The sequence below is a fragment of the Diospyros lotus genome, chromosome 15 (genome assembly GCF_014633365.1).
Source record: "Diospyros lotus cultivar Yz01 chromosome 15, ASM1463336v1, whole genome shotgun sequence".
NCBI lineage: Eukaryota > Viridiplantae > Streptophyta > Magnoliopsida > Ericales > Ebenaceae > Diospyros > Diospyros lotus.
Window position 1 is genome coordinate 3,560,918 of NC_068352.1, and position 72,089 is coordinate 3,633,006.

The 72,089-nt window shown below is 37.5% G+C and overlaps 4 protein-coding genes across 6 annotated transcripts; 3 read left to right on the forward strand and 1 right to left on the reverse strand.

Annotated features, from left to right (window-relative positions):
- Positions 1 to 384: 384 nt before the first annotated feature.
- Positions 385 to 1,673, reverse strand: LOC127792296 (uncharacterized). The gene is made up of 2 exons (XM_052322748.1): positions 1,414 to 1,673; positions 385 to 979 (listed from the first exon to the last, which is right to left on the reverse strand). The coding sequence occupies exons 1-2, from the start codon at positions 1,671 to 1,673 to the stop codon at positions 385 to 387; spliced, it is 855 nt and encodes a 284-aa protein (XP_052178708.1).
- A 5,717-nt stretch (positions 1,674 to 7,390) lies between these two features.
- LOC127792381 (glycerophosphodiester phosphodiesterase GDPDL3-like) lies at positions 7,391 to 54,495 on the forward strand. Of its 3 annotated transcripts, XR_008021119.1 has the most exons (11): positions 7,391 to 7,648; positions 26,587 to 26,622; positions 29,237 to 29,530; positions 31,458 to 31,567; positions 31,675 to 32,176; positions 35,834 to 35,872; positions 36,028 to 36,312; positions 37,739 to 37,884; positions 38,904 to 39,387; positions 41,504 to 41,980; positions 54,390 to 54,495. XR_008021119.1 is itself a non-coding variant. In XM_052322854.1 (10 exons), the coding sequence occupies exons 1-10, from the start codon at positions 7,543 to 7,545 to the stop codon at positions 41,803 to 41,805; spliced, it is 2,304 nt and encodes a 767-aa protein (XP_052178814.1). In that variant the 5' UTR covers positions 7,391 to 7,542; the 3' UTR covers positions 41,806 to 42,086. The 3 variants fall into 3 exon arrangements, 2 of the variants coding, with proteins under 2 accessions (XP_052178814.1, XP_052178815.1); XM_052322854.1 differs by lacking the exon at positions 54,390 to 54,495 and having other exon boundaries at positions 41,504 to 42,086; XM_052322855.1 differs by lacking the exons at positions 26,587 to 26,622; positions 54,390 to 54,495 and having other exon boundaries at positions 7,392 to 7,648; positions 41,504 to 42,086.
- LOC127792298 (glycerophosphodiester phosphodiesterase GDPDL4-like) lies at positions 47,169 to 47,893 on the forward strand. Its single transcript, XM_052322750.1, has 3 exons — positions 47,169 to 47,209; positions 47,333 to 47,371; positions 47,529 to 47,893. Exons 1-3 carry the CDS (start codon positions 47,206 to 47,208, stop codon positions 47,891 to 47,893), a joined length of 408 nt encoding a protein of 135 aa, XP_052178710.1. The 5' UTR covers positions 47,169 to 47,205.
- LOC127792299 (glycerophosphodiester phosphodiesterase GDPDL3-like) lies at positions 49,218 to 54,261 on the forward strand. The gene is made up of 3 exons (XM_052322752.1): positions 49,218 to 49,391; positions 50,356 to 50,839; positions 53,909 to 54,261. Exons 1-3 carry the CDS (start codon positions 49,218 to 49,220, stop codon positions 54,220 to 54,222), a joined length of 972 nt encoding a protein of 323 aa, XP_052178712.1. The 3' UTR covers positions 54,223 to 54,261.
- Positions 54,496 to 72,089: the final 17,594 nt, after the last annotated feature.

Consider the following 72,089-nt stretch of genomic DNA (forward strand, 5'->3'; position numbering starts at 1 on the left):
CTTCCTGTTCTCCAGCTTCGTTTTTAGGGCGTGTTTGATGATCTTGTTAACTGCCTCGACCTGCCCGTTCGCTTGGGGGTGATCTACGGCTATGAAGCTCTTTTGAATGCCTAGTGACTCACAAAATCGAATGAACTGCTCGCTGGTGAATTGAGTCCCGTTGTCCGTAATTATCTGCTGTGGGACCCCAAACCTGCAAATGATATTATCCCAGACGAATTTTTGTACCTTGGAGGTGGATATTTCAGCGAGTTCTTTCGCTTCGGCCCACTTGGTGAAGTAATCTACCGCCACGATAGCGTGCTTGCAGTTGGCTCGAGCCGTTGGGAGCGGCCCGATCAGGTCCATGCCCCAGAAAGCAAATGGCCACGGGCTGCTCATCTGTTAGAGATAGGCCGGAGGAGCTCGCGGGACTTTAGCAAACTGTTGGCACTTTTCACATCTCTTTACCAGCTCTATCGCATCATGTTTCATCGTGGGCCAATAGAATCCCTGCCGAAGTGCTTTCTGGGCTAGTGACAGAGCCCCAGCGTGGTTACCGCAATGTCCAGCATGTATTTCCTCCAACACGATCCGACAATCGGGGCCCTCGATACACCTTAACAGTGGAGCTGTGAATCCTCGCTTATACAACACCTCATCGTGGATACAGTAGCGGATAGCTCGAGCTCGCAGTCTGCGCGCTTCGAGTTTGTCTATTGGCAGCTTTTTGCCCCGTAGATCTTCCAGAATAGGACTCATCCATGAACCCTGGGGCGCGCCAATCTCCATCGTCTCAGCCGATTGTTCCGTGCTAGGGGCAGCTAGAAATTCCACCAGTATAGCCCCCAGGAACTTTGTATCTCGCGCAGTTGCTAGTCGAGCTAGTGCGTCCGCATGAGAATTTTGAGAACGGGGAATCTGCGTACCTCGAATCTTGGGAGAAGGGCCAGAAGTTCGCGCGCTTTGAGCAGGTATGCCACCATCTTTGCACCTTTTGCTTGATATTCCCCTCGTATTTGATTAACGACCAGTTAGGAGTCGCTGAGGATTACAACTGCTTCAGCTCGTACTTCTTTTGGCAGGTGTAGCCCTGCGAGCAATGCCTCGTACTCTGCCTCATTGTTGGTAGCTCAGAAATCGAATCGTAGGGCACAGAGGATCTTGTGGCCCTTCGGGCTGATTAACATAACTCCATCCCCAGCTCCTTGATCGTTTGACGATCCGTCAACATATAGTTCCCAGGATGGTCCTTCCGAGGCTTTTTCTCCCACTTGGGCTGGTCCAGTGAATTCAGCAATGAAATCCGTGAGTGTTTGTCCTTTGATAGCCGTCCTTGGTCTATATTCCAAGTCGAACTGAGCGAGCTCGATTGCCCATTTCAGCAGGCGACCTGAGGTGTCGGGTTTCTACAAAATCTGCTTCAGGGGGTACTTGGTCAGAACGTCGATCTGATGGGCTTGGAAATAGGGACGCAACTTCCTCGATGTTGTGACTAGGCAGTATGCGAGCTTCTCCATCAGTATGTACCTTGTTTTCACATCCACCAACCTCTTGCTGACGTAGTAGACGGGGTATTGCATCCATTCTTCCTCCCGAACTAATGCTGCGCTAAGAGCGTGCTCTGACACTCCCAGATAGACGACCAATTTTTCCCCATCCTTAGGTTTTGAAAGTAGCGACGCTTGCCCCATATACGCCTTCAACTACTGGAAGGCGAGCTCGCATTCTTCACTCCAATCGAAGCCTTGGGCCTTCCTTAACGTATTGAAGAAAGGAATACACTTGTCAGTCGCTTTGGAGATAAACCGGCTCAGGGCAGCGACCTGACCGGTAAGGCTCTATACATCATTCTTCTTTGTGGGAGATCTCATATCCAGCAAGGCCTTTATTTTCTCCGGGTTGGCCTCAATGCCTCTGTTGTTGACCATGAATCCCAAGAATTTCCCGAAAGCCACTCCAAAAGCGCACTTCAGTGGATTTAGTTTCATGCGATAGCTTCTAAGGACCTCGAACATTTCTCCTAAATCGCGAACATGATCTGCGACCTGCTCAGATTTAACCATCATATCATCGACATATACCTCCATTGTTCTCCCAATCTGCACTTCGAACATTGTATTCACGAGCCTCTGGTAGATGGCCCCAGCATTCTTCAGTCCGAACGGCATAACTTTGTAGCAGTACAGCCCACGATCGGTGATAAACGACGTGTGCTCCTCCTCGCTAGAATTCATGGGGATCTGGTTGTATCCCGAGTAGGCGTCCCTGAAACTGAGGAGCTGGTGGCCCGCTGTTGCATCCACGAGCTGGTCAATCCTGGGATGGGGAAAGCTGTCTTTCGGGCAGGCCTTGTTCAGGTCGGTGAAGTCAATGCAGGTCCTCCATTTTTCGTTCTTTTTCTTCACCAGGACTGGATTGGTTACCCAGACTGGGTATTGGGCTTCTCTGATGAATCCATTGTCCAAGAGCTTATCCACCTCCTCTTTAAGGGTGGCGTAACGCTCTGGAGTCATTGGCCTCCTCTTCTGCCGCACTGGTCTGTAGCTGGGGTCCACGTTGAGCCTGTGCGACATGACCTCCGGGGCTATGCCTACCATATCTTTATGGTTCCAAGCAAACACGTCCAAGTTAGCCTTAAGGAATTCAACCAATTGATACTTTACCTCAGGGGCCAGATTCTTTCCGAGCTTCAGACACCTTTCAGCATCCACTTCGCTGGCCGGGACTTCTTCAAGTTCTTCCACCGGGCTGGAGGCTTTGTCACAATCCACTTCTCGAGGATCCAGGTCATAGTTTACCCCGCTCTGACTTGAAGGTCGCTGAGCTCCTTCTGCGACCACGTTCACTCTCTTTCCTTTAGCCCCCATCTTGACCGCGTCCTCATAGCAGCGTCTTACGAGGTGCTGTTCTCCCCGCACGCATCCTGTTCCATTGTCGGTCGGGAACTTGACGGTCAGAGCCCTAATTGAGGAGACCATGTCCACCTCGTTCATCCTCGTTCATCACCGGCCGCCCGAGCACGACGTTGTACGCTGAGGGACAATCAATAATGAGGAATTCTGTCATCGCCGTTGCTTCGCGACCTGGGCTCCCAACAGTGAATGGGAGTTTAACCCGCCCTATGGGAACAACTGCGTCTCTCGTGAATCCGTAGAGCGGCTCTGGGGACGAGCTCAATTGCTCGGGCCCTAGTCCCATTTGGTCGAAACATGCCCTATACATCACGTTCACCGAGCTGCCAGTGTCTACCATTATTCTTCGTACCTCCATGTTGCCGATGCAAGCACGAATGACAAGGGCCTCATTGTGCGGCTAGTGTATGTCCCTGGCATCATCTTCGGAGAAGGTGATTTCTTTCATTGCCACCCTAGTTCGCTTAGATGGTCTCGTCTGCTCAACAGATCCTGCTATCAAGACATGATTAGCTTCGCGTACACACCTTTCATGCGACCTGTTCGATGTGCCTGCGAGGTGAGGTCCACCGTGGATTGTGCAGATCGTTCGAACCGCAGGCGCATGCTCATCCTCGGGGGGAGGTCATTGATTCGTCTGCTGGGGTGGCTGGTTTGTAGGTCGCACCATGTAATCTCGCAGCCGGCCCCTTCGAATCAGTTCTTCAATTGCATCTTTTAGGGCGTAGCATTTGGAGGTGTCGTGCCTTACCTCGTTGTGGTACGCATAAAACTTCTCCCGGTTTCTGAACTTATTGGGAGTTTTAATCGAGTTTGGCCTCCCGAAATCTTCTCTCCTCTTTTCCATAGTGAAAATCCTCTCTTGAGAATCCGATAGGGTCGCATAGTTGTTGAAACGGCCCTGCCTTGGAGGTCGCTCCTCCCGCTCTTCCCGTTGAGCTCGCTTGGCTACCTCATTACTAGACCGCTCATCACGGTTATCCCTTCCATTTCCCCCTTCGTTTCTTTTCCTATCTCGGCTAGAACTCTCGGCTTCCTCCTTATGTCCAGCGGGCTTCTTCAAACTGAATGCCTCTTCCCACTGGATCTTCTTTGCAGCTCACTCATAGAACTCCCCCATATCTGTAACGTGGGATTTGTAAATGCTCTCATAGAGCTTCCTGTCTTTCCGGAGGCCTGCCGAGATGGCCGTCAAGATACTTTCATCAGAGGGACTTTCGACGTTACTCACCTCGCGCCGGAACCTGGCGATGTAGTCCTTGAGGGACTCGCTCGACCTTTGGAAGACCGTGGCGAGGTGGCACGGAAGAGCGAGCTGCCGCCTCAGTGCCCTGTACTGACCGAGGAACCTCCGCTGGCATTCTTCCCAACTGCCAATGCTGGGAGATGGAAGGCTTCTGAGCCAAGAACGCGGAATGTCTCCCAAGGTCGCGGGGAACATTCGGCACTTTACCAGCGAGCTAGTGGTTTGCAGGTCCATCTGGACATTGAATGCGTCCAGATGGTCATAGGGGTCGCTGTCCCCATTGTACTGAGGTATGCTTGGAACCTTGAATCTCCTGGGGAGAGCTTCGAGCTCGACTTCTCTCGTGAACGACGTCCTCTCTCCGTAGCCACTATTTTGTCCACGAGTTCCTTGCCGTGCCTCCAACTCTTGCACCCTTTAGAGCAACTCCTCTACAGCTGTGTCCTGGTCCGCAGATCGCTGGGGCTGCGGTTGCCTGCTTCCTCTCCCTGGGGAGCGATATAACGGGGAGTTTGTACTTTTGGACTTTGAGTTGGAGGAATTTACTGACCCTTCTGGCGAGGGAACTTTGTCAGCTTCTCTTTCATTTGGCAGGGGCCTTTCCTCTCGTGGGTGGCGAGCTCTCCGGGGTGATGGTGGTTCTGGCTGTCTCGGGGCCATTTGCGGCTGAGGCCGGGCAAGGGCCCTGAACGCCTCAGCGAGCTGCCTTACGGTGTTTTCCAGTGCTTCCTAACGTTGCTGCTAGGCTTGAATCACCCTGCTCTGTCAGTTGGGGCGGCAGGTTGAGCCGGAGCCCGCGGGGGCATTCCAGCAGTGACTCCGGTAATTAGTGGAATCGAAGTTTCCGTTGCTGGGGCAACGGACCCTCCGACAGACGGATCATCGTGAGGTCGGTTGTCACGATTTTTCGGCAAATCGATGATTGCATCAGAGCTTCGCGCATTCCTTCCTCTCGCCATTGCTATCGATCAGTGCGGGGCCCTCCTTCTAGCGCCAAGATGTTGACGTACGAGAACCGTCAACCGAAGTTCGAGAGCCCGCAATGCAATAACAGGTGCCGAAGAGTAAGGAACAGAAGAAAATGAACCAACAATAAGCACACAAGATTTTTACGTGGTTCGGGTCGAATGATGCCTAGTCCACGGCTGTTCTCTGGTTATTCTGGCAGAGTCACAGTATGTAATTTTGTGATCGATCCCTTTACAGTGGCGTCTTCTTCTCTATAAATAGAGTCGTGTTGTTTACAATTCGAATCAGTTCTAAATATCGAAGGAGTTTATTCCGTTGATGGCGCTTTCCTTATCGGCTCCGGAATATCAGGGATAGGTTCCTTGTCTTCAGGGATTTGAATTATTTCTGATAGGCAGGTGTATATCGCTTCTGATAATTTCGCGGTCTCCTAGCTGTTCTAATCTTTGGCGCATCCTTCGGCGAAGCGGAAGTTGTGATGTTGTGATGCTGGGATGTTGTTTTGAGGGAGCTCGCTGTCTTCAAGTGACCTGACTTTTTACCGTGAGGTTTCATTGGTGGTTCTCGATCTCTGGGCCTGGCGAGCCTCTAAGGAACTTCGGCTGGCCTATTGTGCCTTGGGCATTTTGGGTTCGCCCTGCACAACCGAGTCCAGCCCGTCAGTTGAATTCCGGAGATCGCCCATAACATAAAGTAAATGCGTTTTTAGTATTTTAAAAAACTCAAAATTCAAAATAGATTGAAAACAATAGAAAGAATACGACCTAAACTTTTTATGGATGCCAAGAATATTGAAATGAAGTAATATTTGTGATAAAGAGTATAAACGTTAAAAAGATATTCGATATGTAACTTTCTATCTCATTGCCTTTCTATATCCATGTATACAAAGAGATAATTGAGTGAATAATGAGATAGATAACAAGATATTTGGAGAGATTAAAACCAACTAAATAGCTAATAAGAGATAAGGTTTTAAGTTGATGAGAATTAATGAGTGGGATAAGATCACAATCTTAAAATTAATTATAATTTTTTGAAAAATTAGCCTAATTAATCTCACAGTATTACTTAATAAATTTGATGTGTTATAGTCAAAAGTTCGTTAAAGATAGAAAAAAACTTAAAAGTTTAAAATAAATTTTTATATTAAAAAGGTGTAATTTTTCCCTAATCATGCAAAATGTAAATAGAATTACTCCAATATTACGAATAAGATAAAATTAATATTTTAAAATTAATATTAAATTAATGAAGAGACTTTACAATGAGTTTTTCATTATAAATAAATTTATTATTATATTTAAATAACAACAAAATTAATATTACAAAACTTAGTCAATTCCTATGATTATCCCTAAAAATTAATGGCTAGTTGGTACGCTAAGTGGCAGCCGATGCTTCATTATTGTGTCCTATTTTTCTAAGTGGGTCGGACCCAACATGTGGAGGCGGGGCCCCTGATAACTGACCTCTTCGAACCTTTATGGGAGACTAGGGTTGACCCGTGACAAACCCGTCATAAAATACGGGAATCCGAATTGTTTAATATCGGGAGTTATATACAACAACAAAATTACATATGTGGGTTGGACCGAATTCGTGAGTGGAGCCCCTGACAACTGACCCGTTTCGCGCCTTTTGAGGTAGACCAACATTGGCCATCCAATATGTTGAATTTTTTTTATCACTTATATTTAAATTAAATATTAAATAAATAAAAAGTCACGTAATTTTTTTATAAAAATTATTAAATAAATTTAATAAATATAATAAAAAATATTTTTGGGTAAAATACTTCTCATATCTTATTTTCTTTTATCTATATTTTAATTAATAAATATCACTTTAGATAATATTTATTAATCAAGATATGTGTCAAAATAAGTAAAATTTAAAAAATATTTTAAAAAATAATAATTTTTATTAAATTTATCTAGCAACTTATTAAAAAAAATTATGTAACTTTTTATTTAAAAATTTTACAGATAAATTTATCTAAAGGATGAAGAGATAAATTTCTTTAAAATTTAACATATAAGAAAAAATATTTCCTATTTCATAAAAGTGTAATTCCTAATAAATTTTAAAAAAATTAATAAAATTTTTAAAATATTTTTTAATCTTATAATGAGCATTACAAACCAATATTTGGATCGATTGGACTGACGGGTCTGACTTGATTTTAAAAACATTAGTTTAACCGGAATTAATTAAAAAATATTTTTTTATAAAATTAGTATTACTTTTTAAAGAGAGATAAACGTCGCCACTCTCTCTCGCTCTCTCGTGGCCAGACAGCCGGAGGAAGTGCTCTCTCTCTCTCTCTCTCTCTCTCTCTCTCTGTGTTGCGTGCGCCGGGGAAAAGTTGGCTGCCTGAATATTCCGCCGGAAACCGCCTCAAGATTCGGAGCGGCAGAATTTTACGGCGAAATGTGGAAGTTATGGTCATTGTTGCATCTTTTGCACCTTTCCTCGGCGATGTTGGCTTCTGCGAAGACACGTAGCAATGGAACCACTTTGTGGAAGACATTGAGCGGTAAATTCCTTCTCTCTTCGTTGTCTCTTCGTTTCAAAATTTTTGTCGATCGCGTTTCCCGACCTCTGTTCGGTTTCCGAGAAACAGGGAGGGATGAATGTTTGATACCAAGTCTTCTCATGTTATTCATTTCAAGAAGCGCTCCGCTGCAGTGAACTCGTGAGTCGTGATAATGATAGATTCTTTTGTGTTTGGAAGAGTGGGAAGTAATTAAAGGTGAAAAATGGAGGTAGATTATCTTTGTTCAGGAGGATTTTTATTGGCTTTTGTTGAGAAAATATTTGTTTTTCAGAACATGTGCTTCAGTTTGTGTCCATTATTAGTTCCTTAACACTGTGCGTTAACTTTACTTTTTAATTTTTAATTTTAAGTTTTAAATTTATTTTTAATTTTTTATTTTAGTAGTCTATTTTTAAAAAATTAAAAATACGTTTTCTAATAATTTTGAAAATTATTTTTTAAAATAAAAAATTAAAAAACGCTTTTTCTTTAAAATTTAAAAAATAATTTTTTAATAATATTTTATTCAATAAATTTGATTATTTAGTAAATTAGAAATATTAATGTTAATATATTATTAAAAAAATATACATTTTAAAATTAATGAATTTTATAATATTTTTTATTATAATAATAAAATATAAATAAATAAATGTGTTTTGAGTTTATAGTTTGTTTTGAATGAAAACACTCAAAATAATTTTTTATTGTTTCGAAGTTTTTTTTATAATTTTTTTTATTTTTAAAAATATATTTTTAAAAATAATAAAAATAACGTATTTTTATTATTTTAAAAAATTAAAAATTAAAAATAACTCAAAAACAACAGAGATGCAACCTTAGATTTTAAAGTTTACTGGATTTTGAAATTGTTGTGCTTCAAAGGTAGAAAGGAAAATACTGAGTTTATTTGTGCTGTTTGGAATACAATCTAAGGTGAAATGTTGAGGGCCATATACTGACAAATTAGGGCTAAAAAGAACTCTTGAAGTTGACATTATATGACAGTTCTTCAAACAGATTCCGCCTACCCAGTACGTTTTTAGGTTTGAAATATTGAAGCATTTCATTTTGCTTCTGTTGATGAATATTTGCCATTGTATGTGTAGCATAACAGAGACTCAGATGGCTACTGTAATAATCATGATTTAGAATTTAAATTTGACTGTAATTTACATTTCAAAATTAATTGTGATTAGAATATATTTATAATTAAAATTTTATCTTCATGGCTCATCTTGTGATCAGACTATAGACTTGTATAATTTTTTTTATATATATTTATAAATAAGTAGTAGATTTTTAAATATGCATTAGATATTTTAGAATTATTGTAACAATATTATCATAGTGATATTTTATTCTTTTTATTCATAATTTTTCTCAATTTAAAATTTTTACTTAAAAGTTTTGTATTCATTTGTATATTTAATGATTTCATCAATATAGTGACAAAAAAAAAATCATGACAATAGAATTTGTAGAGAGGGAAAGTTGGAGTCGAGGCAAAGAGAGATTGACAGCTGATAGAGAGTCTACCGGTGGAGATAAGCATCGGGTGGCTTGATCCTCATGAATGTGTTGACCGGGCTCGCATAGGGACTTCTGAGGGTATCTTTGGAAACTCTTAGAATTGGTCTTCTGTATGCTAGGCACATAACTGTGCTCACAGACACAAGTTAAAAAATACGCGGGGATTCTTCGTCTATGTATGTCTTCCTATGCTTAAGTCAGTACCAATATGAGAGAGCGATAGACAAGTAAAACATGTTATTATTAAATAGGGAACATTTATACCTTTTGGGAGTTGATCATGATACTGTTATGGAGCATCAGGGATGAACTTACACATTAGTGATAACTGGATGGCTTTAAGAGAAATCCCTTCTAGAAAGTCAGACAAATTAAGGGACTCCCTGAGAGAAGGTGAGACTCAGAGTGAGCTGCTGAAGCAAGGTCTCGGCCCTAAAGGTTCTGCCCGGGCAAAGCACCGAGCTTGGCAAAAGGTGCCTTTTGGATCTGCTTAGCTCTGTACATGGGGTATACGCAGGCTAGGTAAGGTGTTCTCTATAAGGAATTGTAATGGGAAGCTAGGGGAAGCAAAACAATACACGGGGTGGGGGGGGCACCGGGCACTAGGAGACTATAAGGGCCTTGGACCATTCTAATAACAAACCCCACCCTTAAGCCATCCCTCTGGTCCTCCCATTGGCCCGCACACATTCATATACATATATATACCTTGGACACAGAAAGTCCATGAGAGCATACATGCCATACATATATAAATATTTGACATAAGGGTTGGGTCCACAATACACTTGGGAGACATACTTTGCTATATATAAGGTTTAGAATATTATAGACTATAGGCTGCTCATAACTCTCTGGCTGCCACACCTACAGAGATTCTCTCTCTCTCTCTCTCTCTCTCTCTCTCTATATATATATATATATGCTAGTTACAGGTTGCTGGAAGAAGAACCAGCTCGTTGGAAGGGCCGAATCGGAGCTCGCGGGGAGGAACCTCTCGGGGACGAGCTTCTCTCCGAGAGGCCTTCCCGAGAGAAAGCTCTCGGGAAGAGGTCACTCGGGGAGACCTCGTCGAGAGCAGAAGCAGAGAGCTCTCGGCGAGATGTCTCTCCGAGGGACCTCGCCGAGATCAGCTTATCGAGGGGGCCGCGATCCCTTGCGGAGGCGACTTCATGGAGACCCGAACCTTTCCGAGAGGACACTTCCGAATGAGGGAGTTGCAGCGGCGAGTTGCTGCGTTGCTAACAGGATGCAGCTCTCTCGGAGAGAGCTGCCATGGCCACCGAAGGATGGCCCTGCTTTGCCGAGAGAAAGCCGCAACTTCGGAAGGCTTCCCGCTAGGGGACACCGAGAGAGAGAGTCATCTCCGAGAGGGAGAAAATCCTCTCGGAGAGGTGCTGCCGAGAGGGAGAAAATCCTCTCCGAGAGAGAAAAATCTCTCTCGGAGAGAGTTCGACAGAGAGCGCGAGAGAGAAAAACGCGGGAGAGAGAGAAGCCCATGAACAGTGAGCCTTCTCCCTTTATATAGGCCCTCCCAACTTTGCTTAATTACACTTTTCCCCCTTTAACTTCTATATTACTCATTTGTTCTTCTATTCAAATAATTTCTTCGCCGTTCGATCACAATTCTTCTAGGGATTGAAAACCCGATCTTGGTACCACTTTTGGGATTCATTCACCTAGGCCAAATGACCAAAATACCCCTAGATAACTAATAATCGAAATACTCTTGGGGTCAAAATAACCGAAACATCCTTAGGTAAACGCTCGGAAATTCTATGGCACAACACATCATGATTTATTTTTAATCTTAAATTTATACAAATTAGCAACAAAGCGATTGGATTAAAGCATCAGCATCTTTTAATCTCAGTTGTCAAATATGCAAACTTTCATCTTCTGTAATACCCAGTATTACATGGTATTGAAAAATAAATAAATTTTAATTATTTTGACAAGACCTCAAGTGGTCCGTGAAGTCCGAAAGTCGATTTCAAGAAATTAATTAATAAAAATTATTGAATTTGCGGCAGGAAGTACCCCGGGACTTGAATGTCCAGGAAAAAGGACAAGAGATTAGTGAGGGTCTCGAGATGAGGATAATGATGCTGGAAGTAGTCCGATCGGGAATAATTTTTGGAATAAATTATGTATAAGCTTGAATGGGAGTCAGTATCAAATGGTTGCAGGGGACCCTAGGGGTGGTCCGATTTTGCGAGTGAGGCAACCCTGAAGTGTTTTTGGGTGGAATAGAGTTCTCGCGTAGGCGCAAGGACAAAATCGGTCTTTATCGAGTAAATGCTGGTAATTAATTTTGAGAAAATCAAGAATCTAAGTGGCTTGAGGGTAATTAATTTAGGTCTTGGTGGGCCCAAATGATATTATTAAAATTTCTAAGTGGAATTAAGAGTTCTCAAGTGAAATTAATGTGATTAATTGGGGAATTAATGTAATTAGTGTATTATATATATATATGTATATATGGCTGTGTGCGTGAGGAAGCTTCAAGCTTTCTAAGTGTTTCTCTAATTCTTGAACTGAGAGAGAGAGCCGAAGGTAGAGAGGGGGAAGAAGATCGCGAGAGCTAGAGAGCATAGCCAAGAGAGCTCGCGCGAGAGAAAGAATGTGAGAGAGAGGGAAAATCGGCCATGGCAGTAGCTGCCATGGCCAACGATTGAAGCAACGGCAGTGGCCGAGGCAGAGGCAGCCATGGCGTGCTTTGCGACAGGTGGTGCTGCGAGCAGGAAGTTAGTGGCCGGTGATGGAGACAACAGCAGCACGAGGGCAGCCAATGGCGGTTGTCGCGGCTACCAGGCGTCGACGTTGGTGGTTGGAAGCAGCCGAGCAGCAGGACTTGCTGTGCGCGACGATGCTGTTGTTCAGGATGGAGGCGCGCGCGAGGAGCTGTGGCTGCTCACGGCGGAGGCGGCGTTGGCCAACAACGGTAGAGGCTAAGAGTGGTCGGCGCTAGTGCGCACAGGGGGCGCGCGAGGAAGACGATGAACAGGAGCCGCGCGCGGGAGAAGAATGAAAGGAAAAGAAAGAAAATAAAAGAAAAAAATAGAAAAAGAAAATATGAAAAATCTGAAAAAATAGGAAAAATTCTGAAAATTTTTAGAAAAATTGGGAAAAGGTCTAGAAATTAATTTGGGGCTTGAGGTTTATGCCGGAGGCTCAAATGGGAATTTGATCGCATTATGGCAGTTTGATGGGCAATGCCAGTTTGAGCGATTAATCGATTTTCTCTTCCAGATTGTTTGAGGTAAGTAAACTAATTTCTTTTCAAGTTAAATGTTTTATGTGAGATGTTGTGAAATAATGAAATGTGAAGAGTTGTTTGGATTATTCCCTCGGTTATGGTTGATTGGAAATTGTTGATGGATGGTTCTGATGGTGTGTGGCGAAGTTGAGGGCATTGGTTTAATGCCGAATGTTAATGGAATTGGGTTTGTGTGTGTTTGCATCTAGGTTCGATCGGGGAGGCGGTGATCCTAGAAGAGCTCAGAGTTCGGGTTGACGTTCTCACCCGTGGCAGATGAGCCTTCAAGCCAGGTAAGGGATGCCCCAAGTGGTGGGGTTTTGCTTGCATTTATAAGTGTTTATTTATGAATTGCATGTAGTGGTCACAGTTGCATGATGTGTGTTATAGTGTACCTATGGCCATATGGATGACTAATGTTGTAGGAATGGTTGGTCTGTGCCTTAACCTAAGGAGGTTATGAGGGCATTGAAGACTACCCATTTGCATTGCATTATGCATTATATGTTCTCTCATGCTTTATTTACTTATGCATTGCACCCTTATTGAGTCTTTATAACTCATGAGGTTTTACCTCATGTTGTAGATGATACAAGTCTAGATGCAAGCAGGGGTGGTGTCGGGAGGCTGTTATGGCAACTAGAGGTGTTGCCTGAGTTGTGTATTTTATTATCTCTTGTATGTATCCATGTGGTGGTATGTATATGTAACAGCCCACTTCTTCAAGGCGTGTTATGCCTTAGGAAATTTGGTCATTTTTTTTTCTTTTCTTCTTTTTATCTTTACATTATCCCGAAATTCCCTAAGACCTTATCTAGTATGAGATATCTACACTAGAAAATAAATACAAAGCGGAAGCTGAATCGAACTTGCTCATATAGTAATAACTAGACATGACATTCATTACAAAGTTAATTCATAAGCGTCTGACAATAAATACAATGTACATAATTCTTAAACTACTTATATTACAACATAACATGGTACATTTACTCGCTTCTTGACGTCTCGTGTCACTATATATCACAAATCTCGGAATCATCTCTACAAGTCCCGACTGGAACGTTGAATGTTCTAGGGGCGAACCCAAGTTAGATGATGAACCATCTAAATAAGGGTACATAATGCTATGTTATGAGTGTATGCAATGTCTTTCATCGTAGGTGTCAACTGCACCCCTCATGCTACCTACCATTTTAGCGGCCACCTCTTTCGAAATCGGGGTGTATGGGTGCACCCTTGGTAAGGCAATAGTGCCAGTTCGTACTCCCTACAGCCTCATATGCGTGTGATCGATGATATCAACGTGTATTTATGCATTTCATAGTCATGTATGCAGTCTACGTGATGGATACATATCAGGGCATGTCAATATGATGAAAATATTTTCGAGGAAGTTCCACTTACCTTCTAGAGCTTAACGGGCTATCTCGATATCCGTGTCTTGTCTTAATTTGCGTGCCAACCTCAAAATTTGTGCGAGTCTCTTCAAATTCAGCCTCAAAGTACCCTAATCACCATAATTATTTACATAAACATTAAAACCTATTTTTTCATAATTTTTGGCATTTTCTATAATTTTCTCTCTATTTCTTTCTATTTTTTTCCTCAATAAATCCAAATTAAATATTTCTAAAATATTTTCTCAAATATTTCACTACGAAAATTCATAAAATAATATTCTTGAATTTCTGAAATTTTCTAGAAGATTTTACTTAACTTAATTCAGCATCTCCGATTTCCTCGATATGCATGCCCTATCCTTGAAACGCGTGCCCGGGCTATTTTTCTCGCCAAAATCTCCGAGATATTACTGAAATATCATTTCCTATTTTTTGAAATTTTTTCGGGATTTTTCTTCCTTTTTCTTCCATTTTTTTCCTTTTCTTTTTTTTCTTTTCTTTTCTTCTTTTTCTTTTTCTCCTCCTTCTTCTTCCTTCTTCCTCTTCCCGCGCAACCTGCAACTTCTTCTTCTCTTTTCCTTCTTCCTTCTCTTTTCTTCTTCTTCTTCTGCCGGCCCTGTCGCCGCCTCCTTCGGCCGTGGCCGCCCACGCCGGCCTCCCTCAGCCTATCCAGAGGCCGCCATACAGCCCCGTCGACGTCGGCTGCGTTGCGGCCCAGCTGCTGCAACGCAGCTTCGCGGCTGCCATGGCTGAAACCAGCCATCCCAGCTGCCTCCGACTGTTTTCGCTGTAGCCTCCGGTGCCTCCGACCGCCTCCGCGTTGCTGCTCCGCTCGCACAGCCTCCGCACTGCAGCCAGCCTCCCTGCGTCGCGACAGCCATGGATGAAGCTCGCGGCCATGGCTGCCCAGCTCTCTCTCTCTCTCTCTCTCTCTCCCCCTTGCTTTGATGCTCTCGGCCGCCCTTAGGCTCTCTGCCCCTGCTCTTCCTCTTGGCCGAACGTCTCTGCCTATTTATAACCAAGGAAACTTGGCCACCACTCCAGCCAACTTTGGCGTATGAAACACTTAAATTCCCTTTTGCAACTTGGCCGCCAAGCATATCAGAAAATCTCCACAATTTTTACTGCCATTCCCTTAAATCTTGCTGACATTCTCTCCCAATTGCAGCAAACTTTCGACCAAGAAAATGGCCTCACACGCACACGCGCGCAACCATTTATATCTATATATACTATATATATATTATATATTACATTTAATATATATAAAAATTATGCATTAACCTCAAATTTTATCTTAAATTCATTAGAATAATTATCTAATTACAATAACATCCTCAAACATTGAATTAATTGACATTACGATACTGAAAACACGAAATTAATAACTTGAAACTTAGTTAAAAAGACGATTTTTCCCCAGTGTTCTTATCGGGCTATCGTTTCATTCTGAAACCACTGAAGGGTTGCTCGTTACGCAAAATCGGAGCCCCCCTAGGGTTCCGTTGATTTTTTGGGAGCCTCCTATGACGATTCGGTTTTACAGCCTAATTAGCAGTTGTATTTTAGCTATACCGAAAACTGTTCCCGATCCGATTTCTTTTGATACCATAATTCCTAACTTGGAACGCATATCGAGACCATATCATTTTCCTTAGAAAATTTCACTCCGAGGCCTTCCCTGCGGTTGATCCGGTACCTGAAATTACTATAAAATCAATTTTTCGGTATCCTAAACTCATCGAAATTACGTGGCAACTCATACGAACATGGGGTATTACATTCTCCCCTCCTTACAAAAATTTCGTCCTCGAAATTTGCCACATGTCCTAAATCTCAAAATTCATCATTGAAATTAACACCTGACTGATCAAATAACTAAAGAAGATCGAAACTTGTGAATACCAATGCGTATATCAAAATCCGAACCCTTGAATTGACCATGCTCATCAACCATAGACAAGTTCACTTGTTAACCATGCATACCTTTCAAATTATAATTGCATAACTCGGTCCTTGGGCCACGAGTTTCCACTCGAGTTCCTATCTAAGTCGGTACTTACATCATTATAATGAGCCCACGACTCTCATATCCACATTCTCAATTTTTCAATTTTCTTAAGTCATCCTGACATTTCTTTAATTCTGACGTCATTTATTTTGAATCAATCAATCATGCTTTGACAATTTTCCAACCTTACACAAAGTCTCTGATCTCAATACATCTTTAATCAAATCGATCCTTAAAGAAATACTTTTATGTCGACAAACTATTTCACGTACCATCGAATTCAAAATATCACAAATATACGTCATCACATATCCTTGAAACTAGCTATGCCTTACCTTAGGTCATATCAAACCTAATCATTGCTTGATCTTTACTCGAGCCAACCTATTCGAGGTTTCTTATAACTGTTGTTTCCTCATTCTCGTAGGTATTTATCACCTGATATAACCTCAAGTTCCCTTCTATTGCCCATAATCATCTTCTAATCATGTCATGTAACTATTTCCTCAAGAAATTTCTAATAGATTCTATCTGTCTCCAAACTTAATCTTTAATATCGATCAAAATCTAACGTTGTCTTCCAAGTCGAGCAATACTAATTTCTTTGCATCGCTTGTTCCTTTGTTACTTGATCGCCAAACTAATAACTCCTCGAACTTTTCGAAGTGATCCTCAAATAACATTCTATATTATCAAATTAATCATTTAATCCTCAAATTACTCTTCTAGTAATAACGTTTTATGTCAACTAACTTTAATCATGCTCGATCCTTTTTTTGGAGCTACTTACTCAAGTTACTGACTTTTGCTTGAACCAACCTCTACTCAAAACATTTGGTTCGTCTCTCGAAACCTACTGGGATATTTGACCTTTCGGAACTTTCAATCCTTGACCTTATCTTCACGTTCCCGACACAGAGCCTCATGCTCTCATCATTTCTTTCTCGATTGGCTCACGACTTAGCAAGCCAGTCTCAGTCCCAACATCTATCGCGACGTTCCCTAACATTATCCTCAATGTTTCTCATGTGTCTCCCTATCTGAGGAGTACACTAATATATCCTCGATTACCATGTGACTTCAATGCAAATGGTACTTTGATCAAATCATCAAATCATAATTCCATTTCCGATTTTCGGAATGTCTCATCCCTCGGTCGCACATCACTCGCAATTACCCCAGCCTCTTGCAACTGTTTATAATTTATCAAATTTGAGGTAAAGATATCGACTCTTAATTATCACCTCTTTCAAAGCTTAATAATTTTACGTCTTCGTTCAAGCTACTTATAACTAAGCATCTAATAATCTCAAGTTATTTATTGGCAATTAAGAAATAATCCTATTAAATCTTCCGAGAATACCTCATGGTTTTTTTTTTTTTTTTAATCACTGACATCATTTTAATCATCGCCTAGCTACACATCCTCGATTTGCCCACCAGGAATATCTTAGACTAATCGTCTAGCCTAACAAGACCTTTATTCTTCAAAATCAAAAATTCTAGATCTCCAATAAATTTTGATCTATTAAGAACGCGGTATTTCCTACTATAATCTGACATCCTGGCACATTTGCCATTACTTGTCTCTCTCAAGCATGCCAAAGACTTTCAAAGACATCTATTCGTAACCATACCACTAACTAGAGTGGGTAAGTACCCATGTCTCCCATGGTACTCCAATTCTTAGGAAATTCCTCGAAAATCTGAAATCGATTCATCTTTGAAGATCTCTATTCAAATCACGTCACCTGGTTCCAAAAACTCGCAAGAACTCTTTATCGAATGATACTTTAAACCTCAAATAACAATTTAGGTCCACATACCGATGCACAAGGCATAACTTATTCGCGAGTCTTCTCTTACAGACTTTCGAATCCTCAAGCCCACTTGACACATCGAACCGTAGTCACAACCTCTATTGGCTAGGTCTTCTTATCATTAGGGTCGATACGACCTATTAAGCAACTCTTTCATTTTTCGATACCCGAACTCTATTCAAACCGATGTTGCTAAGGCCTTGAACTTGTCATAGTCTCGTTTACCGAGAATTCACTGACTCTCGCATTTTGATCTTTAGATCCAGCTGACTACAGACACACGACCATCCATGACCCTATTGTCATACTAGATACCGAGGTATTCTATTCCTCGAGCCTTGCACTGTTCGTTATGTCACCCATTCCCAAGATGACTGCGAACCCTGATATAATTCTTTAAATACGACACTCGATTCATATGCAATCCATTTCATTTTGGGTTGATTCTATGGCCTCAATCAATCACAGCTAGTGGTACACTTCGCTCTTAGACCATTGAGACTTAGACCCATCCAAGGTACAGACCCTACTGGGCTGTCATAGATCTTCATCATCTGGTCATCTCCCAGGCAGTCTGCTATGATGTTCTGATCGACGAGCTTCCCGTGCAAGCCATCTATCAACTATTTACACGTGGGTCCCTAAATCCAGATCTGTCACTGTGAACACAAAACCAGTAGTGCCGTCACGCTGCTAGGGTTCCCTATCCCGTTTCTACAACAGTTGTACCACCGCCAGCTTATCAATCGATGTAACTCATATGCCATCACTTGGCCATTTTCGGCCTCTTGTTTGACCCAATTCGTTGGATCCCTGATCTTTGCATCTCATTACCGAGACACTAAATGATCCTCGAAAATACTTATCATTTGATCGTAACTCTTTAACTAGGCCATGTCACATCAAATTAATCATCCATGATTCAATCATCCTTGATAACCATAGTTATCTTATCATATCTTTTATTATAATGGCCTCTAATTGACAGTCTCTCTCGAATCCATAATCACGATTTACCAAGTCAACCTTACACCCGAATCATATCATCAGATCCTAACTTCAATAGCTAAATCATTGTATTAGCTTCCATCAGGCTTTTACTATTCACCGAGAATAGTAATCGTATACCGGAATAGTGTTTGTATGTGAATAGTACACCAGGTAAGTTCCCAGGAAAGAGAGGTGGGTCACAAATGGACACACTTAAATACCAAGTCTTTCCTTAGTCAGAACTTACCTAGACATGCACTTCCACTACTCAACACTGAAATCCAGTAACCTCTAAGCCTTCAACCGACAATCCTTGAATCTCCAATTAAACCGACAATCCTTGAATCTCCAATTAAACCGACAATCCTTGAATCTCCAATTAAAAATTTCGTCTTACAAACCATAAATCTCTTTCCCTTAAGCCTCCCCTTGGGGTTCCTACTAACTGATTCTATCAATATCGGATCCTCTTAAGTCTCCAAATTGTTTTTCCCTAATTTCCAAATAGGGTTTAACTCAGGTATCAACTACATCCGAGTCACTTAGGGCTTCCAATAATCTTAAGCTCTGATACCAACTGTAACAGCCCACTTCTTCAGGGCGTGTTATGCCTTAGGAATTTGGTCTTTTTTTTTTTTTTTTTTATCTTTACATTATCCCGAAATTCCCTAAGACCTTATCTAGTGCGAGATATCTACACTAGAAAATAAATACAAAGCGGAAGCTGAATCGAACCTGCTCATATAGTAATAACTAGACATGACATTCATTACAAAGTTAATTCATAAGCGTCTGACAATAAATACAATGTACATAATTCTTAAACTACTCATATTACAACATAACATGGTACATTTACTCGCTTCTTGACGTCTCGCGTCACTATATATCACCAATCTCGGAATCATCTCTGCAAGTCCCGACTGGAACATTGAATGTTCCAGGGGCGAACCCAAGTTAGATGATGAACCATCTAAGTAAGGGTACATAATGCTATGTTATGAGTGTATGCAATGTCTTTCATCGTAGGTGTCAACTGCACCCCTCATGCTACCTACCATTTTAGCGGCCACCTCTTTCGAAATCGGGGTGTATGGGTGCACCCTTGGTAAGGCAGCGGTGCTAGTTCGTACTCCCTACGGCCTCATATGCGTGTGATCGATGATATCAACGTGTATTATGCATTTCATAGTCATGTATGCAGTCTACGTGATGGATACATATCAGGGCATGTCAATATGATGAAAATGTTTTCGAGAAAGTTCCACTTACCTTCTAGAGCTTATCGGGCTACCTCGATATCCGTGTCTTGTCTCGATTTGCGTGCCAACCTTAAAATTTGTGCGAGTCTCTTCAAATTCAGCCTCAAAGTACCCTAATCACCATAATTATTTAAATAAACATTAAAACCTATTTTTTCATAATTTCTGGCATTTTCTATAATTTTCTCTCTATTTCTTTCTATTTTTTTCCTCAATAAATCCAAATTAAATATTTCTAAAATATTTTCTCAAATATTTCACTACGAAAATTCATAAAATAATATTCTTGAATTTCTGAAATTTTCTAGAAGATTTTACTTACCTTAATTCAGCATCTCCGATTTCCTCGATATGCGTGCCCTATCCTTGAAATGCGTGCCCGGGCCATTTTTCTCGCCAAAATCTCCGAGATATTACCGAAATATCATTTCCTATTTTTTGAAATTTTTTCGGAATTTTTCTTCCTTTTTCTTCCATTTTTTTCCTTTTCTTTTTCCTTTCTTTTTTTTTTTTTCTTTTCTTCTTTTTCTCCTTCTTCTTCTTCCTTCTTCCTCTTCCCGCGCAACCTGCAACTTCTTCTTCTCTTTTCCTTCTTCCTTCTCTTTTCTTCTTCTTCTTTCTCCCTCTTCTGCTTCTTCTCCTTCCGCCATCGGCGCATGACCAGCTTCGCCCAGCCGCCGAACTGCCTTGCTGCCGGCCCTGCCGCAGCCTCCTTCAGCCGTGGCCGCCAACGCCGGCCTCCCTCGGCCCATCCAGAGGCCGCCATACAGCCCCGTCGACACCGGCTGCGTTGTGACCCAGCTGCTGCAACGCAGCTTCGCGGCTGCCATGGCTGAAACCAGCCATCCCGGCCGCCTCCGACTGTCTTCGATGTAGCCTCCAGTGCCTCCGACCGCCTTCGCGTTGTTGCTCCGCTCGCACAGCGTCCATGCGTCGCGACAGCCATGGCTGAAGCTCGCGGCCATGGCTGCCCAGCTCTCTCTCTCTCTCTTTCTCTTGCTTTGATGCTCTCGGCCGCCCTTAGGCTCTCTGCCCCTGCTCTTCCTCTTGGCCGAATGTCTCTGCCTATTTATAACCAAGGAAACTTAGCCACCACTCCAGCCAACTTTGGCATATGAAACACTTAAATTCCCTTCTGCAACTTGGCCGCCAAGCATATCAGAAAATCTCCACAATTTTTACTGTCATTCCCTTAAATCTTGCTGACATTCTCTCCCAATTGCAGCAAACTTTCGGCCAAGAAAATGGCCTCACACGCACACGCGCACAACCATTTATATCTATATATATTATATATTACATTTAATATATATAAAAATTATGCATTAACCTCAAATTTTATCTTAAATTCATTAGAATAATTATCTAATTACAATAACATCCTCAAACATTGAATTAATTGACATTACGATACTGAAAACACGAAATTAATAACTTGAAACTTAGTTAAAAAGACGATTTTTCCCCAGTGTTCTTATCGGGCTATCATTTCATTCTGAAACCACTGAAGGGTTGCTCGTTACGCAAAATCGGAGCTCTCCCTAGGGTTCCGTTGATTTTTTGGGAGCCTCCTATGACGATTCGGTTTTACAGCCTAATTAGCAGTTGTATTTTAGCTATACCGAAAACTGTTCCCGATCCGATTTCTTTTGATACCATAATTCCTAACTTGGAACGCATATCGAGACCATATCATTTTCCTTAGACAATTTCACTTCGAGGCATTCCCTACGGTTGATCCGGTACCTGAAATTGCTATAAAATCAATTTTTCGATATCCTAAACTCATCAAAATTATGTGGCAACTCATACGAACATGGGGTATTATAGTATATATACCCTTGTGAGTGAATGTATGTGTTGTTGAGCGTTAGGCGTATCTAATTGTTGTAATCATCATAGTGTGATAGATGATTGTAAGATTGCTTGTTGTATGTGGCATAGTTGGTCAAGCTAAGTTTATGATATGTTTAAATGTAAAATTTTTAATTTATTTATTTTTATTTTTTAGCAACGGGGTTAACTCCGTCGCTAAATTTTAATTTTTTATTTGATTTTATTTATTATTTTTTATTTTTTAGTGATGGGGTGGCCCGTCACTAAATTTTAATTTTTTTTATTTTTATTTTTTAGCTACGGGGTTGACCCCTTTGCTAAATTTTAATTTTTTATTTATTTTTATTTTTTAGCGACTGGGTTGACCTGTTGCAAAATTTTAATTTTTTATTTAATTTTTTTATTTTTTAGCTATGAGGGTGGCCTCGTCGCTAAATTTTAATTTTTATTTAATTTTTTTAATTTTTTATTTAATTTTTTAGCGATAGGGTTGTCCTTGTCACTAAATTTAACTTTTTATTTAATTTTTTTTATTATTTAGTGAGGGGGTTAACTTCGTCGCTAAATTTTAATTTTTTTATTTAATTTTTTTCAGTGACAAGATTTCCGTCGCAGACTTTAGTGATGGGTTTTTCGTCGCTAAATAAATTTTTTTTTAAATATTAATGACGAAATAATTTCGTTACTAAATTCCGTCGCTAAAAACTATTTTTCTTGCAGTGAGTTTTCTTGTTGCCACTAGTTCTCCTATCATCGTCGACCGCCATCAATTTCCTCTCAATTGTCATCGACAGCATAAACAACCTTTAGATTGTAGTTTCTGATCGTCACGATCGACTGTTCGTTGTCTCCGGTTGATGTAATAGTCTTTTCGTCTTTTCTGGTCGTTTATTTGTCTTCTTTGGCTGTGGTCCATCAACTGACCGTCTCATTTTTTCGATTGACGCGATCGATTGTCGATTTTCCTTTGACTTCTCTAGCCACCTATTCGGCTTCAGCGGCCATCGCTATCGACCATTGGCCTTTTCCTAAGCCTTTTACCATTGTTGCCGATGACTCCGCCATAACCATCAACTTCCCCTTTCAACTTCCGCCATTGCCGTCAACTGCTCTCCACCATAGTGACAGTCTTCTGCCATTGCCATTGACGGTACTGCCCAAATTTGTCCGGATCTGACAGATTCAAATTAGATCTGCTAAGATCCATTTGACTCGTTTAGATCTGTCTAGCCTAAATTTGACATATTTAGATTAGATCCACCCAGATTTGATTCATTTGGACAATATTTGATTTGCCAAATCTGTTTAGCCCAGATCTGATAGATCCAGATATGTCTTGCTCAGATTTGTTGCCCATATCTGCTATCCTGGTTTGTTTTTAGTTGGGTCTTTCTTTATTGATCTTTTGACACTATTTGAGGTTATTTGATCTTGGCCATAGCAACCTTAAAATATGATATTCCATTGTTGGATTAGAATATTAGATTTTCATTCTTAAGATTGATGAAACTGCCTCTAAATCTATTTTTGTTAAGCTAACTGTGGTGGGGTCATTGATGGAGAATAGATTTTGCTCTCTTATGGAGAAGGATATGGACAACCCTTCTCTTGGGGATTTGAATCTTTCTTTGAAAGGAAGATGTGTTGATGAGTCAGATATGGATATTGAGAATAAATGTAAACGAGGTTGTGTGGAGAAGGAGGATTATGCATCTGACATGACAGATAACTCGGGGTATATTCCTATTAAATCCAAGTCTCTCTTAAAGAAAGAGAGGAAAAAGAGGAATGTGATAGAGAAAGCTCAAAAGAGTTTCAAAGATTTAGGATCGATGATTATTGACGTAGCTTGATGGTGCTAGCCTTTTGCATATTTTAATGTGAATATGATGCTTGCTAGCTTTGTTTTAGAGTCGTTCTTTTGTGGCTTTTCTCCTAGTTTGTTTAGTTTTTTGTGGTTGTCAGGGTATACCCTAGCGTTAGCTGTAGACGCTTTGCGATTTTTTTTGGTCAATATACTCTTACTTATAGAAAAAAATATATTAGATTTTCATTAAGGTAGAAAAATTGTATTTGAGTAAAAAATGATACATTGAGAAAGTTCTGATTAAATTCAACATGAAGAAGGCTAGAACTGTAAGTACTCTATTGGCTAGACATTTTAAACTTTCATCCAGCTTGTTTTCACAATCAGATGTTGAAATTGACAAAATGTCACGGATTTCATACTCTATTGTAGTGGGGTGTCTCATGTATGCTATGGTCTGTATACTCCCAGATTTGGCTCATGCAATGAGTGTGGTTAGTAAATATATAACTAACCATAGTAAAGAACATTGGAAGCAAGTTCAATGGATTTTGCGATATTTACGTGGTATTGCGGATGCCTATTTATAGTTTGGAAAGACTAGAGATGGAGTCATAGATTTTGTTAATTCTAATTTTGTAGGAGATATTGACAAAAGAAGATCGTTTACTAGGTATGTTTTCACATTTAGTGGTTATGCAATCAGTTGAAAAGCTACCTTATAGTCCATTGTTGCATTGTCTATTACTGAAGTTGAATATATGACAATTGCTAAGGCTATTAAAGAAGTTATTTGGTTGAAAGGGTTGATTGCATAGATGTTAAAGGCGCATCTAGGCGCAAGGCGCCAGTTCGGCAGTCGAGGTGATGCGTTTTCTAGGAGGTGCGCCTTTAACATCTACTACATAGATGTTAATTTTTTTCCTTTAAAAAGCCACCAACTCTCTCTTTTTAATCCTCTCTCTTCTATCTCTGCAAACCAATTACTGTCCATTGCCCGCACCCCATTGTCCATCACCATCTTGTCTGATTTCTTCTTATTATTCTTATTCTAGTATCTGATTTCTTCCCTTTTCTTTTCTCTATTCCAATGCTACATACGACATCTACTGTCACTTCTGTCATTCACCTTCATTGTGACTTGCTGCCACCACCACCACCACTTCTTTTTCTGATTTGAACCCATAAGATCTAGCTTTTGGCGATGAAATTAGATTTGGATTTTATCTTCTACTTCTAATTTTTCTAGTGGCAATGTGTAACACCCGGTGTTACAGGTGTTAAAAGAATGAGAAAGAAAGTGAGAAAATTCCAAAAATGCCCTTGAGAAGGTGTTGGATCCTTGAGATTGAGGGTGCCCTATAAGAGGGGTATTTTGGTAATTTGGATAGTGAAGTCCAATAAAGGGTAATTTGGTAAATTGGAAATAATTCCTAGGTGGAATTAAGTATGGAAGTGAATTAGTTTCCATTTTGGATTATGTGGAGATAAATGGGATTGAAAATTTACAAAGGGTATTTTGGTAATTTTGGAGTAATTCTATAATGGAATTAAATTATGGAAATAGGGAAAAATACTCATAAATTATTTATGTGAGTAAAACAATGGATTTTCCCTAAAATAGTGGGTTAATGTGGAAATGCCACATGGATGGTTTAGATTAAGTCTTGAAAGCCAAGGTTGTGGCATGGAGTGACACTTGGCATTTTCTTGTCCAAGTAAAATGGAAGAGATAAGAGTGATTATTTTAAATTAAAAAGAAAAGGTTAATAGTCACTCAAGCCATTAATGATGGTGATGATGATGTTGGGAAAAGAAATTCAAATTTGAATTTTGAAAATTTTCATGGTTGATGGGTGAAAATTATCTCATTTAAAATAAATGGCAATTAATTGGAAAGTTGCCTTACAATTGATATATATTATTGATGGGTGAAATTGTTCCAATTATGTAAATAGAAATTTAAATTAATTTCAAAAGAAATTGAAATATGGTCATTCTTGCAATTAATGGGAGGCATAATTAAGTTACATTTAAAGAAAATGCAAAAGAAATTGTAAATAGTCAAGCATTGATTATGGAAAATACTCACATTAAATTAAATGGGAAAGAAAATATATATGTCTCTCAAGTGATCACTCATGTGATGGGGTGAAATTAGTCAAATTAAATAAATGAGGAAAATGACTAATTTTGGAATGGAAGACCAAGATGATCCAAGGGTGGAGACTTGGCCTTGGATTGGGAAATTGATCCAAGGGTCATAAATTAGTCTTGAAAGTTGGCATGGATTGCCAACATAAATGGAAGTAAATTTTAAATGATTAGAATGGATGGGTGAGATTAAAAATCTCCAAAGCACATGGATTGTGCTTGTAATGGAAGGCTAGGATTATTTCTCTTAAACCCACAAAGATCCAAAGGTTAGGATCCATTCTTGAAAGAGGGAGAAAATCTATATATTGGCAAGGTAGGAAGACAAGTCTTCCCTTTGGTCATTTGAAGAAGAAGAAGGAGAAGAAGAAGAAGAAAGAGCCTAGAGGTAAACTCTTTGGTTTTTGTAAAGAAATCTAAGTCTTCTTACTTCTTGGTCTTCTTATCTTCAAGGATTAGATTTTTTAAAGATCAAGGTTATTTCTTTTACTTCTTTAGGGGATGGAAGCAAGTGAAGTCTTGCCAAGTCAAGTTGTTGAAGCTCTCTTGAAGTTAAAGATTGTAGAAAATCTAAAAGAATAGAGGTAAGGGATAGCCCCATGGGATGGTGGCTTGCAAGTTGTAAGTATGATGCATGAATCCTATGTGTGCATTGGCATGTTGTGTGTTCTAGGACCTATGGCCATGAGGTTGAGTGGGGTAGGGTAGATTAAAGCCTCAAACCAAGGTGGTTGTGAGGATGTGGAAGCCCTAACCATGTTGCATACATGCATTGGCATCACATTTATTTTCATGTTCATACTATTGTCATTGCACCCTTATTGAGCTTAATAGCTCATGAGGTTTTTATCCTCACCATGTAGGTATCTCATGTGCAAGAAGGAAGGGAGATTTGCAAGGTTAAGTGTTGAAAGCAAGGAAGAAAGCAAGAGTAGTAGTGTTTATGTATTTTATGCTTAAGTGTTGTATTTATTTTGTTAATGTGTAATGAAGGCTAAATGTGGGTGAAAGGGGGCAAACTTGAATGTTTTGGAAGCCCCTTGGAATGAGAAAGTATTCTGGAAATGTGGGGTTTCAATTCAAAAAAAAAAAAGAAAAAAAAATAGGAGGGGTTGTGGCAGTGTGCTGGCCAGGGGCGCAGCTGGGCGCGCCTGGGCGCGGCCGCGCGCAGCTGGTGCGCGCATGGCCGCGCGGCCAGCGCCCGCGGCCGGTGCGCGCGGCCTGCGCGCATGGCCGCGCGGCCAGCGCCCGCGGCAGGCGCGCGCGGCCCATGCGCGCGCGCGGCCCCGCGCTGGGGGGGGGGCGCGGCCAACTGCCGCACACCCGCCCTACTGCTGTTGGTTATTTTGTTTTCCCTTTTTTTTTTTTTAATTTAATTTCTGTTTGTTTAAATATATGATATTATTTTGGAAATTCTGAAATAATTTATATTTAAATAAATAAATAAATAAATGAGTATTTTAGCCTCTAAATTAATTATTAAATTAATATAAATTTGAGGCAATTGAGGGAAAATTTTCTATATTTTGGAAAATTAAATAATGGAGTATTCTCCTTAAATTTTGGAAATTGGATGAGGATACCTTGAGGTTTGTATTTCAAAAATTAATTTCCTAATGGTTGGAAAATTATGGAATTTTTGAAATAATTAAAGGGGAAATTCGATGGAGATTTATGAGGAAAATTTATTTAAATTTTTCCAAAGAAATATTAATCCAAATATTTTCCAAAGAAATTGAATGTGAGATAAATGGGTTAATGGTTGGGGCAAAGAAAGGAAAAATTATTTTCTTATAATTAAGGCGTTATGCCATGATTTATGTGAAGCTAGAGAGTTATAGCTTATTTTCTTTCGATCTTGGGAGGTCACCCTAAGCTCTTCATTAGAGAGCTTGAGAAGGGATGACGATTACGAGGTTTCGGGTTTTAATAGGTCGTTTTGATAATTCCCGGACCCTCGAACGGAACGAAGAGAGGGCAAAGCCTAGTTCCCACATAGGTCGTTTCCCGTTGAAACGTAACCGTCTCTTCATCTTTGCCCTAGCATGTGAATAGTAAGTTGGCTATTCGTGAGTAATACCCGTAGGTGGGAACGGGGCGTTACACAATGAAATTAGATGGACCTAGTAGATCACTGGGATGAGATGAACCTAGTGATCTGCTTGGTTCATCACGTAGGTGATTCAACACCCACACAAATCGGTGGAGTGTTGAATCATCCCTAACACACTTGGTCTTCGAAACCATCACTGAAGCTTTATTTTAAAAAAAAAATTATAGACATAATATATTTATGTTTGTATATTATATATATATATATATATATAATATTTTTACAATGTTTGAGACTTTGAGTTTGAACTTTGATAATGTTTCTAATTTAGAATTTGCATGATGAATGAATCAACTTTGATGTTGTTAGTTTAGAATTTGAAGATTTTGAGTTTTTTTTTTTTTTTTTTTTCTAAAAGGCTCACCTCGCCTCAGGCTCCATGACGTTTTGCTCCTCGATGTGCCTCTCGCCTCTTAGAACTATAGTTGATTGGTGAAATCAATGAGAATTTTCAAGATAGTTCAATTTATTGTGATAGTCAAAGTGTCATTTTTCTTATTAAAGATAAAATGTTTCACGAGAGAACAAAGCATATATATTGATGTGAGATATCATTTTATTCGAGATATTATTGCTTGTGGTGATGTTACTGTAAAAAAAAATCAGAACACATGATAATCCTATAGATATGTTAACCAAGTCACTACTTATTGCTAAATTTGATCGTTGGGTGGATTTGATTAGTATTCATCAAGGAGATTAGTTTTTCGTGATTTTGTTGGAAGAGAGAATAATTATGAATAATTATATATTTGAATTTCGTGTTAAGGTGGAACTTGTAATAATTGTGATCCGAAATTCAAATTTGACTGTAATTAAAATTTCAAATTTGACTGTGATTAGATCACATCTACAATTGAAGATTTATCTTCGTAATTCATCTTTTGATCAGACTATAGATTTATGTAAATCATTTCTTGTATAAGTTTATAGATGAGTGGTAGATTTATAAATAGGTATTGGATACTTAAAAATTATTGTAGCAATATCATCATAGTGATATTTTGTTCTTTTTGCCTACGATTTTTCTCAATTTAGGTTTTTTACGTAAAATTTTTGTATTCGTTTGTGTGTTTGATAATTTAATCGTAGTTTATTTTTTATCCCAAATTCGTACAACTACCTGTTGATCAAAACATATGAAAGTAAAGATGACTTTGAAGGCATGATATGACTATCCTATTGTGGCACTAGTGCCTAGAATATTTTTAATTCCCATTGTAGTTCTAAAAAAAAGGGAAGATCCATAAATATTAATCAACTAATTTTGAACTTTTCTTCTGTATATAAGTAATGTTCTATGATTTTTTCAGTTTTATATTCAAAATTTGTGTTACTTTTACCTCCTTACTTTAGGCTAAAAGGCCCACAAACTTAATGAGTTGGTTCTCTTTTATCAGGAAATGCACCTCTAGTCATAGCGCGTGGTGGCTTCTCAGGGATATTTCCTGATTCCAGTGGAGGCGCTTACGAGTTTGCTGGACAGACCAGCTTACCCGATGTTATCAACTGGTGTGATGTACAGCTGACAAAAGATGGAGCTGGCATTTGCTTTCCCGATCTCACTCTTGACAATGCTTCTGACATAAAACAGATATATAAGAACAAGGGTAATACCTATTATGTTAATGGGGTAAAGACGTCAGGATGGTTCTCTGTGGATTTCACCATCAATGACCTGGCAAATGTAACTTGTAAGTTCTGGTGTTTGATAGCCTTATGTTGTAGTGACTTATTTTTAGTGTGCTTAACACTTGACATTCTTATATACTGCATGGCTGTATTGGTTTATGTAGATGCTATCTGTAAGTTATTTGCAACGCATTGACAGATAGAACCTTGTGTGTTGAATCACTAACCCTCCAAATTGGTGTTGTATCTGTATCCAACAAGTTCATGTTGGGGATGACTTGTGGGACACAATAAAATACATATTAGACCCAAAAAGTGGTGTCCCCAATGTGGACTAGTTTGATGAAGTTAGAGTCTATAAATTGGGAATAATTATTCTATTCTTTTGTCTTTTTAATGAATATTCGCTGTTAATTTCTAAATTTTGACAATGTATATATCGTGACTTTTTTTGACTCTTGAATTATTTATTTTGGTGTTAGAACTTATTCTTTTACTGTTTTCAGGTCATTTTCAGTTTTTAATTTTTTAAAATAGTGAAAACGCATTTATTTTGCTGTTTTCAAAATACATTTTTGAAAACAAAATTTTTTTTTATAAAGAAAACTGAAAACTATAAAAAATTGTTTTCGTTATTTTTAGCTAAATCAACCAAAACACGAAAAAGAGAAGATAATTTATTTATTTATTTATTCGTATTTTATTTTTGTAACGAAAAAAATATTGTAAGATTCACTAGCTGTAAAATGTATATATTTCTTAATAATATATTAGCATTAAATAGTTCTAATTAAGCGAATAATTAAATTTATTGAATAAAATGTCATTAAAAAGTTCTAATTAATTTTCTGTTTTGAGAAATAATTTTTTAGAATAACAAATAGAATGAGTTTTTTGTTTTCTGAAAATAAATTATCAAAACAAAAAATTGAAAATAAATTTAAAATTCAAAATTAAAAATTAAAACTCAAAGAGAACATAACCTTATTATTTTTGGATATAAGTAGTAAAAATGCATAAAGTTACATCTTTGGTCAATATTGCCATTATCCATATTCTGAATTTTTTGTGGTTTGAATTACTATATCCTGTGTCATTATCTCAGTCCTTTATGTTTGTATCCCTACTTCTTTGATGTCATGCAAGCTACACAACAAATATAAACCTATTCTGACATATTTTGGTTAATATTTGAGATCCTTTAAATGTATGTCTTATATCAAGTAGTTGAGACTAGTTCTCATTAGTTGTATCAGCTTGGATACTATTGAGCCAACATCAAATTTTATATCTATTCTAGTGCCATTCATTGCATTAATTTGCCCCAAAAGCACATTTGGTTAGTTTTTTGATTAAACTACAGTAACTAATTAATTGTTGTTGTAGCTGACTTCACTCGGTGGGCTTAACTTAAGGCTTGTAATTGTTGTTGTTAGATTAACTAATTGGTTGTTTTACCCAAAAATTTCCATTTTCCTTTAAATTTTATTGATTTGTGAAATTGTTGTGCTACAATGTCTACAATCAAACTGTATTACATTGTAAAATTGTCATCTTTCTTTAATTATGGATCTTCAAGGTTTTCCCCTTATTTCCTCATCAGGTTGACAAGCAGAGTCAAAAACTTATTAGCTGGCTAAATCCTATCTTTCAGGTTTGGTCAAGGGGCGTACTCAATAGCTTTAACATGACCTCTATTTTCAATTTTGATGTCTTCTGGATGACCGAAAATGACTTTTTTGTTCATTCTGATTGATGACCAAACACATGGGTTATTTCTCGTTAAGGGCTTAGATTTGTCTTTGATTGTACCTTGCTTGGTTGGTTTTGGCATTAACCATGCCTTGTTTGATTTGACATCTTAGCCATTTGCCCTGTTAAAAAGTTCAGAGTCCTACTTCATAAAACCGGTTTAGTTTGTTCATTGCTTTTAAATGTGACATCTTTTCTTGGAAATCTCGGCACTCATTTTTTTCTCTCACTCTATAGTAATTCAGGGAATTCCTGCTCGTGTCCCTTACTATAATGGCATATACAAAATTCTTACCGTTCAAGTTGTGGCTAAGTTGTATCCACCAGAATTATGGTTGAATGTCCAGGTAATTGCTTTGCTCTATTGAATTAATACTTTCATTCAGTGTATTGCAAGACATGGGATCAATGCTAACTCTTGAATCAACCTTATTTCTGTTGTAATACGAAGCAGCATGACGCATTCTTCAGCCAACAGAACCTGAGTATGAGAAGCTATATACTTTCTGTGTTTAGGAGTACTAAAGTTGATTATATCTCTTCACCAGAGGTGAGCTTCTTGAAGAGCATACTGGCTCGTAAACCAAACAAAACAAAGTTGATCTTCCGGTTTCCGGGACAAGCTGAATTAGTTGAGCCTTCAACCAACCAAACTTATAGTTCTCTGCTAAGGAATCTTACGTTTATCAAGACATTTGCATCCGGAATTCTGGTTCCTAAGACTTACATATGGCCTGTTGATAGAGATCTATATCTAGAGCCTCATACTTCAATTGTCTTCGATGCTCATAGAGAAGGTCTAGAAATTTTTGCATCAGATTTTGCAAATGACAACGATTTTGCTTATGATTTCGCCTATGATCCTATAGCTGAGTATCTGCATTTTATCGACAATGGGAACTTCTCTGTTGACGGTGTGCTTTCTGACTTTCCAATAACTCCATCGGAGGCCATAGGTAAGTTATTAGTTATAGCACTTTATTTTTTGTTATTAGTTATAGAAAGATTGACGGAGGGTATGGAGATAGATATTTTGAGAGATCTTATTCTAGGCACTAATATTATTCTGGGTTCGCCTTTAACTGAGAATTTCCTGTTCTGAAAAAAGAGTGTATCATGTCTGGGAATGAGCATATCAATTTGTTATCATTAGGCATTACTGTTGGAACATAGAACAGTGATTCGCAATTTAAAATTGGGTGTAACTCTAATAATATTAACCATCTTAAAATTGAGCTTATCATTGTGCTCAAAAGCTTTTGAGCATTACTGCTGAATGCATGTCTAATTTTGTTCTCTTGATAAATTAAGACTATGATAGCACAAAGCATGGATCCATGCTAGGATGTTATCACAAGTAAAGGTTAGAAATAAATCTATATGCCAATGCGTGTCAGGAAAATTCTCACCCTGCACGCTAGAGTTAGGAATGGCAATTGGGTGGGTTGGTGGCAGGAAGTGCCATCCTTGGCCTTGGCCTTGAATCCGAACCCAAACCCAATTGGGTAGGGAAAATCAACCCAACGTGTTCCCCCAATCACCTACAAAAACAACAATGAATTGGCCTCAAACCATACCCAAATTATAATATCCTGAAAATTCTTGAGGTTATAAATGATATTTTATGAAGGGTAAAAATGAAATTTTCAAAAAAATGAAGTTACAGGGTACACTAACACAGTTTTTAAGTGACTGAATCGTTCGAAGAGAGTATCCCAGACCCTAGATAATCAAGGAAAATAGAATAGTATTGACAAGTGATTCGAGGCGTGATTTTAGGTATCAAAAGAAATTGGATTGAAAATAGTTTTCGGTACAGCTGCGAAATAGACTAAGAAAATCGAATCGACGTAGGAAGCTTCCGAAGAGGCAACGGAATGTGCCGAGGACCAATATTTTATATAGAACAACCCTTGAGCGATTTTGGATTGAAACGAAAGGACTTAGGGTCAAAACTATCAATCGGGCCTAAGTATAATTTTCTAAATTTGCCTGGGTCAAAAGGATAGTTTTTTGGAAATTTTGAGGGTGAAATGAGGAGTACAAAACTTGTGGGCCTTAGTGGTATTGTTAGAAAGATTAGGGGCCTCAAGGTAAGAGGCAAATCGAGATTGGAAGAAACAAGGGGGGCAAAGTGTATTAAAGCAAACTTGGCAGTATGAATGTAGCAAGAAGACGACCGCTGCACTGCCACAGCACGTGGCTGTCGTTTCCGGAGATGGGACGGTTGAGAGAGGCTTGGGGGAGGTGGTATCTGGTGCTAGGAGGCTTGGGGGCCAAGCCTTGGCCTTTGATTGGTTGTAAAATGATCGATTTTCGCTTATAAATAGTTAGGCTTTCAGTCAAGAATCGGCACTCAAATTACTCACATTTGGGAGTGAATCGAAGGAAAGGGGTAGAAGGCATTTGTTCTCGAGGGATCAAGGACAATTTATGGAGAATTTGGATCATTTTGGAGCACGTTTGAAGTTGTTTTGAAGCTCGTCAGAAAGCATAAGGCAGACTGCCAAGGCTGACCTACAACTACCCGTTAAAGAGCTTTTCCAGTGGTCTTTCGGTCGGCAAGTGGTGCCAACGTGATCGACTGAGTGAGGGCATGAAGAGGGTGGGATCAGATCGGCCATTGGAGGAGTCGCCGACAGCCGGAATCGAGGAAAAAAGTGGCACGTGAGTTGCACGCGCCACACTTCATGCGCAGGGCGCGTGGGATAGAGGCAATTCTGGTATTTCACTTTAGTATTTTTCTTAAATTATTTTTGGAATTATCATGTTGAAAAATTTGGAAAAATGTTTAAGGAGATAATTATTTTGGAATTATCGAGATTAAAATTAGGAGAAAAATAGAGGAAATTAAGAAAAATGGATTTTTGATGCTCATTTAATTAAATATGGTGTTTAGAGAGTGTCGTGACTCGAGGTTGAGTATAAGTATGGGTGTTTGTGATTTGGCATGCAAATTGAGATCGTGTACGTGGATCGAGGCATTCCGAATAGGTTCGAGGTGAGTGGTTATCTCCCAAAACTTGATTTATTGTGGGTGTTTCTACCCTAAAACTTGGTATTTGTGTTACTTAAATGTGTTGTGATTTCATGCAAAATGATTTTGTTGCATGCGAATGGTAACCAGTGATGGTTGATTTCATGAGGGAGGTTCGTCCCTAAACGTTTTGTACATTTGCATTGCATTTTATAAAATGTTATTTATATGACGCATTGAATTGTGAAATGTGACATAGTCATGCGTTTTCGTTGTTCATATGGAATGCCAGCTTAAAATGTTGTCCAGATAGTGTAGCAGTAATTCCCTAAGAGTATTGTTGGAATGATATGGGTATTTTGTGCTGGTATGCATGTCGGGATAGCCGCCTTGATTTTTGTGTGGGGCCGTTTGGTCAGGAAAGTTGTACTAGGATGACTGGGTGGTCCATATGAGATTTGAGTTGGGACTGGATAGTTGTTCTTGGATGCTTTTGAGTGGGAACGTAATTCTTGATGTAATTGTGGCAAGCAGGGTTCTTGTGTTAATGTGACCCTTTTGGGTTGAGAGAGGTAACGATTGTTCTCGAGATGTTGGGGAGATGCGTTGACCTTACCTCTCTTAAGCTAGAATCGCGTCTTGTTGGTGTGGTGGCGTGGCCTTTAGAGAGATTGCTCTTTGCCCGTGGTAAGGTTAAGCGGTATGTGAGATTCTCTTGGGGTAGGGCTTGCCGAGTTGTGTTGGATTATTTCATCTCTTGCATTCATTCATAAAAACGTATTTTTGAACTTTCACTTAGATGATTCATCATCTAATATGGACTTTGTTCTTGAAATATTCAAACGTTTCAAGTGAAGGCAACGGTGTGAAGGGAAAATGGATTGCTGAGAAGTGACGGCGATTAGTGAATAGTTTATAGTATGTCATTTCAATTATATTGTTTATTTTGATCACGTCATGTAAACGTTGGTTCGACATTATGTTATGAATAAAGTGGTTTCGGTTATATTCTATTGAGATTCGATCTAACTTCCGCATTTGAAGTGATTTATTTGTCTTAGTTTATTAATGATTTTAAATTGATATATTGAGAAGGTGTAAATGGATATTCGGAAAATGATTTTTGTGTTGAGTTTCTGTTGAAAAAAAAATACATACACAGAATCTTACGTTACCTAACGCCCCTGGAAAGACAGGCTGTTACACAAACCCATAATCAAAATCAAAATAATATTAAATAAGAAGAAATTGCAACATCGAAATTAATCTGTCTATAATTAAGATTAAAACATTCACCACAAATTAAGATTGCAAAAATTAAAATAATATTTTTAATGTATTTTTATCCTTTACAGACTTAATAACTTATTTATGTGTTGAAATATAAATAATAATATGAAACGTAAATATATAAGTAATGTACATAATATATATAAGGATTCTGGTTCGGGCTGGGCAGTACTATCCCCACCCGTGCCCACTTTGATCCCGAATTGCCACTTTGACCGGATGGGTACAAATTGCCATCCCTAGCTAGAGTTGATTTGCTGAAGTTGCTGCTTGAAATTGTTTCTAATCGTTCCTATACATCTGCTCATGCTAAAACATATATATATTTTTTTTGCTGAAAATGCAGGCTGCTTCTCCCACATAGGTAAACGCATGAAAGCACAAGGTACACCACTACTGTAGTGCCTCATTCTTATGAATGGATTGCTCTTCATGTTTTCCTGTGTCAGTGTTATAAGTCTGTATTGATTTTTTCTTATATTTTGATGCATCATTTGTGAATAGTTATTAAATATTTGTTTTGGCCTGTTCTTGGTTCAGCAAACCCTTTGGTTATCTCATCAGAAGGATCAAGTGGTTACTACCCTGGTTGTACTGATTTGGCTTATCAGAGGGCCATTTCAGGTGGTGTAGATGTTCTTGACTGTCCTGTTCAAATGTCAAAGGATGGGATACCAGTTTGCTTGGGCTCTATTAACCTCTTAGATAAGACAAATGTTGCTGAGTCAAATTTCAAAAACCTTATATTACAAATTCCAGAACTTGAGGGAGTCACGGGAATATTTACTTTCAGTCTAACATGGAGTGAGATTCAGAGTTTGAAACGTAAGTTGAACCACTGGTTTCTTTTCTTCTTGTTGTGTGTGGAGATTCTTCAGCCTATTAATTTATTTGCCTTTCAGTAGTCGGTCCTGGGTTTTCTAATTCGCAGGACAAATTTTCTCATGCGCCCCTTTATACAAATTAAAAAAAAATAAAAATATATCAATTAATAAATTTTATTAAAATTATAAGAATTTATAAAAAATAAGGACGAATAGTTTGGGGCCTCATGAAAATCTTTTCTTTCTCATTACGTTTTTTCTTGAGATCGATAATTGATTGTTTGACTTCCCTTTTCATTGACAGGTGCGAGCGGCAATTTTTTTTGTTAATTTTTTTTAATTTTTTATACACATATATACATAAGCTTAAAAAAAAATTTGGGCCCCGAGCTATAGCCCTGGTAGCCCTGGCCCAACGCTTGCTCTGCCTTTCAGATAAGGAAACATGCAATGTTTTCTGTGTGCTTCATCATGGTGAGGACTGAGGAACCTTCATGAGGAGCATTACTTTAGGGAACAATGTTTATATTTCCATTATTTAACTCGTTGTTATACTCTTGACTGGCTAATTACCAGTTTATTTGACAGAACCATGTCATGCGATGCATGCTAGAACACTAAAATGCAGGCAAGTTCTTGTGTTGTAACTCACACCCTATCAGGACATGTTTCAGATCCAGGTCGTGATAGGTAGTGTAGAACAATAAGCGCATTTTCAAACCTGATATCGATTCAAGACCAATTCAAATTGTAACTCACACCCTATTACGTTTTGTGATATTTTATATGGCTATACAAGCTTGCTCAAGTTGATCAGTCATACTGTTCTCATGATCTTTTATGTGACCACACTAGCCTGCTCAAGTCAATCACTCATTCCATCCCCTAAGCAACTTACATTAACTGGTTCAGTTATAGCCATAACCGGGTGGAGGTTGGACAATATAGTTGGTTATTGCAAACTTTTCATTAATGCAACTTTTGGTGTCATCATCTTTGCTGTTTTGAAACTTTAAGACACCCTACAAAGATCCAAGATAACTACCAAGAAGTGTGAAATGGAAATGATTTTGGGCTTGATAGAAAATAGTTGTATAGTTGAAAACTTGGATTTTATAGAATCGAGTTCATCGCTTAGGAAAGTTGTCATCTTTCCTCCACATTTTTAATTTATCACTTTTCTGTGGATTAAATTTTCCTTCTGATGCTTGTCATAGATGTTTCAGGTGGCAATAGCAGTACAGTTGCTAAATTGACCATTTGCCATGTTTTTCCCATTTCTTAGAATTTGTATGCACTTGATTTACTGATTTTCATCCTTCATTCTTACTTATGAAGAAGAAATTGCCAACAGTGCTTTTTGTTTTTTTATTGTGATTAATGGTTGTAGCACCTTAACAAGATTCTCTCTCTTGTTTTTTCTGCAGCTAAAATGTCAAATCCATATGGAGAAGATTACAAGTTGTATCGTAATCCAAAATTCAGTGAGGATGTTAAGTTCATGACATTGTCTGAATTTCTGGTCCTCGCAAATAATGCTAATTCTGTTTCTGGTGTATTGATCAGCATAGAAGTAAGTTTGCCATAATTGTCTTTCTCAGTTTTTTTCTAAACAATTTCTAAGGAATTCTCACATTAGTGAGTCTATATTTGTCACTTGTGGAATACAGATGAGCTTCCTGCATTTGTTTGCATGCCTGATGATGTAGTCAGATTGTCCACTTAATAAAAAGAAGGAAATGATTAAACCTAATAAGCTGTAGGCAAGGTGGCAATATAGAAATTGAGATGAAAATGTTGAATATATGCTTGGGTTTTCAACCTAAAAAAATATTTTTATAATGACTTTGTAGTGCCAAAAGAACACTGCAAAGTGATTAAGAAATGAAAACAATTGGAAAGAACTCGGACAACATTGCCAAGTCATCTTTTTTATTCATTTGGCGTCTTTGAGGTGTCTTTAAAATTTGATTAATACTTCACATTTGAGTGAGGGGTAGAACAGCTAGTGGGATTAAGGTTTGTAATTGTTGTTGTCATTGCTTCACATTTAGGGGAGCAAGAATCATATAATGGTTACTTCCACACTGTTTTGTGCATGATTCTGAAAATTTTCTCACTTTCTAAAGAGTCACCTCTAAAATTAGTGAGTAGATTTTTTTTTCATGTTCAGTCACCATATACATAATTTCCTATATAACTTTATGGTTGCAATACATTGGGCATAAAAAATTAGTTTTGTGCATGATTCTGAAAATTCTACCTGCACGGAACACTCTAAAACTAAAAAATTAGTTTTGTGAGTTGCCTTCTATCTCTTCAAAAGGTGATAATAACTCATAACTTACGGCAAAACTTAGTTCACGACTGGACCAAAACGACGACATATCTTAATTACACTGAGTAGGGTCCACTATATGAATTCTAGATCCCCAGTCGGACCACACATTCTGTAATTAATATAGTTTCTTGTTGCATGCATTTACAATTAACAACAATAAAGAAAAGAGGAAAATAAATGTTTTATTTCCTCTGCATGACTCTAGGCTGACCGAAATCCTTCTCATGTATGCTTTTTTCTCCCCCTTGCAGGATGCAGCCTACTTAGCGGAAAAGCAGGGACTAAGTGTAATTGATGCTGTTCTTGATGCCCTAAAAAATGCAAGCCACAACAATGACACGGTCAAGAAGGTTATGATTCAGTCCACTGACAGTGCAGTTCTGATCAAGTTAAGGGAGAAAAGCAATTATGAGCTTGTTTACAAGGTTCAAGAAGCAATCCGTGATGCTGATAACTTGGCCATAACAGAAATCAAGAAGTTTGCCAATTCTGTGGTAGTCAGAAAGGGGTCTGTCTTTTCTTTCCGCGGGGACTACATAACTAGTATTAAAGATGTTGTATCAAAGCTACAGGCATTCAACCTTTCAGTATATGTAGGACTCTTCAGAAATGAGTTTGTCTCTCTAGCCCAGGATTTCCTTGGAGACGCAAATGTAGAGATCAACACATTTGTGAAGCTTGTTCAAATTGATGGCATTATCACAGAATTCCCAGGGACAGCTTCTAGACACAAGAGTAAGTGCACATATTCTTTCTGATAAGCATATAGCGGGAGTCTATCTGATGCTTGGACATCATGTGTAGGATCCATGGTGTCGATCACAAGTTTGATCCTTGATTTCTGCAGTAACAACTTGAAAAGAAAAACATTTAAAGAAAAATTAGATAAAGCAAGTAGGCCCAAATCCTCATTTGGATGTCATGACCTTCAAATCATTATGATATCTTAGCCCAATGTGGCCCCAAGATGACCAACTACTACAACTTGTCTGATTCTTTTTTTAACTATTTCCTTTGTCTTAATTCTCTTTCACATGCTTTGACCTAAATATCTGCTAATGTAAGGATTGGAGCCTTTTTGAGGAAGGCCTTAGGTAGGGGAAACCCTCCTTGCAAGTTTGGTAGAGTATTGCCCTTGATCATCTCTTGTGGTGTGTTGTTCCTGCTACCGTCAATCCGACCTAATGTCTTGATGGCAACTAGACATAAATTGTAAGCAAAGAAGGGAATAGAAATAGAGGTTTCGGTTGATTGTCTAAACCAAGAAGATGGTTTAGGATTAGGAATAAGAATGAGATTAGGGTATGGCATTGTAGTTGAAGCAGTAAGTTTGATTGCGATTAAGAATAGATCGAGAGTTATTTTTATACCAATTGATGTAGAACTATAAAGCACAGACACTTTCTAAGGATTGTGTATCAGTCTCATCAATGTATCAGATACTGACACTTTCTTAAAACTTGTTAAACTACGGGAGGGGACACAAGTAGGACATGCTTCTCCCCTATGTGGACACTTGTATTAAAGTTTAGTTTTCATATCCTTCACACTTCTATTCTCTAGCATTTCAAACATCAGTTGGCTTGTGAAGGACCAAGATCATTGGACTTTGAATTAATTGCTACTTAGATTAGAGTTCTTCATTTGGAAATTTGGCTTAATTTTAAATGCATATTTGTGAGTTTGGAATACAATTTTGATACTTTATTATGATTTAAGAAGTGTAAAAAATATTTTTTTAACTAATGTATCTCAATTGTTTCCTGTCCTACTTTTTTGAAAAATGTCGTGTCTCCATATCTAGTCTCTCATATCCTAGTGTTTGTGCTTCACATATGTGGAACAATATTGAGATCAAGTCTTAAAATCCTATAAAACACTATTGAGAACGAATCTAAGAACTTAAAACTCATATCAAAACTCTCTCTCTCTCTCTCTCTCTCTCTTTTTTTTATAAGAACAAATCTCTATTTGAGAAATATATTTTTGTATGAACTCGTATTCAATCTAGAGCTATTTTAGAATACAATAAACATTCTTTATGTAGGGTACTAACAAACCCTATTTAGCAGAGAGGAAACTATTAAAACTCTCAATTTATAAAAAAGAAACTATTTAAACTACAAAATTGAAAGAATAAGAAAATCAATTATGGAATAACAAACAGTGTTTGATATGTTATGAATGCAATTTTCTAGTATTAATTGTAATGTAAAAGATGAAGAACATGAATTTATTATTCTCACATGTATAAATATATACTTTACTCTTCCTTGTGTGTCTCAACTTTTTAACCTTTTAACATGATATAGGATATGATGGACTTATATAGGATATGGCCATGAGTAGAAATGAATAGAGATCTAGAATTCAAGAAGCCGACTTCACCTAGTGAGACTTATAAGGCTTGTGATTGTTGTTGTTTTAGGTGTCCGTATAGTGTTATGTCCCTGCATTGTCGTAACTTTTTAAGAAAGTAATGTTTCAGGTGTCTTTAGTTTCCATACTCGTAGTTCCCGTAATCTCCCATTTTGTGCTAAAAAAGAAGCCAACAGAGAGCGGAACTGACCATTCTTTCTGGAATAAGACGATCAGGGATGTTAGCTCTTTCAAGCTACAAAAGTTCATTCTCTTCTTTCTCAAGCATGGAGCAAAGGGATGAGGCAGGATCAGATTTGTCATTTCTGAACCAAAATGTCAATAAACACATCATCCAGATGGAACTCTGGAGCTTACAGCCGATTACTTGACCTCATTCTTCATAGTGAAATGAGTTTAACCGATTGAGGCTTTTGTCAAACTTGACATTGGCTCTTATGTTAATGATATTTGGTGATTTGGTGGATTGCAGGGAACCGTTGTTTAGGATTGGGCGATAAAATGCCAACTTACATGAAGCCTGTACGTCCTGGTGAGCTCTTAAGTTTCGTCCCTTCCTTCTTTTCGCCACCGGCTGAAGCTCCTTCCCCTGTACTGACTGAGGATGATGTGGTTGAGCGACCTCTGCCTCCTGTTACGGAGGGAGCGCCGGCTCCTAGCAACGGGCCGGCAGCAGCGGCGGCTCCAACCCCACCAAATGGGGAGGCTATGGTCCCTCCACCCTTCTTCCTTTCTCATCTTGCAGCCCTCCTTGCAACTCTTGTATTCCTGTGAAAGCAAATGTTGCAGCTCCATCACTTGGCATCCAAAATCCACAGATTCAAAGCAGCTGAGAAATTCTTAATATTAGTAGCATTCATCTTGTTTCTGCCTTTGTAATAATGTAAGCACGTTTCTCATGCTTCTCCCTGCATTTTATTTTTGAGAAACCACTCACTGTTAGCTGCAGGTTTCATAGTTGTGATCGTGTAAATGTGTTAATAATATACTCTGATGTGTATATGTAATATGTAAATGGGTATTTCTATTGCACCAACTTCTCCACCTTGTGGGAATTGAGGGGTGGCCGTTTTTGTATATAGCCTTATCTTTATTTTTCGAATAGCCTACTCTGATGTGTAAATGTAATTAGGTTTAAACTTGGTTTGCTCCCTGAGCTTGCCTCTGTTTATCACCATCAGTTTTATCCAAAGTCAAGTGTGTCCTGTAGCTATGCTCGTCTTCAAATTTGTTTAAAACTTGTGAAACTTGCAAGGGTAGGGCTCGGTCTTCTGGCATATCTTTCGATGATGAAGCCAAACTTGATATTAGAGATAGAGCAAAAAATTACATGCAATAAATGAGATGACCTATTTCTTGAAAATCATGTCTTTACATAGTCACATCGTGCGAATGGGAGGGCAACAATTGTGTCACATGAAATGTTAGATTCTAGCCTATAGGTCAGTTTGGACTAGTGGCGGTCTAGGCTTGAATTGGGTAGATCCAGTTATTCAAATTGAGTCAGGACCTGGACTCAAATTTAAATATTTTAGGACAGGTGTTGTCTCGAAAAGACCTCAAAGAAGAATACTTTAGTAATTTCCTGTAAAGCTATAATACCCAATCATCCTTCATTGTTTCAATTGTTGATGATTCTTTTGGAGCCATCAACAGCCATTGCGGAGGCAAGGAGATGGGTTAACAAATCACTCACTGCTGCAGTATACATTTGACACAATGCTCAAGTTATAATATTATTGAATTTTCATTAGGAAAAAAAAAAAACTATAATCCCTTAAAAGAGTACTTCAAATAAGTGCAAAATAATTTAAGAAAATATATATATATATATATATATATTTTATAAATAAGTGATGCTAAACCAAGTGTTATTGTCTAGATACAACAATAAATTTATTTATAATAGAAGAGTATTGATCGTAGTCTGCAAGTGACCTGCAAGAAAGAAAATTGGTTAAGAGCGCGAATGAGCTTTCGTGCGAACTCTATGATGTTTAAGTTAGTATCTTGATTTGAGAGTAGACAACAAAACCAAGGATATTTATATTTGATATAATTAAAAGGGTTACTTGTCTAAGTGGGCATATTTAATGACAACTACCTGCTCATAAAGCACAATATTTTTTACCTTAATTGTTATAATATTAAAAATATATTTTGTTACAATACCATAAATAATATGGAACCAATTAATTAAGTTCAATGACAATAAGATTAAAAAATACTCAAGAAACTCTTGGAATTAATGATCCTTTAGACGTACTTAAAGAGGGCATTGAGGAGTAGAAGTTGCGTTTTAATAAATTATATTTCATTACAAACATGCAATATTCTCACCTCAACTATTAGTTTATCACAATATTACGAAGATATTTTCACAATATTTTAGTATGTCGTCTATAAATATTTTGAAAATGAATCAAGTCGAACGACAGACTGATCAGAGATCACCGAAGAAACTCTCAAAGCTCTTTCATGATGAGGTCATGTGTAATGTTAGTGTGGGTGTTGCTTCTAGCGGCATTTACAACTAAGTTCAAGTTGGATTTTGCTACTCCTAGTGCTTGAAGTCTTCCTCCGAAAGATTTGAACTGGATGGATGGTGATCGTACGTATTATTTCTTAAACATTTAAGGTTACTTTATTGATTATTGTTAATTCAACTTTTAATTATTAACTAAGTGAAAGTGATATCTAATTTGTCAACTTTTGTTAAATGAGCACATCTTACTTCACAAACTGGTATGCGCCAAACCAACATTGTTGTGTCTGTGATGTGGCAGCGAGGTCGTCGATGTGCGTGAAGTGCTGTTTTGAGCTGAATGAAGGTTGAGAAGTAAGGTGTTAAGGAAAAAGAGGAACAAAAATTAAGGGTAGTTAAAAGGATGTGTTTAAAGTTATGAATGTAATAAAATGATAAAGTTGATTAGTATATCAATCTCTTTTTAGCATTAAAGACTATTCGGTTTATGTTATAAATATCGTCGAGAAGATTAACCTATCACCACAAAAAGATGCATTTAGTGACCGAATGCAAAATTTGGTCTCTAAATCATCAGAGATAGAATTAGAGACGAAATTTCATAAGTCTCTAAACTTTTTTTTATAACTTTTGTTCTTGTAGTGGTTTTTTTCACCAAGTTGTTAGCTCTCTAGTACTTTTAGCTCAAGTTTGCAGAGGGCCATGGTGGTGGCCAGTGATGATAAGGAAAACGGTGGCAATGCAATGGGGTCTTGGCGGTCACCACCATCAACAGCGAAGCTACGTACAACCAAGGGTAGGCCCACACTGGAATTTTAAAAAATTTACTGTATATCATATTTTAATAATTTTTTTTCCTAAATGCCCACTAACTCGGCCACCTCACCACCCAACCTTCATTTTTTCGTCTCTGAGCTTGTCAAAACTCGGGTACGCAATTGAATTGGAGATTAGTGATTGAACAACAGTTTTCCATGAAATTTGTCAGGACTTAGTTATGCAATCGAATTAAAAATTAATGATTGAACAACAATTTAGTTGTGTATATTGAAAAATAAATATTTAATAAAACTGATAACGATATTATTATGCGACGTTATTAAAATATGAAAATGTGTCGATTGTATAATTTATTGATATATATTTTTTAATATTATATTATTTAAAAAAAATTATACTATTTAATTTTTGCCCACCCTGCTTAAAATTTTTGGCTCCTCTCTTGAACACCATCAATCGTGACACATATTAGAGGTGGGGATCGATGGCTTCTTCATGAAGGATAACAAAGAGGCAATTTAGCAGTGGCAATGTAGCGATGTTGGCCCAAGAAACACGAAGAAAGAGGCAAAGGCGGTGGTTGAGGTGACTATCATTGGTCAAGAAGACAATGGTGGTTTGGTGGCCTCGCAACTGTGTAGAGATCAGCAGTAGCAATGGTGGAATGACAATAGTGACGGTGGTGACGAGTGATGGGCGGCAACATTGAGGGTTGTCGGAGAAGAAGAGATTTCAGAGAGCTCTAGTGGGATGCAATCCAAGCCCATCTTTACAATAGGATTTGTGCTAATTGGGATGGAGCCTACCCAATTGACAGCTTTCACACCTCTTTTTTTTTTTTTTTTTTTGGGGGGGGGGGTAACGTCCCATTACGAGCGCCCTCATTTATTGACCCCAAAGTACGGTGAATGAGTTAAATCAGGAAATCTGATAGCGCTTTGGTTTCGATCCCAAAGCAACACTCTGATCATGATGGAGGAGGCTCCAAACGAGATCACCAGAACCATCAAGCTATTGGCCTTGGGGCTTTCTCACGTCTAAAGCATAAGAATGTCCTTAAATTTTGTCATTTTAATCGTGTGATACCCTCAACTTAGACTTTGACCCATTATATTTCTTAATTATTTAATTTTATAACAATTAGATATCTCTTTATCTAGTTATGCAACACGCAGAGTCACGTAATTTGACATGAAAAATAGAGAGCGCAACGCCCAGTTGATAGCTTTCTCACTTTTTAATTTATTTGAAAAATTGTAAATTGCCCCAATTTGGGATCCTTGGGGCAAGTACAAGCCATAAATCAATCTCCATTGAGGTTTCATTCAAGGTCGCAGCATAAAACACACTTTGGTGGAGTTGCTGAAGCATTGCAGAGACAACAAGTCTCCCATGGCGGACAAGTGGTGGTGTTGGCGCAAACTGCTCATTCAATAAAAATTTAGAAATAAATATTAATTAGAAGCTTAATTAATACTCAATAATATTAAAGTAATATATTTATATGTTTAGATAGCCTTTGTTAAAATGAGTAAGATAAGATTTTATTAAGATAAGATTGAAATGTTTTTTGAACTAAGATATGAAATTGTTAAAATAAGCTTGGAAATTATTCTAAAATTTTTATCAGATTGTTTGTTAAATTTTGTAGAATACACTAGAATTGCACTTTTTATGAGATAGATGAGATATGAGACATTTTTTCTTATTTGTAAAATTCTTGATAAATTTATTTGGAGAGAAAAAAAAAATTATCTCTAAATAAATTTATTTGTAAAATTCCATATAAAAAGTTACGTGACTTTTTTCAGTGTGTTGTGGGATAAATTTAATAAATATAATGAAAAACACTTTTGTTTGGAATGCATTGCATATTTCACTTTTTTCAACCCATATATTGGTTAGATAGTATTTATTAATTAAGATATGGGTTAAAAAAATTAGGATATAGAAAGTATTCTAGACAAAAGTATTTTTCATTATATTTATTAAATTTATCTGGTAACTCACTGAAAAGAAATCACATGACTTCTTATCTAGGTATATTTAGATAAATTTATTTTTTCTTTTTCTAGATAAATTTATCTGACACCTTATAGATAAGAAAAAAATGACCTATATGCTCCCCAATGCATTTAAAAAAATTTAATAAATAGTCTGATAGAAATCTTAGAATACTTCTCAGCATTATTTTGACCATTTCATATTAGTTCGAAAATTATTTCAACTTTATTTTGATACAACTTTATCTTGCTTGTTTTAACAAACACTACCTTAAGAAATAGACTAATGAAATGAGAGGATAGAAGAAGTAGTAATACATGCGGTTACGAAATTCATAATCATCATCTGGGCGGTTCAAGTCTTTAGAAGGAAGACTTCGGCCACTATGTAGCTCCAATTCGATTGAAAACACCATTAGAAACAACATTAACACTGGCACTGCATATGACTTCATTGTGATTCCTTCCTATGACAAGTATAGATCAAGAGGTTTGTAAGCGATATTTGATCTGTCTATCTGTCTTATAACTTATATAGTCCAAAATTATATATAAGTAATGTGTTAAAATGTTTTCAAAATCTCCCCTTTTTGGGTTTGTTGGGTCTTTAATATGGTGATATATGTCACTAAATATGCCTATTTGGAAGCAATTGGTTGTCCAACACAACTGCTACCCACTTACCAAATATAGGCTATTTTCAAGTTTTGAGAATCAACCTATTAAACAAACAATAAATGAGCTTTTAATGAATTTTAAACAAATTATAAATAAGTTTGTTTGAGAATATAAATGAACCGAACATGTATCACAATATTACATAATATATATAAGGATTCTGGTTCGGGCTGGGCAGTACTATCCCCACCCGTGCCCACTTTGACCCCGAATTGCCACTTTGACCGGATGGGTACAAATTGCCATCCCTAGCTAGAGTTGATTTGTTGAAGTTGCTGCTTGAAATTGTTTCTAATCGTTCCTATACATCTGCTCATGCTAAAACATATATATATTTTTTTTGCTGAAAATGCAGGCTGCTTCTCCCACATAGGTAAACGCATGAAAGCACAAGGTACACCACTACTGTAGTGCCTCATTCTTATGAATGGATTCTGCTCTTTACGTTTTCATGTGTCAGTGTTATAAGTCCGTATTGTTTTTTTCTTATATTTTGATGCATCATTTGTGAATAGTTATTAAATATTTGTTTTGGCCTGTTCTTGGTTCAGCAAACCCTTTGGTTATCTCATCAGAAGGATCAAGTGGTTACTACCCTGGTTGTACTGATTTGGCTTATCAGAGGGCCATTTCAGGTGGTGTAGATGTTCTTGACTGTCCTGTTCAAATGTCAAAGGATGGGATACCAGTTTGCTTGGGCTCTATTAACCTCTTAGATAAGACAAATGTTGCTGAGTCAAATTTCAAAAACCTTATATTACAAATTCCAGAACTTGAGGGAGTCACGGGAATATTTACTTTCAGTCTAACATGGAGTGAGATTCAGAGTTTGAAACGTAAGTTGAACCACTGGTTTCTTTTCTTCTTGTTGTGTGTGGAGATTCTTCAGCCTATTAATTTATTTGCCTTTCAGTAGTCGGTCCTGGGTTTTCTAATTCGCAGGACAAATTTTCTCATGCGCCCCTTTATACAAATTAAAAAAAAATAAAAATATATCAATTAATTAATTTTATTAAAATTATAAGAATTTATAAAAAATAAGGACGAATAGTTTGGGGCCTCATGAAAATCTTTTCTTTCTCATTACGTTTCTTCTTGAGATCGATAATTGATTGTTTGACTTCCCTTTTCATTGACAGGGTACGAGCGGCAACTTCTTTTGTTAATTTTTTTTTAATTTTTTATACACATATATACATAAACTTAAAAAAAATATTTGGGCCCCGAGCTATAGCCCTGGTAGCCCTGGCCCAACGCTTGCTCTGCCTTTCAGATAAGGAAACATGCAATGTTTTCTGTGTGCTTCATCATGGTGAGGACTGAGGAACTTTCATGAGGAGCATTACTTTAGGGAACAATGTTTATATTTCCACTATTTAACTCGTTGTTATACTCTGGACTGGCTAATTACCAGTTTATCTGACAGAACCATGTCATACGATGCATGCTAGAACACTAAAATGCAGGCAAGTTCTTGTGTTGTAACTCACACCCTATCAGGACATGTTTCAGATCCAGGTCGTGATAGGTAGTGTAGAACAATAAGCGCATTTTCAAACCTGATATCGATTCAAGACCAGGTCAAATTATAACTCACACCCTATTACGTTTTGTGATATTTTATATGACTATACAAGCTTGCTCAAGTTGATCAGTCATACTGTTCTCATGATCTTTTATGTGACCACACTAGCCTGCTCAAGTCAATCACTCATTCCATCCCCTAAGCAACTTACATTAACTGGTTCAGTTATAGCCATAACCGGGTGGAGGTTGGACAATATAGTTGGTTATTGCAAACTTTTCATTAATGCAACTTTTGGTGTCATCATCTTTGCTGTTTTGAAACTTTAAGACACCCTACAAAGATCCAAGATAACTACCAAGAAGTGTGAAATGGAAATGATTTTGGGCTTGATAGAAAATAGTTGTGTAGTTGAAAACTTGGATTTTATAGAATCGAGTTCATCGCTTAGGAAAGTTGTCATCTTTCCTCTACATTTTTAATTTATCACTTTTCTGTGGATTAAATTTTCCTTCTGATTCTTGTCATAGATGTTTCAGGTGGCAATAGTAGTACCAGTTGCTAAATTGAACATTTGCCATGTTTTTCCCATTTCTTAGAATTTGTATGCACTTGATTTACTGATTTTCATCCTCCTTTCTTACTTATGTAGAAGAAATTGCCAACAGTGCTTTTTTTTTTTTTTTATTGTGATTAATGGTTGTAGCACCATAACATGATTCTCTCTCTTGTTTTTGCTGCAGCTGAAATGTCAAAACCATATGCACAACTTTACAATTTGTATCGTAATCCAAAATTCAGTGAGGATGTTAAGCTCATGACATTGTCTGAATTTCTGGTCCTCGCAAATAATGCTAATTCTGTTTCTGGTGTATTGATCAGCATAGAAGTAAGTTTGCCATAATTGTCCTTCTCTGTTTTTTTTTCTAAACAATTTCTAAGGAATTCTCACATTAGTGAGTCTATATTTGTCACTCGTGGAATACAGATGAGCTTCCTGGATTTGTTTGCATGATTCTTGGCGATATAGAGATTGAGATGAAAATGTTGAATATATGCTTGGGTTTTCAACCTAAAAAAATATTTTTATAATGACTTTGTAGTGCCAAAAGAACACTGCAAAGTGATTAAGAAATGAAAACAATTGGAAAGAACTCGGACAACATTGCCAAGTCATCTTTTTTATTCATTTGGCGTCTTTGAGGTGTCTTTAAAATTTGATTAATACTTCACATTTGAGTGAGGGGTAGAACAGCTAGTGGGATTAAGGTTCGTAATTGTTGTTGTCAATTCTTCACATTTAGGGGAGCAAGAATCATATAATGGTTACTTCCACACTGTTTTGTGCATGATTCTGAAAATTCTATCACTTTCTAAAGAGTCGCCTCTAAAATTAGTGAGTAGATTTTTTATTCATGTTCAGTCACCATATACATAATTTCCTACATAACTTTATGGTTGCAATACATTGGGCATAAAAAATTAGTTTTGTGCATGATTCTGAAAATTCTACCTGCACGGAACACTCTAAAACTAAAAAATTAGTTTTGTGAGTTGCCTTCTATCTCTTCAAAAGGTGATAATAACTCCTAACTTACGGCAAAACTTAGTTCACGACTGGACCAAAACGACGACATATCTTAATTACATTGAGTAGGGTCCACTACATGAATTCTAGATCCCCAGTCGGACCACACACTCTGTAATTAATATAGTTTCTTCTTGTTGTGCTGTTGCATGCATTTACAATTAACAACAATAAAGAAAAGAGGAAAATAAATGTTTTATTTCCTCTGCATGACTCTAGGCTGACCGAAATCCTTCTCATGTATGCTTTTTTCTCCCCCTTGCAGGATGCAGCCTACTTAGCGGAAAAGCAGGGACTAAGTGTAATTGATGCTGTTCTGGATGCCCTAAAAAATGCTAGCCACAATAATGACACTGTCAAGAAGGTTATGATTCAGTCCACTGACAGTGCAGTTCTGATCAAGTTAAGGGAGAAAAGCAATTATGAGTTCGTTTACAAGGTTCCAGATGCAATCCGTGATGCTGATAACTTGACCATAACAGAAATCAAGAAGTTTGCCAATTCTGTGGTAGTCAGAAAGGGGTCTGTCTTTTCTTTCCGCGGGGACTACATAACTAGTATTAAAGATGTTGTATCAAAGCTACAGGCATTCAACCTTTCAGTATATGTTGGAATCTTCAGAAATGAGTTTGTCTCTCTAGCCCGAGATTTCCTTTGTGACGCAAATGTAGAGATCAACACATTTGTGACGCTTGCTCAAATTGATGGCATTATCACAGAATTCCCAAGGACAGCTTCTAGATACAAGAGTAAGTGCACATATTCTTTCTGATAAGCATATAGCGGGAGTCTATCTGATGCTTGGATATCATGTGTAGGATCCATGGTGTCGATCACAAGTTTGATCCTTGATTTCTGCAGTAACAACTTGGAAAGAAAAACATTTAAAGAAAAATTAGATAAAGCAAGTAGGCCCAAATCCTCATTTGGATGTCATGACCTTCAAATCATTATGATATCTTAGCCCAATGTGGCCCCAAGATTCTAACCTGCTTAAGCATGCATGACCAACTACTACAACTTGTCTGATTCTTTTTTTAACTATTTCCTTTGTCTTAATTCTCTTTCACATGCTTTGACCTAAATATCTGCTAATGTAAGGATTGGAGCCGTTTTGAGGAAGGCCTTAGGTGGGGGAAACTTGTAAGTTTGGTAGAGTATTGCCCTTGATCATCGCTTGTGGTGTGTTGTTCCTGCTACCGTTGATCCTACCTAATGTCTTGATGGCAACTAGACATAAATTGTAAGCAAAGAAGGGAATAGAAATAAAGGTTTCGGTTTATTGTCTTAACCAAGAGGATGGTTAGGATTAGAAATCTGAATGAGATTAGGGTATGGCATTGTAGTTGAAGCAGTAAGTTTGATTGCAATTAAGAATAGATCGAGAGTTATTTTTATACCAATTGATGTAGAATTATAAAGTACAAACACTTTCTAGGGATTGTGTATCAGTCTCACCAATGTATTAGATACTGACACTTTCTTAAAACTTGTTAAACTATGGGAAGGGACACAAGTAGGACGTGTTTCTCCCCTATGTGGACACTTGTATGAAAGTTTAGTTTTCATATCCTTCACATTTCTATTCTCTAGCGCTTTAAACATCAATTGGCTTGTGAAGGACGAAGATCTCATTGGACTTTAAATTAATTGTTACTTAGATTTAGGGTCAGCCTTGGGCATATGCCCATTTCAAGCCACTAAGGGGTCCATGCCATTTCAATTTTTAAATTTTAAATTAATTAAGAACCATAAACTTAAAAATTGAATAGACGTTAAGGGGCATGTCTATTTCAAGCCATTGTAAATTTTTAATTAATCTCAATCTCCCACTTTCCTTTTATCAATAATTAATCTCATGAATATCATTATAATTTTTAATTTATCTCAATCTCTCACATTCCTTTATTAATAATCAATCTCATTCCCATGCGTCTGACAGTGGCACCCATTCCCTCATAACTATTCCATGTATTTTTAATTAATCTCAATCTCCCTCTTATATGATTGTATCACAACTATTTTCATGCATCTGGCAGTGGCCGCGACTCCATCATCTTCCTCAATCCTCTCATTCTCAATTTTTTATCCATCCTTTTTTATTGGCATCTGCCATCAATTTGCGCAAATGTAGATCTTCAATTCAATCGATTTCACAACTATGCCTTCTCTTCAGTGATTTCATTTTTGTTCTCATCATCCCGTTGTGTGACTTATCAGGTATATCTTTTGATTTTGTTTATTAACTCTTAAATTATCAATTAATTTTGTATATATATTTCAATATTTATGATCCCTCTGTTAATAGTGAATCTACACTAATGATTGGCGATTGTGTCTATTAAAAAATATATGTTGGAACAAATTAATTGTAATAGTTTAATTATTGATTTTTCATCAAAAAATACTAAAAGAGTAAATTTAAAGTGAAATATTATAAATTTTAGGAAATAATTTTTTTTATTCGTATTAATTTTATTTTTAAATATAATCGTAGAGGGCCCCATAAAAAATTTCGCTTAGGGCCCCTAAAATCTCAGGATCGACCCTACTTAGATTAGAGTTCTTCATTTGGAAATTTGGCTTAATTTTAAATGTATATTTGTGAGTTTGGGATACAATTTTGATACTTTGTTATGATTTAAAAAGTATAAAAAATATTTTTTTAACTATTGTACCTCAACGGTCTCCTATCCTACTTTTTTGAAAAATGTTATGTCTCCATATCTAGTCTCTCATGTCCCAGTGTTTGTGCTTCATAGATGTGGAACAACATTGAGATCAAGTCTTAAAATCCTATAAAACACTATTGAGAACGAATCTAAGGACCTAAAACTCATAACAAAACTCTCTCTCTTTTTATTTTTTTATTTTTTTTTTGTGATAAAAACAAATCTCTATTTGGGAAACAGATTTTTGTATGAACTCGTATTCAATCTAGATCTATTTTAGAATACAATAAGCATTCTTTATGTAGGGTACTAACAAATCCTATTTAGCAAAGAAGAAACTATTAAAACTCTCAATTTACAAAAAAAAAAAGAAACTACTTAAACTACAAAATTGAAAGAGTAAGTTGAAAATCAATTATGGAGTAACAAACAGTGTTTGATATATATTAACTAGTCTTTCCTCATATAGTATTTTCAACATGTTATGAATGCAATTTTCTAGTATTAATTGTAATGTAAAAGATGAAGAACATGAATTTATTATTCTCACGTGTATAAATATATACTTTACTCCTCCTTGTGTGTCTGAACTTTTTAACCTTTTAACATGATATAGGATATGATGGACTTATATAGGATATGACCATGAGTAGAAATGAATAGAGATCTAGAATTCAAGAAGCCGACTTCACCTAGTGAGACTAAGACTTGTGATTGTTGTTGTTTTAGGTGTCCGTATAGTGTTATGTCCCTGCGTTGTCGTAACTTTTTAAGAAAGTATTGTTGGAGGTGTCTTTAGTTTCCGTACTCATAGTTCCTATAATCTCCCATTTTGTGCTAAAAAAGAAGCCAACAGAGAGTGAAATTGACCATTCTTTCTGGAATAAGACGATCAGGGATGTTAGCTCTTTCAAGCTACAAAAGTTCATTCTCTTCTTTCTCAAGCATGGAGCAAAGGGATGAGGCAGGATCAGATCTGTCATTTCTGAACCAAAATGTCAATAAACACATCATCCGGGCGGAACTCTGGAGCTTACAGCCGATTACTTGACCTCATTCTTCATAGTGTAACCGATTTGAGGCTTTTGTCGAACTTGTCACATTGGCCCTTATGTTAATTATATTTGGTGATTTGGTGGATTGCAGGGAACCGTTGTTTAGGATTGGGCGATAAAACGCCAACTTACATGAAGCCTGTACGTCCTGGTGAGCTCTTAGGTGAGCTCTCAAGTTTCGTCCCCTCCTCCTTTTTGCCACCGGCTGATGCTCCTTCCCCTGTACTGACTGAAGATGATGTGGTTGAGCCACCTCTGCCTCCTGTTACGGAGGGAGCGCCGGCTCCTGGCAACGGGTCGGCAGCAGCGCCGGCTCCAACCCCACCAAATGGGGAGGCTAAGGTCCCTCCACCCTTCTTCCTTTCTCATCTTGCAGCCCTCCTTGCAACTCTTGTATTCCTGTGAAAGAAAATGCTGCAGCTCCATCACTTAGCATCCAAAATCCACAGATTCAAAGCAATTGAGAGATTCTTAATAATCAATCTTGTTTCTACCTTCGTAATAATGTAAGCACGTTTCTCATGCTTCTCCCTGCATTTTATTTTTGAGAAACCACTCACTGTTAGCTGCAGGTTTCATAGTTTTGATCGTGTAAATGTGTTAATAATATACTCTGATGTGTATATGTAATATGTAAACGGGTATTTCTATTGCACCAACTTCTCCACCTTGTGGGAATTGAGGGGTGGCCGTTTTTGTATATAGCCTTATCTTTATTTTTCGAATAGCCTACTCTGATGTGTAAATCTAATTAGGTTTAAACTTGGTTTGCTCCCTGAGCTTGCCTCTGTTTATCACCATCAGTTTTATCCAAAGTCAAGTGTGTCCTGTAGCTATGCTCGTCCTCAAATTTGTTTAAAACTTGTGAAACTTGCAAGGGCAGGGCTCGGTCTTCTGGTATATCTTTCGATGATGAAGTGAAACTTGATATTAGAGATAGAGCAAAAAATTAAATGCAATAAATGAGATGACCTATTTCTTGAAAATCATGTCTTTACATAGGCACATCGTGCGAATGGGAGGGCAACAATTATGTCACATGAAATGTTAGATTCCAGCCTATAGGTCAGTTTGGACCAGTGGCGGTCTAGGCTTGAATTGGGTAGATCCAGTTATTCAAACTGAGTCAGGACCTGGACTCAAGTTTAAATATTTTAGGACAGGTGTCGTCTCGAAAGGGCCTCAAAGAAGAATATTTTTGTAATTTCTTGTAAAGCTATAATACCCAATCATCCTTCATTGTTTCAATTGTTGATGATTCTTTTGGAGCCATCAACAGCCATTGCGGAGGCAAGGAGATGGGTTAACAAATTACTCACTGCTGCAGTTACATTTGACACAATGCTCAAGTTATAATATTATTGAATTTTTATTAGGAAAAAAAAACTATAATCCCTTAAAAGAGTACTTCAAATAAGTGCAAAATAATTTAAGGAAATATATATATATATATTTTATAAATAAGTGATGCTAAACCAAGTGTTGTTGTCTAGATACAACAATAAATTTATTTATAATAGAAGAATATCGATCGTAGTCTGCAAGTGACTTGCAACAAAGAAAATTGGTTAAAAGCGTGGGTGAGTTCTTACATGTGCTCTATGATGTGTGCTCTATGATGTTTAAGTTAGTATTTTAATTTGACAGTTGACAAAAAAATCAAGAATAATTATATTTGATATAATAAAAAGAGTTACTTGTTTAAGTGGGCATATTTAATGACTCATAAATCACAATATTTTTTACCTTAATTGTTACAATATTACAAATATCTTTTGATTCATTACCATAAATAATACGGAACCAATTAAGTTCAAAGACAAATAGATTAAAAAATACTCAAGAAACTCTTGGAATTATGAACCTTTAGACATTAAAGAGGAAACTGAGGAGTAGAAGTTGAGTTTTAATAAATTATATTTCATTATAAATATGTAATATTCTCACCTCAACTATCAGTTTATCACAATATTACGATAATATTTTCACAATATTTTAATATGTCATCTATAAATATTTTGAAAATGAATCAAATCGAACGATAGACTGATAAGAGATCACCTAAGAAACTCTCAAAGCTCTTTCATGATGAGGCCATGTGCAATGTTAGTGTGGGCGTTGCTTCTAACGACGTTTACAATCGAGGTTGAGTTGGATTTTGCCACTCCTAGTACTCAAAGTCTTCCTCCGAAAGATTTGAATTATACGTATTATTTCTTAAATATTTAAGGTTACTTTATTGATTATTGTTAATTCAACTTTTAAATATTAACTAAGTGAAAGTGATATCTAATTTTGTTAACTTTTGTTGAATGAGCACAGCTTGCTTCACAAACTGGTGTGCGCCAAACCAACGTTGCTATGTCTGATGCGGTAGTGAGGCCGCCGATGTGCGTGAAGTGCTGCTTTGAGCCGAATAAAGGTTGAGAAATAAGGTGTTAAGGAAAGAGAGGAACAAAAATTAAGAACAATTAATTAAAAGGATATGTTTTAAAGTTATGAAGGTAATAAAATGATAAAGTTGGTCAGTATATCAATCTCTTTTTAGTGTTAAAGACTGCTCGGTTTAGGCTATAAATATCGTCAAGAAGATTAACGTATCACCACAAAAGGAAATGCATTTAGTGATCGAATGCAAAATTTGTCCCTAAATCGTCAGAGATAGAATTAGAGACGAAATTCCATTGGTCTCTAATTTTTTTTTATGACTTTTGTTCTTGTAGTGGTTTTTTTCACCAAGTTGTTAGCTCTCTAGTGCTTTTAGCTCAAGTTTGCAAAGGGGCTTGGTGGTGGCCGGTGTAATACCCCAAGATTCCAGAGAAGAGTAGTATATCTAGAATAAGTAAGGAATAAAACAACACCAGCTGGATACCTTTTGGACTGAATGCAAGCAAGGAACTCTTGGGTTAAGAATGCTTGAGATGGGGAAGCTCAGAGATGGGTGACCTCCTGGGAAGTTCGTGTAGGCCCATCAAGGTAAGTTGTTTCGGTCCTTCCTATCGCTCGATGTGGGATGTTACATGTGGTATCAGAGCCAACCCTTGGTAAAGGCGGTCTGATGAAGGCGGGGAGTGGCACCAGGGCTCGAGGGCCTGTACAATGAATGACTTTTGGTTGGTTTCTAGGATGGCAGCCCCCAAAAGGTAGAAGATCTGGGACTAGTTATAAGGTTGCATGACGATAACATCATGTGCTCAAGGAGGGGAGAATGTAATACCCCAAGAGTCTAGAGAAGGGTAGTATATATCGAGGATAAGAAAGAAAAGAACACCAGCTAGATACCTTTTGGGCTGAATGTAGGCAAAGAACTCTTGGGTTAAGCGTGCTTAAGTTGGGGAAGCTCAGTGATCGGTGACCCCCTAGAAAGTTTATGTAGGCCCATCAGAGTAAATTGTTCTGGTCCTTCCTATCACTTGATAAGGGATGTTATAGGTGGTATCAAAACCGACCCTTGGAGAAGGCAGTCCGATGAGGGCGGGGAGTGGTGCCGTGGTGCGAGGGCCTGTTCAAGGAGCGACTTCTGATAGGTTTCTAGGATGACAGCCTCCGAAAGGGAGAAGATCTAAGATTAGTTATAAGGTCGCATGACGAAGACGTCATGTGCTCAATGGGGGAATGTAATACCCCAAGAGCCTAGAGAAGGGTAGTATATATCGAGGATAAGTAAGGAATGAAACAATATCAGCTGAATACCTTTTGGGCTGAATGTAGGAAAAGAACTCTCGGGTTAAGCATGCTTGAGCTGGAGAAGCTCAGGGATGGGCGACCCCCTGGGAAGTTTGTGTTGGTTCATCAGGGTAAGTTGTTCCAATCCTTCCTATCATTCGATGTAGGATGTTACAGCCGATGATGACAAGGAAAACAATGGCAATGCAACGGGTCCTGGTGATCACCATCATCGATCGTGACGCTTTCTCATTTTTTTGTTTTGTTTTTGTTTTGATTAACTTGGGGTTTTTGAGCTTAACCCAACTAATCCCCAAGGGCTGGTGACCTTCTCCCCTGATGCTCTGCCAGATAAATTCAGATGCCAATATAGTTTATATACACTTAGGGTTGGACATTTGACACAGTTCATGCAAGACTTGCCTTCTACCGTTCCTGCTGCCTTCTAATTAAATGCTACATTCTAATAGTAAATCTATCTTCCAACTCGTCTCTACGGGCATGGTGCAATGGTAAAGCACTTGAAATTTCGCATGGAGTCTCGGGATTCGAATATTTTAATTCATTTGAAAAGTGGCTAAAGCATAAAAATGCCCTTCAAATTTTTTATTTTAATCGTGTGACACTCTCAATTTAGACTTTGACCTATTATATTTTTCTAATTATCTAATTTTATAATAATTAAATATCTCTTTATCCAATTATGCAACACGTGCAGTCACCTAGTCTGACATGAAAAATAAAGAGCGCAACGCCTAATTGATAGCTTTCTCACTCTTTAATTTATTTGAAAAATTGTAAATTACCCCAATTTGGGGTCCTTACATGGGGCAAGTACAAGCCAACAATCAATCTCCATTGAGGCTGCATTCAGGGTCACAACATAGAACACACTTTGGTGGCATTGCTGAAGCATTGCAGAGACAATAAGTCTCTCATGGCGGACAAGTGGTGGTGCTGGCGCAAACTGCTAATTCAATAAAAAATTAGAAATAAATATTAATCAGAAGCTTAATTAATACTCAATAATATTAAAGTAACATATGTATATGTTTAGATAGTTTTTGCTAAAATGAGCAAGATCAAATTTTACCAAAATAAAGTTGAAATATTTTTTGGATTAAGATCTGAATTATTAAATAAGACTAGAAAGTATTCTAAAATTTTTATCAGATTGTTTGTTAAATTTTGTGACATACACTAGAATTGCACTTTTTATGAGATATATGAGATATGGGTTATTTTTTCTTATTTTTAAAATTCATGATAAATTTATTTGGAGAGAAAAAAAATAAATTTATCTCTAAATAAATTTATTTGTAAAATCTCATATAAAAAGTCACGTGACTTTTTTTCAGTGTGTTATCTGATAAATTTAATAAATATAATGAAAAACACTTTTGTATAGAATGCTTTACATATCTCACTTTTTTCAGCCCATATATTGGTTAGATAGTGTTTGTTAACTAAGATATGGGCTAAAAAAATTAGGATATGGAAAGTATTATAGATAAAAGTATTTTTCATTGTGTTTATTAAACTTATCTAGTAACCCATTGAAAAGAAGTCACGTGACTTCTTATCTAGGTATATTTAGATAAATTTATTTAGCACCTTATAGATAAGAAAAACATGATTGATATGCTCCCCAATGCATTTAAAAAAATTTAATAAACAGTTTGATAGAAATCTTAGAATACTTCCCAGTATTATTTTGACCATTCCATATTGGTCTGAAAATTATTTTAACCTTATATTGATAGAACTTTATCTTGTTCGTTTTAACTAACACTACCTTAAGAAATAAACTAATGAAATGAGAGGATAGAAGAAATAGTAATACGTACGGTTATGAAATTGATAATCATCATATGGGCGGTTCAAGTCTTTAGAAGGAAGACTTCGGCCACTATGTAGCTCCAATTCGACTGCAAACACCACTAGAAACAACATTAACACTGGCACTGCATATGACTTCATCGTGATTCCTTCCTATGACAAGTATAGATCAAGAGGTTTGTAAGCGATATTTGATCCATCTATCTGTCTTTTAACTTATATAGTAAAAAATTATATATAAGTAATGTGTTAAAATGTTTTTGAAATCTCCATTTTTTGGGTTTGTTGGGTCTTTAATATGGTGATATATGTCACTAAATATGCTTATTTGGAAGCAATTGGTTGTCCAACACACCTGTTACCCACCTACCAAATATAGGCTATTTCTAAGTTTTGAGAAGCAGCCTATTAAACAAACAATAAATGAGCTTTTAATGAATTTTAAACAAATTATAAATAAGTTTGTTTGAGAATATAAATGAGCTGAACATGTATCATAATATTACAAAGATATTTTCACAATATTTTAATATCATTTATAAATATTTTGAAAACCCATTACGTTCAACGACAGACTGATCAGAGGTCACCGAAGAAACTCTCAAAACTCCCTTGATCTACATATCTTGTGGTTGACAAGCATGATGAGGTCATGTGGAATGCTACTGTGGGTGTTGTTTCTATTGGCGTTTGCAATCGAGCTAGAGTTGGATTTTGCTACTGCTAGTGCTCAAAGTCTTCCTCCTAAAAACTCGAATCGGACCTGTTAGAGTGTGTCTCAAAATTGTATTGAGATTTTTGATAGATGATATGTTGACTATCAATAATCAGGTAGAATCGGTCAATAGATAGGATATACTGGTCAATCGTTAATCATAGGTGTGGTCGTTAAAGTCTGCAGATCTAACGGCCATACCTTATCTCGTTATCTATCCTGATGATTTTATCTCCTCCTTGAAGTCATTGAAGACTCTATATATATAGGTACAAAGCATGTGAAGAGAATACAAGAAGAAGCTACTAAATCTCTGTTGTCTCTCTGAATGTATACTATTGTAACTGAGGGAAGATTGAGAGGTTGTGTGAGTGCTTGTAAGCACGAGAAGGGCTTGTGATTTATTGTAAGTTCTTGGGGTAGTTTCTTGTATTTAATTCTGTAAAGCTTGTGTTCTTGTTCTTATAGTGGATTGACTAAGGCTAATCCTATCATGAGTTGGATTCACTTTCAATCTGAACGCGTAATCTCTAGTGTTCATTGTGTATGTGTTTGTGGACATTGGTTCTTTGATTTGTTTCTATTTCTTCTTGTTTCTATTCCCATTATTGACCTTGTGGTTGATGCCCTAGTGTTCATTAGTCCATAGACAGATAAGGAAAAAAAATAGGATCGATGGTGATTCAGTTGACTATACGTATTATTTCTTAAAATTTAAGGTTGCTTTATTTATTATTGTTAATTCAAATTTTAATTATTAGCTAAGTGATATTTAATTTGTTAACTTTTATTGAATGAATGAGGAGCTTGCTTCAAAATTTGGTGTTCGTCATACCAACATTGTTGTGTCTATTCGACGAGGAAGTATGTGAGGTGCTGCCCTAAGCCGAATGAAGGTTGAGAAGTATGGTGTTAGGAAAGAGAGTGTTAATAAATAGGAACACGAAAAGAAGAAGAAATTGCTTTGTGAATATATTTTATTTCATTCAGTTTTCATATATATATAGACAGATTTACAAGATTCAAATATATACAAAAATAGGAAACTTTGAATTCAAATATCAAAAACTTAACATCCTAAAAGATTGAACTCTTGTGGACTTTGAATTCAAGTATCAAAAACTAAAAACCAAAAATATTGGACTGTTGTGGACTTTGAATTAAAATATCAAAAATTAACTAAAAGCCTAAAAGATTAGACTCCTTGATTTTCGTACAATACTCCCCCTCAAGTTGGAGTTGGGATTGAAATATCAAGAACACCCAACTTCCGAAGTAGTTGGCGATAAGTGTCACTTCCAAGTGGTTTGGGAAAAAGGTTTGCTAATTGGTCGTTAGATCGTAGGTAGGAAGGAGTAAGAAGACCTGCTTGAATTTTTTCTAGGATAAAATGACAGTCAATTTCAGTATGTTTGTGATATTTTACTCTTATATTTAGTTTTAATGATAAAAAACAAAATTGATTTATCCCCTAAGTTATTTGTCAAGAATATGATTTTCAAACAAAAATCAATTTCAAATGAGTTGTTAAATCAAAATGAATTATGATTTTCTATTTAAACATATTTGATGGAGATTAGTAAAAACAAGTATATTTTGATAATAGAAGATCATTTATTGAAAATCAATTGTTGAAATTTTGATGAGGGAGGGATATATTTTGATGATGAAATTATTTTATTAACTTAGTGTTTCAAATTAATTTTATGTGATAAATTAAGCATAATAATAATTTTATCGTTTTAATGTTAAAAAATATCTTATTATAAATTTTTGATGACATTTGATTTATTATATTTCTATTTGATTAAAATTGTTGAATGAAAATTAAATTAAATGCCAAAATATCTTGTGATAAATTTCTTATGGCATTTTGGAATATTGTGTTTTTAATTGATTCAAAATGAATTTTCAATAAAATATTTTTTAAATAAAAAAAATTATTTTTTGAGTGCATTCAAGACAAACTGTCAACAGTTTATAAGCAACTGCCGACAGTTTTCTTTATTCTATCGACAGTTCTTCATTTCTAAGCTTAATCTATTGACAGTTTATGTGCTTCTGTCGACAGTTTGTTTCGTAGAAAGCTTCCAACAGCTAATTTTTTCAAATTCTAACGGCTCTAAACGGCTAGTTTTTGGTTGAAGCTTGTAGGATGCCTATAAATACAAGTCAAGAATGATCTTGAAGAGGCAAATGAATGGGAATGATGTGAAGTGAGCTTGCAAAATTTATTCATCTTCTCAAATTGTATTCGTGCTTTAATTTTTCTCTTTCAAAGGCTTTGATTATCATTTGTATTATCTTGTTCAAGCCTTGTACTTTATTTTTGAGAGATCATTGTAACTAAGAGATTCATTTCTTAGATTCTCTCTTATTATTCATTTTTTGTATTTCCTATCTTGTGTAGCTAGAGAATCTACTTGGTTTAAGTAGGAGGTTTAGTGGTTTGAGTTCAAAATCCTTAGTGGGAGCTAAACTAGTGGATTAGGCATGATTTAAACCGAACCAATATAAATGTTTGTGTTCATCTCTTGTTTATGCTTTTTGCTTTATTTATTAATTCAAACATTTTCATAATTCTCACTTGCATTATATATTCTTATTTGTTTTGAAAAAGATTTTATGTTTTCAAGCTAATTTTTAAATAACCCAATTCACCCCCTTCTTGGGTTGGTGCCATAACATTTCAAACCTATTAGTTTGGTGTGTTCGTGGAAGATAGAATAAAATGACACATAATGGGTCAAGACCTATCATCTTTGTAATACCCCATGTTCGTATGAGGATGCCGCGTAATTTTGATGAGTTTAGAATACCGAAAAATTGCCTTGATAGTAGTTATAAGTACCGAATCAATTGCAGGGAATGCCTCAAAGTGAAATTGTCTAAGGAACATGATATAGTTTCGATGAGCGTTCCAAAATAGGATTTATGGTATCAAAAGAAATCAGATCGGGAACAGTTTTCGGTACAGCTAAAATGCAGCTGCTAGCTAGGCTGCAAAACCGAATTATTGTAAGAGACTCCCGAAAAATCAACGGAACCCTAGGGGGGCTCCGGTTTTGCGTAATGAACAACCCTTCAGTGGTTTCGGGATGAAACAATAGCCCGGTGAGGACACGGGGGCGAATCATCCTTTTTGACTAAGTTTTGAGTTATTAATTTTGAATTTTTGGTATCGTAATGCAAATTAATTTGAGATTTAAGGGCATGATTGTAATTAGGGAATTGTACAAGTGTAATAGGGATGAAATTTAGAATTTAATGTGTAATTTTCCTTAATTTAATGTGTAATATATAGTATAAAATATATGTAATATATATATATATATAATGCGTGTGTGCGTGCGTGTTGTGTGTGCCATGCTCTGCAAATTTCCCATGCCCTGCGAGCTTCGCCCATGCCTCTGTCAATTACCCCATACCCTGCAACCGCCATTCCCTGCAATATTTGGAAGATTTTGCACGCCAAGAATGGCGTCCAAGGCTGATTTGGGGGCAGTGAAATGCCTATAAATAGGCATGAAGCTTGGCAAATGAGGAGCAGTAGGGAGATTGAGAGAGAGAGAGTTGAGTGAGAAGGGGAGCTTGGACGGAGCATGGCCGAGAGACAGAGAGTTGCACGAGAGAGGGAGGCGAGTCGGTGGCGGCCCAAAGCAGCAAGCGGCCATAGCCGCAAGGTTCAAGCGGCCATGGCCGCAAGTTTAAAAGGAGTAGGGGCGGCCGACAAGCTTCCAGCAACGATCAGAGCAGCAGCGCGGTGGCATGGGGAAGCCATGGAGGCGAGCTCGATTGAGGCCGGAGCAACGGCCGAGAAGGCTGAATGCGGCTAAAGCTGGCCGCGCACAGTTGCAGGCGGCCATGATCGCGAGCTCTGCGGCCGGGGACCCTGCTGCGATGGTAGCTCGCAGTGGCGGGCGGTGGTGCGGCCGGTGCAGCGGTTGGGGGAAGTGGAAGCGGCGGACGAAAGAGGCAGCAGAGCGCGGGTGGCGGTCGCATGAAGAGGAAGATGCAGGTTACGCAGGAGAGAGGAAGAAGAAGAAGGAAGAAGGGAAGAAAAGAAAAGAAAAAAAAAAAGAAAAGAAGAAAAGAAAAAAAAAAGAAAAGAAAAGAAAAGAAAAAAAAAAAGGAAATAGTGGTTTATTAATATTTTGGAGTTTTTGGCGAGAAAAGCGACCTAGACACACGTTTCGAGGATATGGCACGCATACTGAAAAAGTTGGAGAAGTTAAGTCAAGGTAAGTAAAATTTTCTAAAAAATTCTAGAAATTCAAGAATATTATTTTATGAATTGTTGTAGTGAAATATTTGAGGAAATATTTAGTTTGAATTTATTGAGGAAAATTGGGAAGAAATAGAAAGAAAATTAAAGAAAATGCCAGAAATTATGAAAAAATAGGTTTTAATGTTTAGTTAAATAATTATGGTGATAAAGATGCTTTAAGGCTAAAGTTAAAGAGACTTGTCGAATTTTGAGATTTGCACACAAATCGAGGCGATGCACGAGGCAAGGCACCAATATCGAGGAAGCTCGATAAGCTTGAGAAGGTAAGTGGTACTTCCCAATTAAAGTTAGTTTTATGGAAAATGCTTTCATCATATTGACATACTCTGATATGTACCCATCACGTAGACTGCATACATGACATGACTATGAAATGCATAAATACACGTTGATATCATTGATCACTGGCATTAAGGCCGTAGAGAGTACGAACTGTCACCGCTACTTTACCAAGGGTGCACTCATACACCCCGGATTCGAAAGAGGTGGCTGCAAAAATGGTAGGTAGCATGAGGGGTGCAGTTGACACCTACGAGAAAAGACATTGCATATACACATGATATAACATTATGTACCCTTACTTAGATGGTTCATCATCTAATTTGGATTTTTGTCCCTGGAATATTCAAACGTTCCAGATGGAGATTGTAGCAGATTCGAGGATAAATGGGGCATGAAATGACACTTAGTAGAGTGCATGAAGAATGAAATGTATGTTATGTAGCCCATGTATTTAAGTTCTGCTATTTTAAATTCTGAACGTTTTTAGGAATGTTGAAGATGTAAGAATTTATTTATGATTAATGTTAAGATATCAGGTTTCAATCTTTGCTTCCGCATTTGATGTGTATAGTGATTCTCTTTTAATATAAAGAGATGGAAATTCTGGGACGATTTCGAGGAATGATGTGGTTAAGCATTAGTTTGAAAGAAAAAAAAAAATTATCCTAGAATTATCCCAAGTTATAACGCGCCCGGAAAAGCGGGGTGTTACAATCTTCCCCAAACATCACTTAGGATTTCTGGGCATCCATGTGCCACTGCCACGACTACTTTCTCTCTCTACTGCCAACCACCTTTCCTTCTTCTTCTTCTCCGTCCTTCATCGTCGATGGCTCTTGCCATCGGCTTGCATCTTTTTACGGTAGCCACAGAGGGTGTCGTTCATGTAAGGAAGGCAAAGAAAGGAAGACCAAAAGCAGTGCATTGACGAACGACGCCATGGTCACCGCTGCTGTCAGCTTCTACTCACCATCATCGTTGATGGCTCTAGCCGCTGTCTTGCTTCCATTAATGGCGGCTAGAGAGGCAGTCGATCGACGACCCATGTCGAGGAACAGAAAATAGAGGCATCGACTATGGTGTCGTCGACCTCTCAATGGTGAGATACAACCCATGGGCGAGAACAAGACCACAATGAATCCATGCTAATGCAATTGATCCAACCCATGTCATGCACCAAGCTTGAAAAGTTGGCTATGGCAGGAAACGGCAGAGGACCGAGACCCCATGTTCACCAGCAACTCGAACTGACCTCCCACTTGCCATGACAAACACGGTCATTGGGGATAACCTCAGCTTCATGGTGTGATGAACGCGGTCGCCGGCGACATTGCCAAAACCATGGTAACGACCCTTAATGGAGAAGATAGCAAGGCCTAGAGACTGTGATAAACATGGTCGCTGGCGATGACCTCAATCATCGTGAGGATGATCGATGAGCAGCAAGCCCAGTAGCCATGACGGGTATGGCTGCTGCCGACTGCCTCAATCATGTCTGTATTACAGCAGACATAAAATAATTTTATGTATAAAAATACCACAAGTTACAAGAACCCGTTAATACAAATAGTCAACCACAAAGGTGTAGACAAATAAACAAAGCTTTGATACTAGTGTAGAACTTTTAATAAAATTGCAAATAGTATGTAGAATACCTAGATCGCAACAGAATAATTGAATCTAATTTATTTAATGACCTCCGTAGAAGAAAACTATAAAAGGTTTCTTATGTCTACATTAACTCTAATCTTCATTTGAAAATTGCTTAAAAACGTAAAAACTAAACCGCAATTATCAATTGTCACATAATGAACTTTAATTTAAAATATTTTATTTTTTAACTTCTATGTGCATATAATATGGACCACACATCATATATATAATTATAATAAAGATATTCAATAGAATCGTGACATTATACAAATCTATATATCATCATTAGAATTGTTAAGAGTTTGTCAAGATGGTTTTAAATAAATGATTTATCATAACAACCTAACAGTATTTTTATAATGATTATAAAAAGGAGAAATAAATAAGGTATGATTTAATTGAAACATTATTTTTAATTTGAATGGTATTTATGAAAAGAAAAAAAATAATATTTAAATATTTATTTTTTTATGTAAATAAAATATATTAACTAGGAAAAGCGCACATGCATTCACAAGATTGAGCTAGGGCATACCCCGCTAAGAAACAAGAAATAAAAACAATCCTCCTATCTTAGTTTTTATTTTTATTTTTATCATGTCATGTTGTGTCTGTGTCACCGTGTTCGTATGTGTCTAATCTTGATTTTTACGAACCTTTGGCAAATGAGGCAAGAGAGGGGGATTAAATGAGAGGAAGGAATATTTTAGTATTTATTTGCATTCTTATACAAATAAAAAATAAATACTATTTAATCAATTTGAAATTAATGTAAATATGATAAAATATATTAACATATAGTTAATATATGTTATTTTGAAATGCTGCAGACGACATTTCAGTTTTGGTCGTTGTTATCAACTATATATTATATTTATATATATGCATTTACATATACATATAACATGCATAAAATAATATTAATTCTTATATATTTCAATTTGTAATTTATTTTTTCAAAATTTTAAAATTTTTTATATGAGTTTGCTTTTGGGTCATGTCAAGCTTGTGCCCATCCAATCCATTTTTACAAGTGGAGTTGTGCCATGGGCTCCATATCCTACCTATGTGGGACACTAGGTCAACCAATTCTTAAAGAAGGAAAAGATAAGTTTTTTTTTCTTTTTTTGTAAGTAAGAATTCATTAAAAAAAATTCAAAACATCAACCGTTTTAGGTAGGGCATACCTCAAGCTTCACAAAGAAACTAAATCAAAAATGAAACAACAAGATCCAAACCACCATACTTGCAATCTTAAAAACAAAAGCCACATTTTTTCTCACCTTTCTAAGTATTATTTAGTTTTTGAGGCAAATATCAACTGGACTGTACTAGCCCAAATTAGGCTCACCCCAGTTCAGATAGCCCGAGGATAGCTCAACCCACGGCCTAATCTCAACCCGATCTTGGCCTTACGCCAGTCTGCAACAACCATAATTACCACTGTATGCTGGATGCTTTCGCGCACATCCTCATTAATGGTAGATTCCATTCATATTTAATGAAGATCCTATCGGCACCATGCGACCATCAGAGAGCCCCGTTGGCATCGGATATCCAGTCCCATCACCATGCAACGCCCGATGCAAGTATGCATGTAGGAGGACCTCTCATCTTCCCGTATAAACCAGTTCCATCAAGAGCCAAAGTGTAATACCCAAGAAATTAGGATTACTTGAAAATAAGGGTTTTATTAGAAAAATGAAATTTCAGGGAAGATTGATATCTAAATAACCCAAAAAATTGATCGAATCGACTGCAAGGAGTGCCCTGGAGCTAAGATGCCAAAGGAAAATGATATGGCTGTGATAGGTATTTCGAGGCATGATTTATGGCATTGAAAGAAATGAGATCCGGAATAGTTTTTGGTACAGTTAAAATGTAGCTGCCAATTATGCTGCAATATCGAATTGTTATAAATGACTTCCAGGAAGTCAAAGAAAGCTTGAGGGGGCTTCGATTTTTCATAAAGAACAACCCTTTAGTGGTTTTAGGAAGAAACGAAAAGGTTAAGGGCCAAAATGAAGATTCGGGCCTAAGTGCAGTTTTCTGAAATTGCCAGAGAAAGGTCAAAATGATATTTTTTCAGAATCTTCGGGGGTCAAATGGATGTTTCAGGACCTAAGGGTCTTAAATACAATATTGAAAAGTGAAGGGGTTAAGTGAAATGGGCTAAAGTGATAATAACCAAAACTTGGAGGGGCCAAAATGCAAATATGCAAAAGTTGGGCTAATGGAATTCAACCAGCACATGGCTGATCGGCCATGGCTGAAATGGACCACAGGGTTGCATGAGGGATGGTCGGGGAAGCATCTTTTGTAAAGGGCTTGGCCGATAACGGCCAATGGGTTGGCCAGAAAAGTAAAAAGAAAGCGGCCGAAAGTTAGCCGGATTTTTGCATGCCTGCAACTCGAGATTTTGGTTAGGTGAGGCTTATTCCAAGAAGATCTAAGGGAGGTAGAAGCTCCTAAGGCAATGGGTTGCTCAACCAGGGGCATTTGGACGCTCGAAAATGCCTATAAATAGGCATTGAAGGTAGTCAAAAATTGAAAGAAATAGAGCTTCAAATCGGCCACGAAATAGAACAAATTGAGAGTCAATTTTAAGGGGATTTTGTTTCCCATAGCCTAAGGATGATTTCTGGAGAAAATGAGGTATTTTGGTTAAGGTTTGAAGGCGATTCGAGGCTTCGCCGTAAAAGGAGGCGGAGGACTAAGCCGAAGCTTTGGCCGACCGGTTAAGGGCCTTCCCGAGCTTCTTTCGAGGCACAAGAGGTACCATGGTGATCGAATGGAAGAGGGCTTGCAAGTGGTGAGAAAACCAGCATCGCCGGCATCGCTGTAGCCGGAGAAGACGACCGTCGTGTGTCGGTCACGTGCGGGTCTCCATGCACTGCCACTCTCCCTAGTGAGTGCGGGTGCGTGGCTGGTTCAAAAAATTTTGGAAAAATCTTGAAAAATCCAGAAAAATGTTTTATCGATGTCCGTGCAAAAAGTTTTGAAGTTGGGATTCTCGATATCTCAATTTTTGTACTAAAGAGCCTTATTTTGTGTGAAAATGCAACATTTGGGTAAGTCCAGTATTTTTCCCTTGAAGTTCATAGTATATTATGAATTGTTGTGGAGTTGGATTTGTGAAAATAGTCTCGATGGTATTTATTGCGATTTTTAGAAGGAAAAATGAGAGAAAATGAAGGGAAAATAAAATAAATGGAATATTGAGGATATTTAGTGATTAAATATCATTTTTATGATTGAGGTGATGGAGATGATGTGATTGGTGTAACTTTTGAGAGTTGGCACAAGAATCGAGGTCGAGGTGATACGTGCTTTTCAAGGTGTCTTGATCTTTGGGCAAAGGTGAGTGGTTTTCTCACAAGAACTTATATTTATGATATGATTGTTATATATGCATGCTACTTGTAAATACAATATTCATTTTGTCATATTACATGGAAAGTCGTGATAATTACATGGCACGATATTATTGTCACATTGATATTTATGCATGGGAATGGGATATCGCCCTAGAGTGTAGCTGTAATTCCCCTAGGGCAATGATGGAATAACGTTAGGTTTATCCTGCAGAGGTTCAGGATTTGCCTAGGATTCCGTGCCGGGCTGGTGGGCCTGGGAAGTTACATTAAGGGTAAATGTTGTTATGTCATTGCATCATGCATTCGTATATATATGTTTTGGACCCTCACTAGAAGTTTCATCTTCTAATTGGTTATGCCCTTGGAACATTCAACGTTCCATTTTAGACTTGCAGCTTAGGCAAGGAGCAGGTTGAGATGAGACGGCACGTGATGGCGTGACCGATGGATTCAACGAGCTGATTTGGATATGCTTTAGCTTATACTTTATTTATGATTAGTCTTGTTAGAATGTTTATGGAATCTCCATGTATTTTATATTTGAGAATATGATGTAATATATGGTACGAATTCTTTATGATATAATATAAGGTGAATTCAAGTATGTACCATATTAGGTTTCGATTATCGCTTCTACATTGTGAATGATTTGCTGGGGGTTTTGTTTGAGATTCGGTACTTAAGGTTTAAGTTATGTACCGAGAAAGAAAGAAAAAAAAAATTATGTATATTTTGGGCCCCAGCATAGTGACACGCTCGGTAAGAGAAAAGCGGGGTGTTACACAAAATATGCTATTTTCTAACCTACTGATACTCTGTCAATTTGATCTCTTACTTACTTGAGTGTCGGAGTACTTGTAGGTGCCAGCCACCCCCAGGACCAATCGTCGGAGTCCATTCTCTGTCATTGCAAGCTCACGTCCGATCGCTAACCCTTTTTTTGGGCCAGAAGGAACATCTAGGGCCCACCATAGGGCTCGAAAAACTTACCTACCCCATAAACCTCACCAAAACATCCCATACCAATCTCAACTATCTCTCCATAGTCCAGTTTCTTAAAAAGGGGGCATTTCCCACTAACACCAAGGAAGCTATGAAGCTAAGGAGATCGGCTTGCTTTTATGTCATGATCTGGGACCAACTGTACTGACGGGGCTACACCATACCACTTCTCAAATGCATCGATACCAATCAGTCATACATTATGGTTGAGGTACATGAAAGGGTCTACAACAGCTACATAGGGGGACGATCCTTAGCAGCAAAAATCTTGAGGGCCAGCTACTACTGGCCAACAATGAGGAGTGATTGCCTGAAGCACGTATAGAGATGTGAAAAGTGCCAAAAGTTTGCAAGTATGCACCATTCCCCACCGGAGGAGCTACACAACCTTGGCATTTCATGGCCTTTCTATAGGTGGGGAATAAATCTGCTCAGACCCTTTTTGGTCGCCCCAGGCCAGCTCAAGTACATCATTGTGGCCATCGACCACATCACCAAGTGGATTGAAGCTCAGCCCCTTGTCAGTATCACTGCAGAAAGGGTTCAAAGTTTATATGGAAGAATATTGTCTGTTGATATAGCCTGCCCAAGATGCTTATGTCAGACAATGGTACCCAATTCACTAACAAGAAGTTAAAAGAATTTTGTAAAGAGTTCGGCATCCACCATACTTTCACCTCAATCAAGAATCTCTAGACAAATGGGAAAGCAGAGGCCGCTAACAAAGTCATTCTTTCTAGATTCAAAAGACAACTCGATAAGGTAAAAAGAGCCTGGGCATAAGAACTTCCAATGGTGCTATGGTCATACCACACTACGGCCTAGTCCTCAACAATGAAAACCCTTTTTAAGTGCACATACGGAGTTGAGGCCATGATTCCAGTAGTGGTCGGAGAGCCCAACCCATTAAGATAACACTCCCAAGAGGATGCCAATGAAGAAAAATGAAGAGCCGACCTTGACTTGCTACCCGAGGATCGGGAAATGGCACACATCTAGGAGCAAGCGACCAAACGGAGAGTGGCTCATAAGTACAAGTGATCGCTAATTAACCGATTCCATTAATTCATTATTTATTATGTTCTCACATGGGCCTAAGCCCAAATTTTGTCTCGTACTCTTCCAGCATATGGTATTCTCATATCAAGCCTTTGCCTATGTGTTATGTGATTACCCGTCATCAATAACATTGGAAGTCACTCAGTTGGAACATCTTTCATCTTGAAGACTTATCGTTTACCTTGGAAATTATTCATCCTGAAGACTTATCTTTTATCTTAGCAATTATTCATTTTGAGGATTATCTCTTATCTTTGGAAGACGTTCAACTCAGACTACCTATTATCTTGAGGACCTGACATCTCTTTAAACCGTGCTTCAGGTATCAGACTGACGAGGTTAGTTCACCCCCAAGCGCTTGGGTCTACCTCCAACGAGTGGACTTGCCATG

What these genes read in the sequence shown, in the direction of transcription:
- LOC127792296 (XM_052322748.1), bottom strand. Translation starts at nt 1,673, where the DNA reads ATGGGGCAAGCGTCGCTACTTTCAAAACCTAAGGATGGGGAAAAATTG. An exon ending in CAGATCGACGTTCTGACCAA is followed by an intron (nt 980 to 1,413) that starts GTACCCCCTGAA and finishes GGGAATATCAAG; the next exon opens with CAAAAGGTGCAAAGATGGTG.
- LOC127792381 (XM_052322854.1), top strand. Translation starts at nt 7,543, where the DNA reads ATGTGGAAGTTATGGTCATTGTTGCATCTTTTGCACCTTTCCTCGGCG. An exon ending in AAGGAAGGGAGATTTGCAAG is followed by an intron (nt 26,623 to 29,236) that starts GTTAAGTGTTGA and finishes CTCTTTTATCAG; the next exon opens with GAAATGCACCTCTAGTCATA. An exon ending in TGAGATTCAGAGTTTGAAAC is followed by an intron (nt 36,313 to 37,738) that starts GTAAGTTGAACC and finishes TTTTTTCTGCAG; the next exon opens with CTAAAATGTCAAATCCATAT.
- LOC127792298 (XM_052322750.1), top strand. An exon ending in TAAACGCATGAAAGCACAAG is followed by an intron (nt 47,372 to 47,528) that starts GTACACCACTAC and finishes TTCTTGGTTCAG; the next exon opens with CAAACCCTTTGGTTATCTCA.
- LOC127792299 (XM_052322752.1), top strand. Translation starts at nt 49,218, where the DNA reads ATGATTCTCTCTCTTGTTTTTGCTGCAGCTGAAATGTCAAAACCATAT. An exon ending in GTGTATTGATCAGCATAGAA is followed by an intron (nt 49,392 to 50,355) that starts GTAAGTTTGCCA and finishes TCCCCCTTGCAG; the next exon opens with GATGCAGCCTACTTAGCGGA. An exon ending in GACAGCTTCTAGATACAAGA is followed by an intron (nt 50,840 to 53,908) that starts GTAAGTGCACAT and finishes GGTGGATTGCAG; the next exon opens with GGAACCGTTGTTTAGGATTG.